The sequence below is a fragment of the Micrasema longulum genome, unplaced genomic scaffold, assembly GCF_059751315.1.
Source record: "Micrasema longulum isolate JH-2025_06_02 unplaced genomic scaffold, ASM5975131v1 h1tg002351l, whole genome shotgun sequence".
Lineage (NCBI taxonomy): Eukaryota > Metazoa > Arthropoda > Insecta > Trichoptera > Brachycentridae > Micrasema > Micrasema longulum.
The window spans coordinates 52,136-124,224 of record NW_028279501.1 but is presented as its reverse complement, the minus strand read 5'-3'; the positions used below and the strand labels follow the sequence as shown (position 1 = coordinate 124,224).

The following is a 72,089-nucleotide window of genomic DNA, read 5'->3' as shown; positions in this document are numbered from 1 at the left end:
AACATCGCAATAGGGAAATATCACATACTACGAATACCGATAAAAACATATTATATGAATTGGATTTAGAAAAATTAATTGTATTTTAATTAATAATAAAACTAGGTATATATAATCTAAATATTTCCTTAACTACAGCTGTAATTACAATAACCAAATTCCAAATATGAAATGTATTTATAAATCGTTGGACATTCGAGTAGATTCAATTAAATATTTAGGCATTTATAAAGATGTAAATTTAAGATGGACTAATCAAATCGAACATATTAAAAATAAATTGAAATAACAAATATACTTTTTTAAAACTATAAGAAATATAATTAGCCTAAAAGAACTTGTAAAAATATATTACGCAATAAGTCAATCAGTTTTGGCATATAGAATAATTGGATGGGGATGTGCAAATGACACATTCATCAAAGAAATAATAATTGCACAAAAATCTTTAATAAAAATTATCTTAATAGTCCCAATCAGAACTAGCTCCCTCGGTACATTCGTAAATCTTAATGTAACATCTGTAAAACTATTTTATGTGAAAGCTCTGTTACTGTACGCAAACAAACATTATTCTCTACTTTCCCTAACTCCTTTCACAAATACAAGAGTTACAAGATACTCCACCCTGATGCTGCAAAAACAATTAAAAATTAATACAACCTTCGGTCAAAGAGGATTGGCCTACTACTCGGTTAAAGTGTACAATCAACTTCCATTATCCATAAGCACAAATATTAAGTACTCACAATATAAAATTGCTATTAAGAAATGGATAGTGGAGGTGGGTTGCGCACGGATCGATGAGTGGATCAAGCCAAATAGGTGAAAAATTGTGTTCAGTTTATGAAATTTGGTCTACAGGTCTATGTGAATTGGTTATATTTTTTATGATTGTTGTAGTTTATATTGCTTATTATTTTAATGATAATTGGGTTAATTAGATTAATTACGTTCTTACTTTATTATTATGTTAACTTTGTTAAATAAATCATTTAAATTAAGTTGCACTTATTGTTAAACGTTTTCCTCGGCACGAGACATCCCAGTGAGGGAGAACATTATTCTCTATTTAAAAAAAATACAAACATTGTAAAAGTATAAATAAATAAATACTTGCTGCAATTGGAATTCTGATGCGGTGCCTTATGCACAACTGGGTTCGGATATGGAAATGATGATGATAATGCAATGGATTTACGCGTATTTAAAAAAAAAGTAAACCCACAATAAGTATTTTGTAATAAAAATCTAAAAAAGGTTCAGGGAAATCGGGTATTTAATCTCACAAGAGTAGCTTCATATTTGTAAATGAAGACTGAACTGTCCATAAAAAATGAAAAGGGTATTAGGGTAATTTTATCTTTTGTATTTCTATTGTCAAAAAGAAAATATCTTCCTCAAAAATGCTACCGTAAAATGGTTTCTTGGAATGATAAAACATGTTATAATCCGATCTAAATTTAGAGCTTAAAGCTTATGTAGCTACCGTATTGATGGTAATATGTAATACGTACACAAATACAATGGTTTTGATGTATCGTAAATGGAATAAAAACACAGTATTTTAAATTGTAAGAGCAAGTAAGAAAACTACTTATTTATTCAAATATTTAAGTGCATCATTCACGCCATGATGTGTCTTACTGAAGGTGTTCTTAAATGGAATTTCGTGAAAATATGCCACGGCAAGATTAATAGTATATTATGTAGTATGTAGGAAGAAATATGTCATTTATTAAACGCGTGGTGAAAAGGATCGTGAATAGATTCCATAATGCGCGTATCGATGAATTCACGGGTAGGAAGCGGATTATCACTCAACACACTCCGTCAATAGCTACAGGATCTTATAGGTACAATATAAGTTTTTCTAGAGGTATTTGGATTAGTATTATTAGAAAAATGTCAAGTTGTGGCCATAACTTTGTTTCTTGTGTCAAACAAAAAAAATATTTCACACAAAGCGGAAATTCAAATGTTAGTACAATAATAAGAAAGTGGTATTTTTGAATAATTTTTTTAATGTATTTATTTTTGTCGATTACAAAAAACTATGGTAAAAATGCAATAGAAAATATTATGAAAAAAAATTGACCTAAATATAAATCGAATTTTTTATTGATTAGAAAGCGTTCAAATTTCAAACAACACACAAAACTTCACAATTTTTATAGAAACATAGAGAAAAAAAAAAAAAACGTTTTGAAAACATATCAATATATTGGGTGTTAACATAAGTTGTGTCCGATTTTTTCTAAATCAAGAGAACTAGAGGACACAACAAAAAAAACAAGAAAATGGTCTTCTTCATTATTTCACAACAAATTAGTCGAAAATTCATGGCATCTTCGCAAATATTGTGAGCAGCTTTGGCAGCTTTATTCTATCGATTAAACGTGAACATGCTCACTTATGTCTACTTGACATTCCATTTTCGAATGACGTACTTATTATTTTTACCATTTTATTTTACTTTTAGTGCTCATTTATCAATTTCAATTTGTAAAAAACGGACACAACTTATGTTAACACCTACCACAATTAATTGACTAATCACGGTAGCGCAACGCAGCTTTACAAATTTATAGTGATAAGTTAATGGCTGGATTGTGTATATCACAATAATGTTTTTTTATACTAGGTACTTTTAAAACAAAAAAAAACTATGTTTCTTTATTATTTTGAAGACTGGTAAAACTATTATTCGCATGTTAAGTATGCGCAAGAAACGGAAAATCGGTAGGGAAAAGGAATGTTCAATAAACAGAAAATAATAAGATAAGACAAGTAAAGAAAAAACTCCTTCCTCTTCCTTAATCTAAATGAGTTTCTAGAAAGCATATCTCAATTATCATTTCAATTATGTTTGTGTATTTTTTTCTATTGATTTCAATGATAATATTATTTTATATATTTTATTATATAAGAATCTTAATTAATATAATTCATATTTTAATATTTATTTCAGTTTTTTGTTTTTACATTGTTGTCTTTAGAATTTTATTATTTATTATATATACCTTGTTTTATCTGGATTGTTATTTTATTGCATCACATGTAATTATAATTTAATTAATTATTTTTACTATGTATTTTTTATTGTTAATTATTATGGCTTACCACGAGCACAGCCTAAAAAGCCTTAATAAGTTCATTCATATTTTAACGAGTTTAATTTCGAATTAATAAATAAATAAATCGCTCCTCCTTTCCTCTTTCTTCTTAATTTTTTTTCCCATTGAGTAATAGTATTGATTTAATGTAATTTATAAACAAATCCAGTTATATCTATTTTTAAACGAGTATATCTTTAGTTTTTTTATTTTAATATTCTATTAAATATGTTTTGTAATTTGAATTATAAAAATTAAACTTTTATTTTATTGGTTGGTAGGGAGAAATTGCCATTTGGCAATAAGCCCGCCAATGTACAATTAACATCACATACGAAAAGTTGAATAAATAAAATTTAGTGATAGAGTTTCAAAAGAAATGCTACCACGAAGCAAATTGCATTGTACTACCTATGCAGCATTAGATTTTATTTTAAAATTAGGGAAATGGAACAGTGAATACATCTACTAGGCAAACTCAAGTAAATAATTTTATTTTGTATTACTAATAGTTCGTTTGCATTCTTGTGACTTAAAATATCTATATTAAAGCAACATTAAATACATTCCTGTCTATTATAATGTGCATTTATGAGATGTTAGACATGAACGTAATGTTGTGGATGTGTTGTATGCTCTGGGAGTTATGAGATCGTTATCCCATTTATTAGAAATATGGAGAAATAATAGTGTGAACAGCAGGCGTCAGGTAGTTAAAGTATCCCTTTGATTACATCTAAGATGTATGGATGCTGGATGCATTTTGTAAGACCTATTTAAGAAGAATCAAAATACAAAGGTTTCCCAGGACCGCACGAGGATATAATTACTGGTCGTATTCTAGAAACATATTGTTAAAACAAAAAAATACAATACAAAAAGGAAATATCACGTTTTTAAAGTAATAAGGGTCTTTGAAAAACTGTCCAGTAAAAAAAATTTTTGGCTAATTATTAGTAGCATAAAAAACAAATTTAAATTTGTAATTATGAATTCCCGCAAAAAACAGTCATTCCATTGGCCGCGCTCCTAATACGTCACGATTCATGTTTATTTATTCCAGGCCATTGAATTTGTGTAGAACAATATCACGAATCTTGACGTCACAACAACAAAGGCCAAAAACGGTGCATTTTCTAGCAGCGTATTTTTATTAAATTACTTTTTTAAATGTTTGTATGAAAACATTTCTCCAGAATATCCGTATTGATTTTCAAAATACAATTAATTATTCTAAATCCAATTTATATAATATTCGTAGTATGTGATATTTACCTATTGTGTCAGCAGAATCTCTCTTATGACTGAATTTAGTTTTTAAAATCTGCATGAAAACTATTAAAGTCCTTTAAGCAATTGGATTCGATTTAAACACCTGCATTTTTTAAATATTTCTTAATTATGCGGCAATAAGTATAAGTTTTTATAGACTATGGTAAGTAAACATTGAAAAATTATCTATGGTAGGGAAACAAAAAACTACAAAAAACATAATTATGTCGCTTATTATTTAAATAGCTTTTATTAGTGTCTTCGCTTGCGCGGTACTAAGAAGAAATAAGTTAATTTATTAGTTTTGTCGTTCAGTAATAAGAATTTTCCCACTGGAACGATATATTTTTTCAGAATGAAAATAGCCCGTCTCAATTGCCGGCTCTCTTACTATCGCTTAGCAAAAAAAACAACGATACGTTAATCAATTGCAACGTAGCATCGTTATTCTGCCTGAACATTAATTCGTTTTTCGACTAAGATTTTTTTTGAGGGAGTGATATTTTTTTTAATAATTTGTGAGACTTGTCCGCTCTATGGCTACCCTTATACAAAAAACCACATCAATCGGTCTCTCCGTTATGACCTGAAGGAAACACAAACATACAGACACGCACACTTTCGCATTTATAATATTAATATGGATATATCTGCATAAAAACAGATAATTATGTGCACAAAAGATGCACTGTTTATATATGTTATAAGTGGGTATACTGACCGATTAAATATTTTAACACCAAAGAATATGTTGTAATTCTACAATACGCCAAAAATATTCGCACCAATCAGATAATAAATATTGTTTTCAATTAATCTTTTTTCGTATATTGTCGAAGCAATACTAATCAGCTATTGAACCTCTAAATAAATTTAATAAGAAAACAAAGGATTACAAAAATACCCGATGCTGCTCTGTGTTTATTTCAAGGTGCTCATTTATTATTAGTTATCGAAAGGGTTCAACACAATAAATTGGTCGATGGATAAAAAAAAACCCAGTTCACGATAGTGTACCATAGATCACAAATGGGTGGTAAAATAACCACCTCGAGAGATAAATACATCCTCACTACGCTCCTCTAACAAGGCTGTTGAAAACGTGAAGTTAAACTTTTGTTTCTTGATTGCGTATTTATATAAATTTAATGTTGATTTATCAGATTTATATTGAGAAAAAAATATCTATTTGAATTTTGGAATGAATTTTTACGTTTTAACGAAAATAACTTTTTTTCAGTGTATTTTGATCAGAATGGAATAGTAAAAGTAGCTAAAAATAATCATAATTATCATAGTTTTATTGACAAAAAATACTATTTCTTTATCTACAACATACATACTTAGGTAATAGATTTCTCTGGATTATGTCTAGTCTGCCGAACTAGGTACAACCTGTTTTGAGGCATACATTTTTATGCAAAAATGAACATTAACATGACAACCTACTAGTTGATCTATAATTAGTTATACAATATTTCAATATACCATTTATTATTTGAGAATATTTTTAAGTAAGTTTTCCGATTTTCCTCTACCTAAATCCAGTAACCGTTTTATAACAAATGTATTTAATTTAATATATTAGTTAGTTTTAGAGAAACTACAAGAAAAAAATACAAACGATAGAAGCCGGTAGAAACAATTTTTAAATCTTCTGATTATTTCACTACTTTCGCACATTTTTTTCCCGATGAGGACATTCTCAAATCTGGCGTCCTCATATGAAACGGAAATAGAATGCATTATACTTTATACTCGTATGTACCTACTCATATTAAACACACATTTAAAAAATGATTTCACAACTAGAAAATTGGGAAAGAATAACGTCTTTCGGTCTAGCTATAGGTATATTAATATTGGGAGTTGGCTCTCATGATAAATTATTTTAATGGAAAAATTATTAATGGCGGAAATGCAATAATGGAATGCATATTTAAGCATACTAAATACGTATGAAAATAAAATGCTTCCTTGGTTGTCGTATTCAGGCTCTATTTTATACTCGTTTGCCTCTTTGTACTTTCCATAAAAATAATTTTATCGAACAAGTTATTGCAAATTCTTGGTTAATTTCATTTTGTACGGTTTATTTCTTACAGTTAGGATCAAATCGCATATTTGAAAAATTGTAATGTAAAAATGTGTATTTTTATTATTTTTTTATTATTTTACTTATTAAGGAAAAACAACAGTTGATATATAAGAATACAAAATATAAAAAAATAGTACATACATCCAGTCAAAGTTTTTCACAAATATGATGAGAAAACATGTTACATAGTAAAGAGAAAAAAATAATATTACATAGACATATGAAGAAAAAAAAGAGCTCTTAAGAAGGTTAAGAGATGAGGAAATAGAGTGGAGGAGTTGAGGAGAGGGATTTTCATAATATAGTTGACTAATTCAAAATTTTGATATTATAATAAAATAAACATAATTAAAGGAACATAAACTTATTACACACTGACAATTTTTTTATTTTACAGTGTTTCAAAAAGTTTTTTTTTGAAGTCACAAAATTCTGTATTAAAAATATCTAAATGGGGACAAAGTAATTTTAATTTGGAGCAGCTACGATAAATAAACGAGTTTTGAACATGATTTTTTTTGGGCAATAAATTATAAAAAAAACAAACTTGTCGTGTTGACTTTACGGGACAATTGATTGAAATACTCTACAAGAGATATGGACTATCGATAAAATTGTTTAAAATTTTGAAGAGGAAAGACAGATCAGAAATGCTTCTACGTTTAGTAAGCGAAATTAATATTAGCTACTTGGTTATAATAATAATAATATGATAATAATATTTGGCTGATTTATATAGCGCCATTTTTGTAAAAAATCATAAAAAGGGCGCTTTACAATTGTACACAAATGAATCATTCTTATCGTTTTATTTATTGATTATTCTAGCCTATAATAGAATATAAAAACCTTACGATTCGAGTAGAGCCGCATTTATAAAAAAAGGAAACGTGTTTCTTTTTAAAATAAAAATCAGTGTCCGTGTTTACTATAAAGCACAATCAAACTACTTTTTACGTAATAGAGATAATTACATTTCTAATTCGACAATGCTGGCATTTACATGGAAGAACTGTTATTAAAAGCATCAGTTACCAAAAAATGCCATAAAAAAGAAGCGAGTTAATTTATGTTGCCTGTACAAGCAAAATAATCGGCTGCCAAAAATTTAAAAGCAATTTATAAAAATGATCATTATCCACCAACAATATGATCCCGCTGCTTTCAAATTAGTATAATATTAAATGTAAATAAATTTTAATCAGTTGTATTATATATTGGTGTTTTACGTTCGCGTGTTATTAACCGTAAGCCACATAAAATTCTTTGATGTTTTACTACTAATCAGGCAACGAAATTTGAAACCTTCTACTTAAATGGTGATAAATATAAAATTAATGTAATTAACATTCTTAAAATGTTATATTTCAAGGTCGTTCTTAGAAAGTCTTACAAATGGATGCGATCAAAAACGGGTATTTACGTACATATTATGTTGAGTAAACCAAAAGAAGACATTTGTATACCTGCAAGGGACAACTGGAACATTTTCTTTCTCTGTATTCACAACATGCAAATTTTATTAATGTTTATTCAACTATAATACTGAATATTAATTATTATGTTTTGATTGAATATATTTTTATTATTCATGGTATCTTGAAAGTTTTATCATTATGAATGTTATATTAAAGCTGGGTATATACTTTATTTATTTATATAAAGACACATATTTATTTTATTTTATTTATTCATTCAAAATTACACTAGGTTAAATATTAATGAACTAATTAAGGCTTTTTAGGCTATGCCCGAGCCAAGCCATTATAAATAACAATAAAAATACAAAGTAAGATTAATAAGATTAAAGTGTAATGACATGTGATGCCATTTAATAATAATCTAGAAAAAAAAGGTGTAAGTAATAAATAATAAAATTCCAAAGAATACAATGCAAAAAAGATAATCAGAAATAATTTTTAAAATACAAATTATACAAATTAAGATTCACACATAATTAAATATACAAAATAATGGTATCATTAAAATCAGAAAAATAATAGTAAAATAAAGTAGGATTAAAAAAAAAACAAAATAAGAGATCAACAGAAATCAACAGAAAAAGTATATATATTTGAAAACATAATTGAAATGATAATTGAGATATATTTTCTAGAAACTCACTCAATACTATAGTAAGAAATATAAGAAATAAGAGTAATAGATATTTTACCAAATAATAGTACGTACTAAATTAAATAATACAAAAATATATAAAAATATCAAGATATATAAAAAGCAAATAAAAGTAAAAGTATGGAAGGAAAGCAGATTTGTAAATTTTTGTTAATTGCTAATCTCGAACTTTAAAAAAATTGACAACCTCGTCCCTATCGATGTGCAGCAACCAATTGCAAACATTTTTCTTAAATACATTGGCACTTGTGGAGTTCTTTATGGCTGCCGGAAGTTGATTACAAAAATTCGGAGCCAGGAAAGTAAAGTTTCTTTGAGCTAGCTTAAAAAAATAATAAGGTATCCCTAACTCTATGAGGCCAAGAGCCAAGAGCTACTGTAAATAATCAATAATTTCTATAATGCACCGTGGAAAATGCATATACGAGTACATTATATTTTTTGCAATTTATGTTTTACTATATTTTGTGATAAAACATGGTGAGAAAAATATTTTCATGGCAAGAATATTATGAATATGAAGAGGTACTTGATAATTAAAATTTTGTATGCTTAAAAAACATTTTAATATGTACATTAGACTTGAAAGCACGATTACATTACAATGAAAATAATACTAATTTGACTTATTTTCCTTTTTTTCAGTAGGTGCGGTGCATTAAAGAGAAATTCCATAGCACAATGAGTACTTAATTTTTTACTACGCATTAAGCTATTTTTTTTCATTCTCTCGTTGTTTTATAGATAGTAAATATCAATAATCTTTGAGACCACTCGACTCTTATCAAACGAACGTAAAAAAAGCTTTATTGATCATTTACTTAAATACCTAAAGTTATCGACAATATCCGGTAATTACGTTACGATTTTTTATGACTACATCACCTTCAAATGATATGTATCTACTTAACTTACATGTACATATTGTACATGTGAGGAGGTTGATAAAATTGAATTTTAAAAGTTTTAAACTTGACACCCATATGAATAATAATATTGTAAGGCGGAACTTCTTTAAATATACGAAAAAATAGAAAAAATAATGTAAAACATGTCGTCGGAATCATAGAACAACGACGGATGTGCGAAAAATGCGACATTGACATTCTTTTTTATTTGATATTGAAAAAGTATATATACTCGTATAAAGCCTTTTTTCCATGTTTGAAAATAAAATATTTGTACTAGTATAACTGAACCAAGTATCAAATAGTATACTTCTGTACTAATCAAGTTGTGACATAGTGTCAAAAAAATATTAAACCGCTCTCACGTAAAGTTGAAATAAATCACATGCGTCGTTGTTATGCGATCCCGACGATATTTCATCGTTGTACCACTTTTCACCTATTGTACCTTCTGTGCGTGAGTCAAACGTCTTTTTAAACTATCGTATTGTTTTTATTGTAGTATAATATTCATATTTATTTTTTTAGTTGGTTATGGTTAATTTATTACTTTGCATTTCATTCTTAAATAAGATCACAAACGTAAGTTTAAAAAAAAAAACGGTAAAATTCATATAATTATGTATCATCATCATCATTCCCTTTTCGCAACTAATGGTGCATAGGGCACTGCATTAGTACCCCAATCGAAACGTATCTTGATCATTTTTGTTACATGAAGGTAAGATGATCAGTCTTACGCTTCAGGTACAAGTCCAGGGACTGTAAAATATTGTAGTGTAAAAACACTCTTTTTAAATAAATATTTCATATCAACCACGTCGGGAATCGAACCCGCGACCTCTTGCATGGTAGGCAAACGCGCTGACCACAATAATTATGTAAATATTATGTATACTATAAATATATAATATATATTTGAACTATAAAAAAAATGACTAAAACAAAACTTGAATGGATAGGGTCTCATATTTATATTTTTAAAATATTATTTAGGAATTTATGAATATACCTAATATACAAAATTAAAATGTTCATATTTTGCATAGTACTTCGTGCAAACTTTTTTCCATTACTTTAAATACCACTATACGGTTTTATTTGAGCCGGGTAGTGGTCCCGTGGATAGTATAGCGGACTCGCAGATCAGAGATCCGAGGTTTATACCTCATTCTACGTCAACTTGATTCGCATTTTTCAATAGTGACTCATTTAAAATGGTCCAGAAATTAAAATAATTGGATAAATCATAAGAATGCAAATATTTCAATTTTCTTAATAAAAAAAAATTAGTATTTTGAATGTTTTTTTCATAAATGTTAATATATATAAGTATTCAACAACTTACTGACTTTTTATGTCTACCGGTTTCGAGACGTATCCGTCTCTTCGTCAGGACATTCACTACATTAACATGCAAATACTTAAATATACTTTCACCTTTACCATCACTATAGTATACATAGTATTTACGAAAAAAGAAAATATAACAAATTGAAAAAAAGTTGGTTAGTGGTTAAATACTAATATTTACTAACATTAATTAAAATGTTTGACCACAAAGTTAATGCTTAAAACATAAATAATATGAATGATTTCGTTTGACTGATAAAATTAACCTAATCCAAATTAGTAATAGGAGGAATGAGACACGTAATTTTATATGTAATTTATTCCATTGAACGAAATGGCCCAATTTGTATGATAAGTTCATGTAACAAGGTGTGTAAGGCTAGTTGATAGTGCAGTATGTGGCATGAACACAATAGTAGAGGCAAGTGTGCTTTGTGCATACGAATAAGGAGTTTTATTTAAACGAGTAACTTGATGGAGGCAATTTATTACACGGTGATATGCGTCCGTAGAAACTCTATACTACGTGTACATACTACAAAAATATACAGAGGTACAATTTACACATATATGTAGTATAAAATAAGAGAGTTTAGCTTTTTTAATTAAAAAAACAGCATTATTTTACTAACCAAAAAGTATTTTTGAAATCTTGTGTACTTTTTTTTCTTTAAAATCCACAATAAATTTGGTATCACGTCTTTAATCGTATGCATGTGAGATACGAATTACATAAAAATATATAAAATAATATCAAAAGTACCATAAAAATGTGTTTTAATAGATAGATTACTAAATAATTAAAAAATAATATATCTAGATATTTCAATAAAGATAGAGAACCTCTATATCTAATTTCCATTATATCAATATTTAAAAACATGCTATTACCGGACCCCGTGCAATGTAATAATCAATAACTATTTTTGTCAGAACATACTTTGAATGACAGATCCATTTGCAACGTGAAAAATGTATGTTTTAAACTTAATTTTATACAATATATCGCCCCTTCGGATTGACAAGATTCTAACTAACAATGAGGTACTTCAGCCCTACGGGAAATTGAATACAAAAAATGTTCTCTTGCGCGGGATAAAAATTAGAGCATCAAATTGTAGCAAAGTTTCTTGAAAATGTACGGAAAAAATAATAAAAAATATTTTAATAAAAACGCATTACTTTGAATGACGTCACTGGTTCATATGAATCAACCTATGATCTGAGAGATATGGCAGATTTCCGGTCTGCTTGTCGTTTCTGGACCAATGGGAAGAACTGAATGAGAATAAGCGGAAATGAATATCTGACGTCACACGCGGATTTATTTCCGAAATACAAAACTTCAAAAAATCGTAGCGCTGATATGTACAATATGTAAAAAATTAAAAAAAAATTTTTTCGTTTAGTTTAATAGTCTATTGACAAATAAAAAAAAATAAAAAACCGCTGAACTTCCTCATTGAGTTGATTTAGTTACCGACTGAAAACAGTTCCATTTGCAATAGTCTTTATTATCCCCAAAATAACACCACATACTGGATATTTAAGGAATTAGGAAGTGTTAAAAGTTATATGCATCGGTTATTTCGTATGCTAGAGTTAATAAAAAATTGAATAACACAATGCCAGTGTCAGGTAGAACCTTGTTATTCCAAGTGGTGGATACACAGCAGAAAAGTGGAAAAACTGGACGTACTCTTTACCAAACGACGTCATAATATGTGTTGTATTTATATTTATACTATTTATACTATACTTATCACTTTTTTCTTTATTTTACACCAAAATTATATGTTTTTTAGGTATTCATTATATTTCTTATAGTTTTAGAGAAAATATTAAAAGTACACTGACTGACTTTCTACACGAATTAATATTTTCTACCCATCCAAGAAAAAATACAAAAGCAGAGATAAACAAGAAAAATATGCATTATAGAAATATGATGAAATTATGAAATAAGTAAATTTAAACTTCAAGAACACAGAAAAACAGTTATTTTTTTTACCTTAATTTAAAATGAATACCATTTTCTTCAAATACTCTTAGAAGAAATAATATTGTAAGTACAATATTCCCGGTAAATCAGAAATGGTTACAAATGGTATAAATCTGCATTACTCCGTGAGAACTTAAAACAGCGATTTCCTTTTTTATTCTGGGTTAATTAACTAATTGCACTTTATTATCATGCACGAACATACTGGAAAACTGACTGTAACAGGAAACTATCGCAATAACTTTTATATTACCTAACCCAAACCAATTCATAAAATCCATCAAACTTGTATTATAATTGGTATATTTCAGTAATTAAACTTGAAAAAGTTGCACCCAGCATCGCACGATATTGGCCTTACTTAAATTATTCAATAGATACCTACAAACGTGTACGCGGTCGAAATGCAATCTCTCAGGCGAATGTGTCGGAAATCAATGTATGAGAGGGTGCAGAAGTCTGGGTGAAGATCTTTGCGACGATGATATGTAATAGAACTCACACGAGAGGTAGTATCATACATGATAAATATAGTGCAGGCAATTGGTAAAATAAACCAAAGTAGGGAACAAAATGCCGAACACTCTTCTAGTGGAACGGAAGGTCGTTTGACAACTGTCAACAGTCCGGCTTCTCCTGAAGAGTTTTAAGTGGTTTCCTCTCCACATGAGCAAATGCTGAGAAGTACCTGATTGGCCCACATTAGAATATCCTTCCTGATTTCAACAGTTTAGCTAAAATAATGTAATACAATAGCAGAAAAATCCTCTTTTTTAAATAAAAACCTTGTTTTTTATAAGCAAGGTAAAAAATAATGCAACTCCCATACATATTTTTTTTTTAATGTATGAGAGGATTACAAATGAAGAAAACGAGAGGGATAATTGATAAGATGAATATAAAGTTTATATTTGAAGCACTAACTTTGTAGTTATTCATCATAATAAAATAAATAAAACAACTTTGTTTTTAACCACTAATTTTTATTTTTTACCGACCGGTTTCAAAGCAAACAAGCTTTATCGTCAAGGTTTACGGAACTAATGAATTGATTCCTTTTTTTATATTTCTATCATGTTCACTAAATACTACACGTGGACCCAATTCATAAGATGAATAGTTTGGTCATAAAATGAATGGATGACTACAGAATGATAAAACTGATAAATGCATATTGCGAGAATGGTGGCTATAATGATATATAAACTAACCTTATTTTTTGCATAATATTTCTCGTATATTTTGATTAATATAATATATTGATCTGATCCTGTAAAATATTTTTGGTGATATACTCGCATGTCTGTGCTAACTAAATAGTCGTCCCAACTCAACACAAGACTTCTGGTCCCATGAAGTTGGGACTTATGTCTCAAAAAATGAATAATAACCTAATAAAATAAATAAAACAAGTTTTTGTTTAACCACTTTTTTTTTCCTACCGACCGGTTTCAAAGCTTCTTTATCAAGGTTTACTTAACTAATGAATTCTAATCCTATTTTATTATATTAGTATTATGCTACACATATGGGACCAATAAATCAAGTATTTTTGTATTTTAAAGATGGGAAGCGTAATTTGAGGTGAATACGCTCAAAATCAAAACTAGACAGGAGTGAACTAAAAAACTAAAAATAGTGCTTCAAATATAAAATTTATATGTGTAATAACTGTTTATAAGTAAATGAAAAAAAAAAATTAAATACGCTGACTCGTTTATCAATCAAATATCGAATCAAATCATCACAATATTAAATTAATGAACATACCTGTACGGCACTATTCAGGAAGCAATTGTTTTGTCCTGGCGCGTTAAGTAATCCCTTGGTGTTGGTGAAGTTCCCAGAATCCCTCGAGGCGTGTCTCGCATGAGCGGCCTCTGCCGCCGCTCCGTGAGGCTGGGAGATCTGCTGTACTTGTCCATAGGCCTGTTGGGCCTGTCCGTAGTTTTGCTGAATCTGTCCATTAGTCCCGTGGCTTTGCAACGCCTGGCCGTGAGTTTGTTGAGCATGTCCGTGATTCTGCAATACCTGGCCATGGGTTTGCGATACTTGACCGTGATTCTGCAACATCTGACCATGGGTTTGCGATACTTGACCGTGGATCTGTAGCATCTGACCATGGGTTTGCTGAACCTGTCCATGGTTCTGTAGCACTTGGCCATGAGTTTGTTGGACCTGACATTGGTTTTGCACAACTGGCACAGGATTTTGCTGGACGTGTCCATTAAACGGCAAATTTTGTCCATGGTTAGAGAGGACTGGCCCGTGATTTTGCTGAATCAATCCGTGCGATTGTCCGCCCTGACCATGCATCTGTTGGACTGGACCGAGATTCTGCCGGACAGAGCCCGACACGATAGTCGGCACCATGTCTGGAAGGCTTAAGGTCAAATGAATCCAAGGGACGATCGTTTATCTCGAGAAGAGGTGATGGATGCCATGATGTATCTGCTCATCTGTAATAAAAAGAAAATTTAAATTAAGTACCAAAAATATTTTGTGTACGTCAATTTTTTGTAGAAGGCTTGATTTCACTCCCTAAGGAGCTACTATACCAGGTCTCATATGATAAATTAATTATAATGTGCGAGTGCCTGGTCGAGTTACCCGATGTAATACTTTGTTCTGCTGCGGTCCATCATCGACCAAATACAGCGCGAATTCACCAGTAATGCGGATGCATGTACTCGCGAACCAATATGCTAACAACATAAACCTTTAAAACCTTTAAACTGCATTTCTTTAATATGTTTGTATTTTATTTGTTTATCTATTTTTATTACTTTTTTATTTTTAATATCTAGCTTCTACGGCTTATTTATATATATTTTTCTAAAAACTTTTTTTTTTTCTAAAGACTAACATTTTTTCCAATTCATATTGTAGCTTAATTTTAAGATGTATTTTTCTAAAGTGTATTTTTGTAATTATGTCTCTTTGTAAATAATATGTGGAAAAATTAACAAATGAAAAAAAAAAAAAAAAAAAAAAAAACTATGCATCTAAACACCGTCCTGTATTTTATATCTTTATACTGTATTTTTTGAAATTTACGTTGTTTATACACTCATCTTTTTTAAATTATTTTTATACCAACTTTACTTTTTAACACGGTTCCTATCTTTTATTTCTGTAAATTGTATTTTTTTTAAAATTTATGTTGTTTATGTACTCATCTTCTTTTTTATACCAACTTTACTTCGAAACACTGTTCTATCCCTTATTGCTTTATATTGTATTTTTTTAATTTTATGTTGTTTATATACTCATTTTTTATATAACTTCCATGTATGTAAAAGCCTTATGGGCGTGAAAACTTAATAAAAAAAATTAAAAAATAACAATAACATAAATTTCCAAGGATTGAAATTACCATATAAATGTTACGACATTAGAATACATACATCGTGGTAGTCAATTAAAAACGATAATATGGGCGCCACCGTTCACAAATATTACTACAATACCCACATAACAAAATACAGAAGGTTGTTTAATAAAAGGCTTCGGGTTATTTTTTCAATTCAGTCCTTACCCCTCGACGAGACATTAAGATAATCTATCGGCCATCTTCCAGGCGTTTCGATAAACTCCAACCAGTTGAACTATCTAATTTGAAATGTAAATCATTTCAGTTCCATCTTCATCGGTCCATTAGCATTCCTATTAGTTCACCATAACATCGCTATCGGAGCGAGAATCTTTACTATTGCGACTATCATCTTAATAACATCTCAGAAGCGCGTGTCTCGATCTAATCGCTAGGTTTCATATACACACACATACCTCGCTCCCAAAAGGTAATATAAAAATAGCCGGTTGAACTTGGTATTCGAAAAACTTAAATCTGATGCATGAAGCGATAAACATGGTGCAAACAATGAAAGAGTTATCAAATGAATCCAGGTGTTAAATTGGAAAAGAAGATAGGTACCTGACTTTTCAAGTAAATTTGAAAAATAAATATTTGCATGTTAAACACTGAAATACTATAATACATTTAATAATTTTAAAAATATACAACAATTTGTTACCTACTAAGTCTAAACACTTTTCGGTGGGACACATTTTTTTTATGACATGTTTATTTAACATTATTTTATTTATATCATACAAATTTTATTTATTTATTAAGATATTTAGAACATTACAGAAAAAAGACCCAATTCATTATAAATAAAATAATAGATCACAAATTACAGTGGATATTCGTAGTTATGTTCTTAAAATAATATAACAAAATGTAAAAAGAAAAATTAAAAGTTAGAAAAATTTGTTTATTAACAGGCACTATATTTTAGAAGATATTTCTTCAGTTCTTTTTTTTTCATTTGAAGATCTTTCATGTTGATGATGATTTGTTTTTGTGTTTTTTTATATTCCTGATCAACAAAGTGATCTACAATCAAACTGTAGTCACAAAGTTGTTTTACCGGCAAGACATTACAGAATTTAAAATCATCACATCATTTACTAATCATCGTTTTCCCTGTCTATGACTAATCGTGAATAGGGCACTGCATTGGTACACCAACCGAAGCGTATCTCGGTAATTTTTTGTTTCATGAAGGTAAAGAGATTGTGGGCCTCGTAGTGTAATGGCCAGTGCGTTTGCCTATCATGCAAGATATCTCGGGTTTGATTCCCGACATCGTTAAAATGAAATTATTATTTAAATTATTTTATTGGGTGTTTTCACACTAGAATATTTCGTAAGACTGATCATCTTACATTAATGTAACAAAAATCGATAAGATACACTGCAATTGGTGTACCAATGCAGTTCCCTGTGCATCATTAGGCGCGAAAAGGGAAATGATGGAGGAGATCAGACTTAAATTCCAGGCCCCAGTCAAGAGATTATCAAATATTCAATTGAACCATGTCAGGAATCAAACTGGAGATATCTTGCATGGTTAGCAAACTCTCTGACTTCAAATATCAATACTAATAAATATGTAGATTAGACTTAAATATGGAGTTATATTTCAATTTTGAGACGGGTTGTGGTCCCGTAGGTAGTGTCGTAGACTTCTGATCAGGAAGTCCCAGGTTCGAAACCCGCTCAACCGCAGCTTGTTTCCCATTTTCTAACACAGTTATTTGTGATTTTTTTTTAAATGGCCTCAAAATTTTGGGTAAATCATGACAAATATTTATTTTTGTTTTTCTTTTAAAAAACATAATTTTTGACAGAGTGATTGTTCGTTAGAACCTTTTCAAAGTAAGGTAGTAATTTTAGTCCCAGATGTCATTTTTACACAGCCAAAGAAACTTGATTATTATCATAAATTCTCGCCAGAGCTGAATCAACATAATGTTTGAACAAATGACTACGTGTATTTTTCTATGGAATTAAAATAGGCGAAGCAACACTCGGTGAAAGTGCCTGTATCTCGTCGGGATATGAACCCGTTCATTGTAAAAATATACTGAGCTCGCCTGCTATTATTTTACACTTATTGAAGAATAATACGAATATACTACTGAGTAATGAAATTACGCCTAGGCTTTACCAAGTAGCTGTTGAGTGGAGCACAAAATGGCCGTTTACGCAGCTACATATGAACGTAGAAAGCAGCTAGCCACGGAAAAGCGAAACTGAGATAATAGCACTTTTATAAAAATAGTGAATAATCGAATCTACACAACAGTTGGACTGTTTTTTACTTTGACAAATGATATATAATGCATACATTCGATTTTTTTATAATGTATTTAAGCAGTTTTAATGATTTCTAAAGTCTGGCTGACCATACAAACTAAGATGTGCCTTTTGCCGAAAACAGCCAAATAAAATATTAAATGATACCTTATCCAAACTTTGAATGTATGAGGTGACATTCTGTATTAAAACATGTTTTTTTAATGCAGGTATTCTTAAATGAATGAATTTATACAATAAAATACTTAACTAACTAACTAACTAACCATCACGCCATTTCCCCAGAGGGGTAGGCAGAGAGGATAGAACGCCACACCACTCTGTCCTGGCACACTTCCTTTGCTTCCTTCACATTCATACATCTTCTCATGCACGCACGTCGATTATTCCGACTTTTCACATGACCACTTTCAAGAATTTGTTGTACTTGATCATGCCATGTCTTTCTCGGCCTTCCTCGACTTCTACAACCAGACACATTCGCATCATAAATCTTTTTAGCCGTTCTTTCATCATTCATTCGCTCCACATGACCGAACCATCGCAAAAGACCTTTCTTAATTTTGTCGATAATGCTTAACTCAGCCTTGCATTCTGCTCTAATTTCGACATTAGGGCACCTATCATACATTGTTTTTCCGCACATTCGCCTGAGGGATCGCATTTCAACAGCATTCAGTCTACTTTCGTCCCTTTTTTTCCAACTCCATGCTTCGCTTCCATACATTAGGGTTGGTACCAGAACTCCATTATGAACTGCTAATTTAGCCTCTTGCGATAGACACTTATTTGCTACGACAGACTTTAAGGCACCATTAACTCTGTTACCGGCACTAACCCTCCTTTAAATATCCTTGTCCATATTTCCATCTCTAGTAAACATACTACCCAGATATACAAATTCTTCGACCTGTTTCAAACTATCTCCATTTACTACAATCTTACATTCAGTCATAGTTACATTTCTTTCAAAGACCATGACGTTCGACTTTTGCACATACTTACATATTATTTATACACTTTCATTTATTTAAGAGAACTAGATTCCTGCAGGTTCTGGTTCTTCCCATCAGCGTCTATACCGTAAGATTTTAATGATGCTGTGGTGTTTTCTGCAAATTGAGAAATTCCATTTTTGTGAGCAACACTACTTTCAGACGGTGTTTATTACAGTTTTTTGTACGAAAGCGGCCTGGGTATTTTTAGCAGAAATAGAATTGACCTTACAACACCCGATCACACCAGCATCTCATTTTCTCAAATTGTTGAACTAGCCGCTTTCTGCATAACTACGTTCATATATACATAACACAGGTACGTAATTAAGTAACATCATTACGTATTTCGCTAATTAATTTGTAAATAATGAACAGTGCTTACTTCTCAAACATAATTTACACATTGGTCATGTTTTTTATGGACATGGCGATTTCTAAACGCCTCTCACGACACATGTCCAAAATCTGATTTCGGTAAATGGTGACACAATCTTCCTACATATCCAAGGAGCACGACGTGATAACAAGAAATAAAATATATTTTTTCCTTTCCTGTACGAAATCGGGCCGCGTAGTTTAAAATATTGGATGAGATCTAAGTATATTATAAAAAACGGATTTAGTGAAATTTGTGGGCATAAATTAAACAAAGAAATCTTAATAGTAAACAAAAAATAAACAAATGATGAAAGATCGTGTAGAGCGTAAGCAGAAAAAACTAGATAGTAAAATACATTAAAAAGGCCATTCAAATTAATGACCTCGTCGAATTCAGCAACAAGATTTATTTTCCAAATAAAATCTATTAGCTGTAATGTACGGAACGCTAAAAAAATAAGCAGGCGCAGGCTAGGCGTGCCCAAAAGCTCAAATCAAAACGCCCCGTTTGCGAATTTTAATTACACAAATATTTCAATATTAAAATACATTTGAAGATCTTCGATTCCATATCAAACAGGTAGTTTAGGATCGTGATCTGTTTTGTCGTGAAAATTTTTTTGGCCACCTTACTAGATACCCCAGATACCAAAAACATATTTATTTGATCGTGTTTTGGAGTCCAGGGGCTTGTTCAGGGAGCAAATTTTGATTGACTGCTGCTTCAGAGTGAAATAAAAAGTTAAAAAAATATTTATTTATTTTATCATTCGTGTAATTGCAATTTGGTCACAAAAAAATATGAAAATTAAAATCGCGGTTTCCTGAAATCGAAATTCGAAAAAAATAATTACTAAATTGTTGACAAAAATATGTTTTTTTAGTATGAGTGAAACCGTTAGGAAGACACTAGGTTTTTAAAATGGTTTTCAAGTATGTAGAGGAAGTGCTTTTACTGAGGTACTTGAACAAGTAATAAATGTGTGTGCTTTATTAGTTTAATTCAATATAATTTAGCTTCTTCGTGTTTAATTTTCTTTCCGTTACCATACAAAGTTTTCGCCAAACTAACATTAAAATAAATGTAACTAAAATAAATTGATGGAATGACAAATGGTTATCTTTTCATTTCATTGGCGTTGGCTAAATAAGAAAATTTTGTTAATGTAACAAAAATACAATATAAACGTGTCAAATTTTGTTTCTTGTGTGGAAACAAAGTGGAAACCACAGTAAAGATATCCTTAAGAAGACGGATTGTTTATATAAATCGAGAATTCTGTATCACTTAACAACCATGGCATTTTGCAATCTATTTTTCTTTTTGAATGCACTTTAAAATGGGCAGGTGAAAATTTAAAGTCTCCCATAGTAAATTCGGATTAAACAAGTAAGGGGATGACAAGTAGCCGTAATGCTTCGTATACATCAAATTAATACCATCATTATTATGATGTCGAGGAAAAACCTCCCAAAAGCCCGGGGCTGTGCTTTGGGAATGTGGGCTATACAGCTCACATGCAAGATACGCTGCGTATACTTCTACCATAGAAGATAAAAATACAAACGAGTTCCGTGTAAACTCGTCCCGATAATCACGCGAAAATCTTATAACCCGTTACAAAATACATACTCGTGTGTGTACTTCTTTACCATATATTTTTTCCGTCGACCCCGATAAAACCTATTAATATCGTTGGTTGGCTGAAGATATTTCTTTGGACAATAAGAGCGCCGAAGTGCATATATTTTTGTACTTTAAATTCAAAAAAATAAATGTCAGCTGAATGAAGAACGGAAACTGATGTTTGTGATGATGTTAATTAAGAAAGTTCTTTCAGAGCTGCAAAACAACGTTTATTTCTCAGAGTTCGCAATAAACCAGTGGCGTATTATTCATCATCATTTCCCTTCCGTACCCAATGGTGCATAGGGTTCTGCATTGGTACACCAATCGCAGCGTATCTTTATCATTTTTGTTACATGTAGGTAAGATGATCACCCGACTAGCTAGGAAATTCCTAAGTTTAGGAAGGATGATGATTAAATGATGCTTGAAAAGTTCAAATAATAAAAATGATGACTATGAAATACTATAGTGTAAAAACACCCTTTTAAATAAATATTTCACATCAACCATGTCGGGAATCGAACCCGAGACCTCTTGCATTGTAGGCAAGCGCTGACCATTACACCTCGAGGCCGACATTCATTCGACATTCAAGGTTTATTCATTTATTTATTTATTCATACAAATACATACATGTTACACAAAAATACGTATCCTTAACTCTATGAGGCCAACAGCCCTGTTTTGAGTTGGAATACAATATAATGAAAAGTAGAAGCATGTACATTAAAACAATAGCAAAAATAAAAATGGAAAAATAATAAAAAAGAACTAAACTCCAATAAATATCTGAACAACACGCTTAATAGTATATAACTCGTGGTTAAATGTTCAGCGCGTTTGTCTTCGCTTCCCGAAATGGTAGACATGAAATATTTATTTAAACGTGTGTTCATACATCAAAATATTTCACAGTTCCTGGACTGGTAAGTGAAGCGTAAAACTGATCATCGAACCTTCATGTAATATCAACGATACGCGATGAATGGTGTAACAATGCAGTGCTCTATGTACCATTGGGTGTGGAAATAGAATAATGATGATGACACGTAAATTGTTTGAATTTACATATTAGTAAAACGTGCAATGGGTAGATAACTTTAAGGTAAAAAGAGAACTTAAACATATTTTAATGAACATATCTTTTTTACAGAAACATTATCAAAACTGTTAGCGGGTTTAGTAAAATTATTTCCAATCAGCATGCCTTTTTAAATAATTTTTTTTCTTATTGTAAATAAAAAAATCAAATAAAGAGCAGGATAATAAATTCTAGTAATAATTTATCGATTACGTCGTCGGTGATACTGCAATACCATGTAACCTAAATTTTTTAAAGCAAATCTTTTTCTGAAAAAAATTTGTAATAGGGGCTAAAATCCGTTAATTTGTAATTATTATTTTTTTTATAAATAATGATAGTTTTTCAGGTACTCTAGCAATATTTTTGGTTAGTTAAAATCCCGAGTGATATATAAACAGAACACTTTTTAGGATCCCATACCGAAGAAATCCATCGATAGAAGCGATATTGCAGTATCACCGACGACAAGTCAAATGAGGTGAATCAGTTTATGAACAAAGTTTAACGTGTATGACAGTTTACACGAGCAGTCACCGATAATTATTTAATATCACGATATATTTTAAGATAAGTTTATAAGCATTTATTAATAATCAGAATAATCCCTTTTTCCATGTTCCAACAATGTAGACCCGGCGAGCCCTCGAAAAGGGGCCTCCATATAAATCGTGTGTAGGCAGATGCGTTTTATTTAATTCCATCCAACATTGAATAAAAATCAAACGGAAGTCAATGAATTAATAATAGCATTAAACACAACTGAAAATTACAGTTTACGTATATTGAATCGTATATCACTATCTAATAAAAGAGCCATAATCCGATTTAATGATTACGTTTTATACCAAGGATGCATATATTATACGAGTATTAATGGTTTCTGTATTACACATACATTCTATGTAAGTTAAATCGGTGTTATCAATCAAGATCAAAAACGTACAAAATTTTAAATATGTACTTCAGTTTCAAGAAAATTAATTTTTATAATGCTGCTAGCTGCTCTCATACCCTCTAGTTTAAAATAAAGCTCAATATTAAAAATAACTCGACACAATAATTCTGGCAAACGTAAATATTTCATACTCCCATTCATTTACGGAAATATTAATTGGGCGTAATGAACATCAAAACATTAAAAAGCAATTTTTTTTAAAAATGACCAAGAGGTTATTATCACTAACAGGGGTTAAGGGTTCGATTTCTGGTAAAACTGCAATAATTCAATATCAATTTTTTACAGCTTGAATGTTACGAACTGTATTTCTCCATTGTAATAATTGGACTTTTGGAATAATTTGGGATAAAATATCATAGCTAATATGGTTTTTGATTTTATGATTAAAACGGTTTTCTCAAATACATTTATATGCCTTTTCTATTTCCCTTTAATATAACAGTTTCTCCATACACAAAATATCCCGGTTATTTTTTTCATAAATATGATAGAAGAAAATAGTGGGACAGCTCCAGGAAGACAAAGAAAGTGGGGGGAATAAAAGGTTTGAATGGTTCAGTGAAGATACGAACATACTTTAGTTATTACTTTTATTTGCAGATCGTTATTATTATAACGGTAGCAAAATATTATAAAGGGCTTCTATAAAAGACGACAAAGGCGTCTTCCTTAAAGAAGATACAAAAAAATGTTATTACGTGAAAACACGTTTAACTATATTTTATTTATTTTTATTTATTTATGTATTTCACAGTTTTAAAATATACAGAGTTTCTTTGTTTTAGGTCCCGACTAGCTAGGAAATTCCTGTGTTTAGGAAGAACCTTATTTTTTACATGTGTATTTTTTTTATTTCATTAAATTATGCTTAATACATTCAAAGAATAATAAAAACATTAGAAAAAATCCATTTAAATATAAATTAGAAAACCTGCGAGTAATAATAATAAAAATTGAATCGTAAAAATGAATTAGAAAATATGCCATTAATAGTAAAGAAATGAGACATAATTATTATAAATTAGAAAACATACCGATAATAATAAAAATTGTTTAAGAACGAAATATAAATGGTGTAAGAACGTTGCAACAGGAACACACATATTTTTTAACGCATTTTTTTTTCTATTTATTTTCTATCAAGTATATATTACTATTTCTATATTAAGAGCACAAAAATAATGTGTATTTCTTTATTGATGGCATCCTGCAAATGTGATCATTGTTAATTTTATTTTAATACTATGTACTGTGATTGATTAATGATTTCAATTATTCGCAATAGAATATATACGTAGACTTTTTTCACAATTACGCAACAATTCAATTTGTATTTCGAAAACATTGAATGCAAAATTTGTTGTTATTTTTCGAACATAAATAAAATAAAGAGCACCAAAGTTGTTTAAAAAAAATATAAAAAATGACTCATTTTTAGATAAGACCTCCAAATTTATCAATTTTAAATTATTTTACCACACAAGAACGACACTTTAAAAATCTACCTGTTGTAGAAATTGGAAATTTTAAATACCCAACTTTTTGTGCCTCGTTCAATAAAGGTATAAAAAGCCCAACTCTAAGGCGGAAAAGTCGGTTCTATTGGAAAATTATGTTTTTGAAAAGCATACTTCATCCGTTATTCCCTTTCCCTACCTAATGGTACATAAGACACAGCATTGGTTACACGAAGTTTAGATGATCAGTCTTACGCTTCAAGTTCTAATCCTGGGACTATAAAACATTCTAGTGAAAGAACACCTTTTTTTTTTCATGTCAAACATGTCGGGAATTGAACCAGAAACCTATTGCAAGGTACGAAAATGCGATCAAAACATAATAGACATACACAATGATTTATAGAAAAAAAATGATGCTATATAAAACACTAAATAAGAAAAATAGTAAATACTCCTACCTACCTTTTATATTTTGTGCTCGAAAGTTAATGACGCTTTTACGAATATATTTAATTGAAAATTAAGCGTAACCATATTTTACAAACGTTTTTTTATGCAAAGATGCCTACATATACATTAGTAAACACAAATATTGGCTCGAACGTGGGACTATTTGAGTGGTCAGGGAATTCTTGTTGCCAAATATATATATTTACTGTCAGCCAAAAAATAATTATCCGTAATGTCATTTTCAGCACTTCCTAATAAAACATTTTTAGAACTATTTTATTATGGAGAAGGAGTTTTATAATCTGCAATAAATTACTGAATTTCGTTGTTTCAGTTTACAAAATAAACTCCCACTATTTCTAGTTTGGGCTGTGTCCAGGCGGATGAAGAATATAATTATGTGTGAAAAACAGAACCAGAATCCTGGACGAGTGTTTTTGACTCGATAGCTGCTCTCAGATTAAAATCATTACAGAAGAAATCGATAGGAGATAACTCCACCTCGTTGTGTACCGGTTGGCGCGTTTTTCTACGATTTTCGGGGTCCTGGGTTCGGTTCCTAACTGGATGGACGTGAAATATTAATTATAAAGTTTGTTTGAACTGCAATCATCCATTGTTCCAGGGACTGGCACTTCAAGCGTAAGACTGATCACCTAACCTTTATGTAACAGATAATGGAACTATGCTGCGTATGGTTTATTAATGCAGTGTCGGAAAGGGGGATGATGATGGTATTTCCAGTTTTTGTTTCATACATCGTTCTTTACTATCTTCTTAATCGTGAATTATGCTTGATGGCCAATGACCATATTGTTCGCTCACCTAACCAGGTTTGTATGGTTATTTCTGAAGTATGTAGATGTTGGAGAAATCGAGAACTCGTGACCGAGCTGTCTATGTTCGATTTCGTTTCTGATTAATCCAATAAATGCCAAAGCAATCAAAACCTATAAATTGTAATTTAAAATTTGGACGCTAACAATGCCACACCCATCTCATTATTCCTCTACAGGGCTTTTGTCATGTTGTTAAGTGCGAACAATAATGATTGCGTCAAATAGTATCCTTGCTTATGCTAAATCTCATTGTTTGGTACATGATACATACGCAGTATACAAAGAACCAATTAGCCAGAGTGTAATTGTTATTTGGAATAATCTTCCAATATAACAGGTATAAATCAACTTGACCTTTAAACATTTTAACCAATCGCATTCGCATATTCTTTGCTTAGTCTCTTGCCTCTTAAAACGTTAAATTCCTTCATAAATATTGGTTGTGTAGTAATCTTTCGTTTTGTGACCAAAATAAGAAATCGCAATAAAACAAATTCGATAACAATATTCCTAAATTTCATATTCTCTTTCTTACTCAACATTTTACCTTCATATATATTATCCTAAACTCCTCGTCAGTTCCTTTATTACGTATTCGAAACTACGTTCTCTGATTAAAAAAAACAGAGGTCAATAAATATTCGCAATTTTCCAAAATGCTTTGATTTGAATCAGGTTGTGGTCCCGTGGTTAGTGTTGCGGATCAGGGGACCAAAGTAAGAAACCCACCCTACCCTAACTTGATTCCTAGTTTACAATAGTGAGTTATTTACAACTACTTAAAAATGCCCCCAAAATTGTTTTCTTTTTGCTAAAGCATAAAAACGCGAATATTTTTTTAAATTATTTTATATTTTTAATAGCAATTACTGTGCTTAGGACGCTGTTCATTTTGTTGTCCTCATTCACTCTCCTTTCAACATATTTTTTCTACTCTTCCGTCTCTTGAAAACATGCTTCCCAGATATACAAATTCTTCTACTTGTTCGAGATATTCGTTGTTTATATTTATTATGCAGTTAGTAACCTTATTTCCCCTTTCAAGTACCATCTCTTTTGACTTGACTTCGTTCATCACCAATTCGCTCTCCAGGCATATAATGCTTAATTTAATATGCTAAATATCTAGATTTGCGTGGTTTTGATCCTTATATAATTTATTCAGTCGAAGAAAAAAAATTACATGCTGTCTCGTATATAGTATAGCACAATGAGCTACACTTTAGAGGCGGACAAACCTTCATTGTCCATCCAATATCCAATAATATCACGGTTATGATACTATCATAAATCGTCTTTTTTAAATTCAATGTTCAAAAGTCGATATAACCTTTTATACCTTTCCCAAATGAAATCGGATGTATAGTTTAATTATCGATATAACATTTAAACTTTTCGCTAAAAGCATAATTAATTTCATAGAAATACCAAAGATAAGGTTTTGTATGAATAACGTCGTTTAAATGTTGGATGGAGTTTTAAGCGATATCGACCATTTATTTTGATAAAATTTTAATGAAAATTAACATTGTTAAAATGCACCTTTTTGGGGCCACCACATTTCTATTGATCATCTTTGTTTGAAATTAAATGTGAAAGTCAACTAAAATGGCAACCCATTAAACAAAATAATAAAAAAATTCTAAACCGCATAATTGATTTTTAAGATTGCTATTAAAGAGCGACATAAACAACGTATTATTATTTTTTTGCAACTAGAATTATTATATTATGTTGTATCAACAGTATTCTGAGTTTGTCTTAATTTTTATAGACAAGGACAGAATTCAACCCCCTTAGGAGCTGGTAATATTTACATATTACAACAGAGATGAAAAATGTGTTAAAAAAGATTAAATAGAAGTCTAGACAATGACACCTCATAAGCTCCCTAGATGCCTAAACTTCTATATTCCCTTCTCTAACATGTTCTTCATCTCTGTTGTCATATGTTATTATTATTGGTTATACTACTACTATACCACGGTATACTTTTGTCATACAATAAGCTATTTAAACAATACATATATTTATGTGTTAAGATTTCCCTAGAAAATAAAATGTAGATTATTTAAAAATAAAATGAATGATAATACAACATTAAAGGTTACGTAAATTGAGTATCTACCTGCTATGAGAAAATAATCTTGAGGGCGTATAAGGAAATATAACACAATAAGAATATTATAATAGACAGATATTTTATATTTCGTTTAATCATAATATGCTACTCATCAATTTACTACGCGCATTAAACATTAGGAATTATATTATGCCTGTTACGTGGAAGAATTGAAGAAATGCGGATGTTCAAAAATATGAAAAGTCGTGAATGTTACACAGTGCATAAAGCGGGCATTTAAACCATCCCTGTGAATTATGCCAATACTTCCATTTTCACTTTTCTAAAGTGTTTTCTATATTAGTATATAATGGGTAAAATTCAGTATTTTTATACAAACTTTGGTTTTTTAATTTTCAATTTTTTTTATATTTAAAATTACAATGTTGTTGATCTTATTACATAGTTTATATTCTGACTTTATTTCAAGGTTGTGGCAGTATTAAAGCAAGGCGCAAACGTTTCATTAATTTTTAGTTATACGTTCAATATATTTATGTTCAACTTGTATACGAATAATGTTTTTCTTTATTTTTTTCTCATTACTAATTTGTACTGGCTGGATATTGCAGTACCTGCCCAATATATAGAAATAATGCTCTTCAAAATGTGGGAACATTAGGCTCAGGGATTACACAAATATACCAGAACAAATCAAATATTTCTGCGGAAATATTTGATTCATCATAATTGTATTCAACGGTACTTACATAAAAATAATGACGCACATATCGTTTTATTAATATTTTTGTGAACATATTTTATGTTATTACCACGAAATCTACGTACTTTAAAAAATATACAAATTAATTAATTAATTATGGATAACTTATATAGCGCCATTTTCGTAATAAAATACCTCAAGGGCGCTTTACATGGTGATTCTATTGTTAAGTTAATTTTATTGAAGCTTTTAAATTTGTAATTTAATTAAAATAATTTATTTTGTTGTCACGTGCTACGGATTTATTCAAATGATTTAGAGAACAAGTGGGGTTTAAGTTTAAGTACGAAATACGCCATTTTATAGTAAAATACGAGGTGTCGATTAAAAACATACAGGCTGTGAGGCAATTTATCATATTTTTAAAATACTAAAACAATGAAAACATAAACATAGATATTTTTACAACGCGTATTTTTTTTTATGTTTCTAAATATGTTTTGAGAGAGAATTACAGTGAAACTCAAATATATTAATGTCAGATAATTTGTAAGCTTATGAGAGAAAAAATTCAGAAGCAGTCTGAACTCACACTATTTGTGACTTAACCTTTCTATAAACTTTCGCTTTAGATTAAAATAACTTTTTAAAGCAGTTTGTTGAATATTTAAACTCGCCATTTTCCTCCTCAAAGCGCCTCAAGTATACACAGTCTGCATCGAGAGTTTAATTGTCCGCTAGTTCCTATACAATTTGTTCAGAACCGTTACTCTTTATATTCACGCCGGGTCTTATTTTTTCTACGCCCATTACATCATTCCGTGATCTCATAAATCCTTAACGATAACAGCGTAAGGCATATGATATTATTATTAATATACGAGAATTGTGCTTTTTCTGTGCACGCGGTTGCATATATTTTTAGCACTGAATGCTGAAATAACACAGTACATTGCACCGCGCAGTACTATCAAACAATCAACAATAATTTATCAGTGAATATAATATGAATTAGTGAAGCGTTATTTCAAAACAATTTATATGTTTAATAAATACCTTTTAAACAATACTATATTTCCATATAAACTCAAGAGCAAATATAACAATTACATCGTAATAACGTCTTTTTAAAAAAAAATAACCACGTGTATTTTCAACTTATTAAATAAACTTTGTACCTACGAGTGTATCGAAATATTTCAGTTCAGTTCAGCGCCGAAATACGGCGTTTATTGGTTTAAAAAAAGTACATACTTGCAATAAAAGGAGAAAACAAAATAAGTGTTTGACTTGTAAAAATCGAAAGAAAATATTCATAGCAGATTCTTTAAATACTAAAATTCTAAAGCTACATAAATTGTATATATACTATATACGACAACAACAACAAAAAACCATCATGCTGTTTCCCCGTAAGGGTAGGCAGAGAGGATAGAACGCTACATCACTCTTATTTTGCATACATATCTCGCTTCTTCTACATTCATACATATTCTCATGCACGCGCGCCGATTATTCCGACTTTTAGCATGTCCATTGTCCATCTTCAATTATTTGTTGGATTTGGTCATGCCATGTCTTTCTCGGTCTTACTCTATTTCTGCATCCATTAACATTCGCATTGTAAATATTTTTAGCCGTTCTTTCGCTGTCCATTCGCTCTACATGTCCAAACCAGCGCAGAGCTCCTCTATTGATTTTGTCGATAATGCTTATCTCAGCCTTACATAATGTAAGGATCTCTACATCTGTGTATCTATCGTACATAGTTTTACCACACATTCGCCTAAGAGATCGCATTTCGACAGCCTACTTTCATCCCTGTTTTTCCAAGCCCATGCATCAGGGTCGAGTCATATTATATAATATACACTATAATAATATATTATAATAATGATAATATTGCTATAAACATTAAAAAAATAGAAAAAAAAACACTTAAAACATTTATGGACAAGTTAAACAATTAAACATAATGACAAAATATATGAATTTAAAAAATATACAACAAAGTTTTACATAATTAAAGTTTTACATTAATGAATAAAATAAAATCAATAAATTATTTTTAAAATTCCAAAAACTAAAACTAAGTAATGAAAATCGCAGATTCTATAAGCATAAATATTTTTTTCGAATCCTTGTTTATATACCAGCATTTTTTAATTTTTAAAGGAAAAGAATATTTAAATTATTTTTATTTACCCAAATATTTTTACAAGAATAACATGACAAAAAAGACTTGACTTATTAGCTTCATGTGTTTAGATGTAATATTTAATAAAATAAAATAAAATAGGATAAGATTTATTGGTTAATGAATTATACCTTGATAAAGAAGTTTGCGTAGCTTTGAAACCGGTCGGTTTAAAAAATAAGTGGTTTCCGGAAAGTTTTAATTGACACTTGTACAGTTAACATATTTCTACTTATTTTTTTATGTGATAGCTGTTAAAATCTCAAAATCATAAAGTAAAATAAAACCAAGTTTTTTATATTAATTTTATAACCGTGAATAAATACAAAGTTTTTTTTTTAAGGAATAACCCGATAAGCCTCTAAATAGAGGCTTGTCAGCAGGTGGGAAAGAGGGGATATGGAAAGAGGTTATAAAAAATATACCCCAACACCCTGACCAATTGAGAAAAAATGTTTCTTGATTTTTTTTTTGCAACTGGCGGGAATCGAACCCGTGAAGCTAGTTTCACAGTTGGCCATCTAACCAACTGCGCCACGGCGCCAATGCTTCAAATATAAATTTTAAATAATAAATTAGTTAATTTAACTTATTTTATCACACAGATAACCTATTTATATGTTTATTTATTTTAAAGGTTAATTTAAGTGAGCAATATTTTAAAATTTTGCAGGTTTAAACTCCTATAACCCAATGACAGATTTGAATTAAGAAAAATAATTTTCTAAATGCATATTATGAAGGTAAATAAGGAGGTTTTTTATTAAACCTATTATTTTAACCCTTTAGGTGTCACAAGCAACATACCCCGCATGTGGTACAGGATAATATGAACATTTGCATGTAAATACCTAGAACATGTTTTACCGCCAATTTAACACACTTCCTGAAATAAAGAGACTTTCCCTCTTTTTATTCTGCATGATTATCCTCTTGCAAAATTTATACCTATGGACAGTATTTTTCTTTCCTAAAACCATTCCAAAATCTAATGAATTTGTCTGACATTTAACCGGTACCTAATTTAAGTAATTTTATTTTGTAAATTATACTTTATTACCTTTTTATTGAATTTTCGCGAATTTGTAATCATTGTAATAATTTAATCTATTGTATGCCTTTTTTTCGGTATGATGACTAAGGTCGTGTTGATTTAAGTTTATTTTCTCCCAAAGTATTTGAAGCACAAAATATGTCACAGCAATTAGAAATTACTACCTTGGCCCAACTCAAACTAAATAATAATATGTTACAATATTTCAGATACCCATTAATTATTTTAATCAAACTCGATTCTGAGATCAAACATCCGCTGTGTTTGTCAAAACATTTTAAACAATATCTTTTGAGATCTTGACAGGGTTGCTACTGTCCATTGATGTAAGTTTAAAGAAGCATTCAGAGATAGATCATAAAAGATTTTTGGGAAATTAATTAATAAGTTAGCTTAATCGAGCGTATCCACGGTTTCCTGGACTTAAGTAAATGCACTCATGCACAACACCGCCACCGTTTCGAGCCCTCGAGCCTCGATGCACTCTCCAAACAAAAGGAAGCTCATTTGTAAAAAGACTTATCGCGCTACATCTTGCAGACGAGACAGTAAATATAAACAAGTTACATTTTTGTTCAAAGATAAACTGAAATTCAACAATATTCAGCATCCAAAATCTAGGAAGCTTTTTTGAAATGCCAAGTGAAAATATTTTTTTATCAACAGTATTTTGACAAGGACTGGATTTCATCGCCTGGAGAGTTATTAATATTAGTTAATATATTTGTTAATATATTTGTTAATATATATTGTTAATATATTTTTTTATAATTCATTGCCCAAAAAAAAATATGTTCAAAACTCGTTTATTTATCGTGGCTGCTCCAAATTTAATTTACTTTGTCCCCATTTAAATATTTTTAATACAAAATTTTGTAACCTCAAAAAAAAACTTTTGTCTGAAAAAAATAAACATTTGTCAGTGTGTAATAAGTTTATGTTCCTTTAATTGTGTTTATTTTATTATAATATCAAAATTTTGAATTGGTCAACTATATTATGAAAATCCCTCTCCTCCACTCCTCCACTCTATTTCCTCATCCCTTAACCTTCTTACGAGCTCTTTTTTTTTCTCATGTCTTGTATAAAATATCATTTTTCTCTTTTCTGTGTAACATGTTCTCTCAGTATATTTGTGAAAAACTTTAACTGGGTGTATGTTCTATTTTTTATATTTTGTATTCTTATAAAACAACTGTTGTTTTTCCTTAATAAATAAAAAAAAAAACAAAATTAATTAAATATTGCATAAAGACGGAGAATATTTTCACGCGTTGCCTAGTATGTAAACGAAATAATTCAGTCGGATGAATGTCACTCGCATCAATAAAAGGTTTCAGCTCTTTAACTCCACAAAGATCAATAGACGGAACAGATGGAAGAATTTAAAAAATATAAACCATAGGCAGAATGTTTCATGTTTTGCAGTGTGTAAAGTAGCCACTTAAACTAGCCAATGACAAGTCATTTACCACATAAATGCTTAGACTTCCGTATTATAATTGTATTTTGTTACTTGAGTGTGATTTGAACGCGAGCTACAAAGGGAATCCACTACTTGATGTATCATACTTGCGTTATTCTTTCGATCGCCAAATGCACAAAAAAGAAAACAATTTGATGGAACAAACAGAAAGTTGAAAATTAGATTAAACCAGCTGGTAGCCGGACAATTACGCAGTTTTCTCTTAGTAGTTAGTTACGTAAATTAAACCGTAGTATCATTGAAAGGACTCACGGATCAGAGATCTAGGTCCAAACCCGACTCCACCCCAACTTGATTCCAATTTTCTAAAAGTGAGTCAATTATAAGTCGTTAAAAATGGCACAAAAATCAAAATATTTAGGTAAATCATAAGAACGCAAAAATTTACCTTTTAAAAAAAAAAAAGGCCCACTCACCTCCCCGGATCCCTTTTAAAAAGTCTTGTGGCCTCTTTTCAGATCTGCTCATAGTAAAAACATTTTTTAAGCTAAGTCAGAGCAACCTACGTATATATACCAGGGGCGAACCGTGTATAGAAGCGATTATGCACAGCTTACCATTATATTTGACTAACCATAATAACGTTTTATTGTAACTTTATTTACAGAAAAACAAATAAACAATTACCATTTATTTTAAATCATTTCTAATTCTCTATGCACCCTCTTAATACCCATCCACAATTCCTCTTTCTTCTCTAACTCATATGGTGTCCATACGGCTCGACTTTGGAATGATCTCCAATCCACTATCATTTACGTTTAAATCACGTCTGAAGAAACATCTCCTTTCTATTCTTTAATCTCTTCTCCTTTTATCTTCCTCTTTACTCCTTTTTCCCATTGAGAAATAGTATTGATTTAAGGTAATTTATATACAAATACAGTTATTTATATTTCTGTATATCTTTAGCTTTTTTAATTTTAATTGTCTATTGAATATGTTTATAACTTGAATACATAATAAAAAAAATATTATTTCAGTCGGTTGGAAGAAAAATTGCCATTTGGCCAATGTAAAGTTTGCATTATGTGCAAAAAAGTTTTAAAAAAATAATGTGACAGTGAAAAATAAAATAACTTGATTTTAAAACTAACTAATTTTATTGTAATCATTACCGCGGTACTACAGTTTCCTTACCGGTCGCAGGCTTCAGACATGTATGGGATCCTAAATCTCATTTGAAGCAGTAATATTTTATGACCTAAGTTTCAAGAGTAATAAATAAACTAATAAACTTATATTATTTTAATTATCAGGTATCAATTAATACGACAAGTACGTTTGTATATTATTATGTTTACCGTACTGAATGATTTGTTAGTGAGCAGTTGAGTCTCATATTTTTCGAAAGACACAGAGACAAGAAACGAGATGAGGAATGTAGGTATACAAAAAAATAAAAAAGCCGTCTTAGAGGTAGCACAATAATTACTGTTGGGGAAATTATCGCAAGTTTCTAGGAGACAACTACCCGCCCTGGTATACCTTGTAATAAAGCTACATCTCATGAAAGTAAGGAATGCGATGATTATAGTATACGCTGTACTTTAGTACACACAAATTATTACGGGTGCCTATAGGATGCCAGCTACTAGATACCATTATAAACTGGTTCGTGTAGATATTAGACACAAAATTTTACGAAGTACCGTGTCTATTTTCCAAACCCAAGATGACATTAAAAACATAATCATCCAAACACACGACGCCGATTTGGAAATCGTGTCACGAGCTTGTTAAGAGGATTAAATCGGCGGCCATTTTGAGAATCATCATTCTTGATTTACACTGATTTTCGACTGATGAAAAATATGCTGACATCACACGCGCCAGGATTGAAGGGACGCATTGTCATTTAAACCGAGTCCAATGGTTGAATCGTCAACAGCTGAATTTATATACATACATACGAGTATCTATATAATTTGGAGGAGTGTTAAAAATGTATAAAGACGAACTTAAATTAAGTGACTCGAATGTTTTTGTGGTACTACTTATTATAAAAATTTCCATTAAAACCGTTTTTCTAGCTACATATATTATGTTATATATAAAATCACAATTATACTAACAATTATATCTAGAATCCTTTATAGCGCTTTCCTGAGTTGGAATTTATGCACGGCAAAACGAACCAGAAAAACTTGAAAATCGATGAAGTTTGATCACAATTCTTAACGCTTTTAAACTGGTATATAAAATATAACAATTATACAAACAGGATCCTTAAGTTCAATTTAAAGATTACTCGATGATTAAAATCTTAACAAAAAAATCTATTTTTCTGTTGTCAATGGGTATTATGTAGATATGTGCTGTCAATGAGCAATTTGTAGGTGTATTACCTATTTCTACATTATAATCAGAAACACGTTTTTTATCAGAAGTTTAATTTTTTTATAAGAATTAATTTAAGCCAATATATATACGAGTAAGATTATCAAACTTAATTAAATGCTCGATTTATATTCAGTTTCTATCTTTAAATAAGTAGCATAGTAAAGCTGTTGCGTACTCTAACGCGAACCTGTTTTAGTATTTTTTTAGATATGTATATTATTCAGTTCTTCGTAATTAATTCTAATCAATTCAAGTCAAATGGACCCAAAACACGTCAGGCCTTATCTGACACTGTCGACAAATGATGCGGCAAGATATTATGCAGTGTTAGGGTTCGATGACTCAATCTTAACACTGAATCCTTTATATTCAGTAATATGTGATTAATCGATTTAAAAAACAAAAATATACAATATACTCTATAAAAGAAAATGGAATAGGGCAGGGTTACAAATAAAATGCTCTTGGTTTTTGATGGGGTGGAAAACCATTTAACAATATCAAAATCGATTTGTAACATAATTTATGCATATCCTATCGACGAAAAAACCCTATACAATCTAACTACAAACTAAAAAATATTTATCTTTCAATGATTTCGTCAATAAAGGATTTCGGCATTAATTTAGATAGTAGATTCTCCTATCGTGAAAACATTTACAAGATTGTCAACAAATCTCTCGAATTTCTCGGTTTTATCAATAGAATGACGACGGACTTCAAAAATATCAAAATTCTTTGTTACTCACTAGTTCGACCCCATCTAGAATATGCTTCTCCTATTTGGTCTCCATTCTACAGGACTCATATTGACTATATTGAGTGTGTCCGACACCGTTTTCCAAGAAAAGTGGCATTTTTGCTCGGTTTACAAAGGGGTAATTATTTCAATTTTGAAATAAAGCAATCTCTTAATCTGAGGTGGACCTTATATGCATTTTCAAAATACTTAATGCTATAAATGAAGTTCCATCTCTGTTGCCATCAATTTCTTTTTATATTCCCAACTATGCTACCAGAAGTCAAAATCTGCTATTTATTAAATCTTCTAAGAGCAACTTTTGTTTTTATGTCCCAATGTCCAGAATGTGTAAATTAGTCAATTCATCACACGACTTGGAATTCTTTGGGATAGATCTTCTGGCTTTTCGAAAATCTCTTCGCCACTGAAATAGTGTGGGATGAAGTTGAATTAGCATGGTTTAGCTCAAAGTCTTATATGTCTTTCGCTTTTACGAATATATTGTATACTAATATTATATTGCCCGTGTTTGTATTTGCTACACAGTTTTATGTTATTTTTGTTCAGTTTCTTCATGTAACTGTTGTTTAATTCAATTCATTTTTTTAAAATATAACATATACATTACAAATTCAATGCGTACATATTATAAAAAAGAATAAAAAAACAGGAAACAGACGTAGTAGTAGGAGAATCCTGCTCCGAAAAACCCCTTCGGATACATGGAAAATATCAATATCTAGAGCGATGTTGTTCAGCATAGCGGTAGCCCTTTCAACAGGCATAACCATAAGCAGGTTGGTCCTGAATATCGAAATATGAAACAACCTATGCTGACGCTGCCTTAGGTAATTATCAGGAACATACAAACCAATGCTCATCATAATCTCAGAATTATCGATCATACCGCGCAACAATCGATAAAAATGTGTAGTCAAATACACATTCCTTCTAGTCTCTAAACTGTTGTAGCCAAGCATACCCTGGAGAAACTCGGTCGGGTAGAGCCAAGGATAATACCCGCACTCTCTTATGTAGAGATATCTCAGAAACTTCTTTTAGATTTTCTCTATCATAAGAGAGTACTTCAGTTAATGTGAAGGTTGTCATGAAATATTCGTTTTAATTGTGTTTTTACACTGAAGTACTTTACTGTCCCTGGACTGGCATCTGAACGTAAGACTGATCACCTTACCTTCCTGTAAAAGATTATTTAAAAAATGCTGCTGATTTAAAACTGCAGTGCCCTATGCATCATCGGGTGCGGATAAGGGTTGATGACGATGATGATTTTTAACTAACGTTGGTAAATACTTTTGGTCACAAATAAAAATGTACCTTTAAGTTTACCCCATTCAAGGTATTCAATTTTGCAATAATATTTCGTAACTGACCCAAGAGAAATAATTTATTATTATTTTGAACGAGTTTATAAACTAGAGATAACGTTTGTATTATAAAAAACTCAGTATAATGAACGCCGCAAAAAAGTTTGATTTGCAGGTGTAAAATTGACATTCAAATGATTGATTTTCATTTAAGGTTGGCCAACACTGCTGTCGTGGGTACGCGCAGCCCGTTTTTTCTCATTTTTCTACAGGTATACAAAACTGAGTGGATGCAGGTGTTCACCAAAATATAATCCCCATCCCGTTGTTAGAGGCTTGCAGTCGTGTACAGGTAGGTACAGGGTACAGTGTACATGTATTATCGTACGCTGTACGTGATCAGGGATGACTGTGTGCGTGTGTGTGAGAGTGCGCTGGAGAAGCTTACAGTTTATTACAAGAGCTTACATACATTGACCACACGGTTATAAAAAATAAGTAAAATTTTGAATACTCCTCTTCTAGCAAAAAACCACGAGAACAACTCTATTTTAGTAACATAATGAGCTAGTGTATTCCATGATAATGATGTTATCACTTTTTTTATTATGTAAAATTCAACAAAAATGAATTATAGAATACCTACGTATAGATATTTCTTTACGTATAAAAAAGACAATATTTGCGTTTATATATTTCGATTTTGGGGCCATTTTCAAAGTTTTTTTTTACAGCCTAACATTACAGTACTTTCTTCTTTAAAAAATTCTAATTATATGTGTTTCTAGTCGACTTATTTTAGAACTACTGTTTTATGTAATAATCCCTTTTTAATGAGATATTTGATAGATTTATTTACCCTTAAATCTCTTAAATACCTAATAATCAAAAATATTTTTTTAAAAACGAATAATAGTCTAAGATAATATTATGTAATTAAAAGAAAAACGGGGCTGTAGCTTTTTCAGCTTCTTAAAATTACACCCACTAAATAAATGCAATTATTTCATTAATACGATTAATGCTACAAATTTTCTTAAGACGCCTTTATGTTTTTTTGAAAAGCGGAAAGAAATACAAAGCAAATGGTTTTGATCCCATAAAATGATGGTCAACCTACTACGCACCACTACTATCGTAAGAATCCTCCACACTCTGCAATACAAAACCTGCCCTGTCCTTGAACAGGACATACCCCGCGTTCAACTCCAAGGAATAAGAAGGCCTATAATACGAACCAGTGGCGTTTATAGGGAAGAAAATTAAATATTCGAAGACAAGCCAGAAGTCTACGCTACAATCCGCGGTTTTCGTGGGGTTGACCGTTTAAATGAGGGTCAAAAAATTTATCAGTTGACTTATCAAGGTAAGCAGAATTAGATTAATTGTGAACTAGGTAGAATTAGTCAGGAAAGGGTCATTGCACATTAATTTGTCTCTAAATATGGATTTTGAAGCTACGAAATTAATATTTTTTGTAAATTAATTATTGAAACTGACATTGAAAAAATACATTACACCTGCACTACATGGTTAGACAGTCTGTGCATAGTCTAAAAAAACTCAATTTTGCAAAAAAGTTAAAAGTTATTTTATAATTTTAACGATAAAACCCAATTTTATTTGATTATTTGATGGGTAATATGCAATTAGGCTCAATTTCTGAGGTGCGCGACCTGTGTATCGTTTTTGATCAAAAATTATCCTTTATTAGGCACATAAATAATATTACTAATAAATCTCTAAAAATGTTAGGCTTCATTTTAGGTGTGACTAAGGAATTCAAAAACATAGGCACTTTGAAGTTGATGTATACTTCATTAGTGAGAAGCCAGTTAGAGTATAACTCTACAATATGGACTCCTTACTACAACTGTCACCAAAATTCTCTTGAAAGAGTCCAAAAAAAATTCTTACGGTATTTAAATTTTAAACTTAGAATCAGTCATTAATTTTTCAATTACGATTTTTTACTAAATACATTAAATTTGTTAAAACTTAACGATAGAAGGAAAATTATAGACCTTTTAAATTTATTCAAAATTGTAAATTCAATATGGAATTGCCCAGAACTGTTATCTCTCATCAACTTCAGGGTGCCTGGAAGAATGACTAGACAGGTGCCACCGTTTTGTAGCAACAATTCACGGACAGTGTATACTTGTAATGCAGTATTAAATAGACTTCATGAACTCGCCAATAGTTATTCCCACGTATCTGATATATTTAGTGTAGGGTATTGTTCCTATAGAAGAAACCTTTTGAACTTTTTCAAAGATGGTGAATGGTAATTATATTTATTTATTCATGCATTTCATATACAGTTTTTTGTTCACTTTGCCTAGCTGTGTGAAATAGTAATTATGATTTTCTTGTTGTTTTACTGTAGAATGTTTTATTATTTAAACTTTCTACTGAATATGCTGTATATTTTTTTAAATATAAATCTTGTATAATTTTTGGTTTGATTTTTTTTTTATAAGGCTTGTTTTTAAAATTCATGTTTTTGAAAAAAAAGGAAAAAAATATTAAGCCAAATATGTTAATATTATAAATGTTTGTAAAAGGCAGATTTGCCGTTTATGTTAATAAAATAAAATAAAATAAAATAATTATCGCTGTGGATTCCAACAGAGAAACAAGAATACATTTTTTGAAACATTTATTTGTAAATAAAAGTACCCGATCAATACTAGAGTCGATAGCAGGTATAAGATAGTCGCGCACAAAAAATATGTCAAGCGATTATATACGTATGTAGTACCTAAGCTTAAGTTATCTATTATTGGATTACCCATAAGCAGAGGTCACAACTATAGAATTTGCATGGGCACATTTCTTGATCCAAAGTTAGCAAGACAATGCGAAACTAGGTTTAGTTTTTAAACAATAATGTAGGTGAAGCGAAGACCCAAAGGAAAGTAAAGAGGTTTTTATGCCATGTGAATTAGATACAACTATTAAGCCCTTAGTGTACTCAATAATATTATATTGAATCTTAATACAGGCTCCACCACTGCGTGAGGTTATCAGGATTGAGATTAAAAAAAGAAAAGAGGTAGCATCAAAGGTCTAAAAAAATAATGGAGGTTACGCCCCTTTCCTTGAAGATTAGTACTTATACCAACCAAACCTCTTTTGAACTGTTTTAAACTACGTTCATCTCGGACACGTTGATAAGATATAAGAGTTTAGTCAAGGGAATGGAGTTAAACTAAGATAGATTAGATAAAACTTTATATTTCATATGTCTCATCGGGGTTATATCTTCAGGCGACACGAGAATTTACAGTCAAGCTCTAGTAAACTGAGTTTTTAAAATTATAATGTTTAGACCATATTCCAACCTAAATCTATTTTTTGATAAAATGACTTTAATCTACCTAGGTTTAAATTTTAAACAAACTTAAAAAAATAGAAGGCGTGGATTTTGCTAAGAAATGTGCATTCTTTCCAATTTGATAATATCTGATTTTAAAAAAGGACTAATAAAAAATTTACTTAATGGCAAAAAATATGAATTTACACTTATCAAATATTTTTGTAAATTTTGGGAGTGCAGTAAAAAAATAAAAAAATAAAAAAAATGCAGTAGAATGAAAAATTATGTTGACCCAGCGACCAGAACCAAATAAGAACATTACTATTAAGCATACGCATTTCGCGTATTTGTTTATCATGGTAGCTCATTTCTAAGATAGTCATACGTGCTGGGAACCATTATCTCGTATAATATATTGGTGTCTTAAATATGAGCAATCTGTCAATGCAAATAACTAGAAATCAGTACTCAGTAGTAAATAAAATATTTTAAAATCTTGCTCCGATACAAGCACGCTTACCTACTAAGGCCGTTAATTACAAAACCGATACCTGAAAATATTCCATATATAATATCTGTACCTCAGAGGCAGACGGATGCAAATCCAGAATTTGACGAAATGATATTTCGATTTTCATATCCAGTTTATGATCATTTAGTTTGAAGAAATGTAAGTCTCATTATGAAAGAATCAACGCAACAATGCTTGATAGGTCATAAGCCCTGTAAATGCCTAGACTTTTATATTCCCTTCTCAACAATGTTTTCCCTCTCTGTTGAAATAAATGAAAAATGAACCCATGTATACTGAAAATGAAAATGATGCTATAAATAATTTGAAATAACTTAGAGAAAGTAGATTGTTTAGGCGTGTTTGGAACATTTTACGTTTGGGTTTGCATCCGTCTGCCTCTGAGGTACAAATATATAAATTAATTAATCAAAAATTTACTTTGATATTTTTTCTACAAAGTTTTAAAAACATTAATCATTTTGGAGACATACTTTGGTTTTACAGTAACACGCTTGATATCTGCAATATTTCACTGTCCTATATTGGCTCCTGAAACGTAATACTGATCACCTTACCTTCATGTAACGGGTCTAGAATTCCAAGCGTCCATGCGCTGTTTTTTATTTAATTTTTTAAAATATCACTAAAACTCCAAACTTCATTGTCAAATAAAAATAAATAAAAAATGAAAATAGGTGCTAGATTTCTTATTGTCCATGCGCTCTGTAGCTGCAAGATGCGCCCTACAGCGCCCTTGATGTGATTTTCACAAAAACAGCGCTATATGAATTATCCAAATATATATATTATAAAGATATGCTGCACTCAGTTATCCAATTCAGTGCCTCGTGCACCATCGGGTGTGGATAGTGATATGAAGATAATTGAATCAAATGCTCGATGACCGTCATTGCAACTGCAGTAATAATTAGGTGCTGTTGGTTAAATAAATTTACGCAAACCATACAATGTGAGTAGAGATATATTGATGGGGTAGGGAGAGGGATGTAAGATAGTGGATAGTGGATATGCACCTGGATGATCAATGGCAAAATTAAATGAGGAAGTTTGCAGCTTGCAACAGCAGGTGATGTGGGGCATCTTTAAATTCACAATACCGAATCTTGTTTTTACTTTCGAAAATTCTCCAAGTCCCTGAATTTTTTAGGAACAACGCAAGTGCCAAAAATTAAAAGTGAAGGGCAATTTTTTCCAAAAACTGGCAAACGAATCATCTATCAAATTAAAATTTGAAATCATTACTAACTTTGTGATTTTCCATGTTAAATAATATAACTAAATACTTTATAATATTTAACCTGTACATATATTTTGTTAATTTTAAAAACTTTTTCATTCGCGTAATTTTTTAACATTTTGCACTATCATACTGGTTCAGCTTGTATGTATACGAGTATATACCTACATGTAATTTTTGAACTTTTTAATTTTTTAAATTTTATTTTTTTCTTTTATAGATTATATTATGTATATATCATTTTGAATTCATTTCCATGCCTTGTATTATGTTTATTTTTTGAAACTTTTTCACACCTTTTTAATTTGTAGTGTATCATAATTTCAATTCTACTTTTGTAAAAAATGTTATAGTCTAAAACATACAAACGTTTGTAAATAAATATTATCAGCATATCCCTAAATGTATAATACGAGTATTATATAAAATTATGTTAAATATGTTTTCAATTTTAATTTTAAAAAATTAAAAAACTTTAGTTTTTGTAAAATATCTCTACAAGCACATATTATGGACAACAAAATATTTCATCACCATATAAATTAACTATTTTTTACTATTGCCTTCATATGCACCAAACAATTCGGGAGGCATTTATTGCGTTCTAATTTTTTTTAATAATGAATTATTTTACACTAAAAAAGGCAGACTAGAGAAACTATAAAATACTTTAACAATAAACAGTAAACACGTTCAGAGGGAGTTTTTTATTTGGAAGTTAGGTACTCATAAATCAAAGATTTGATGCATTTTAGAATTGCGAAAAAAATTGTAATATTGATTTATTTAAATGAAGCTGCTTTTGATAAACCATTTTTTATTCGACTGATCGTACACCTGTGTTAGAGTATTTCATTAAAAAATTGACCGATGAAATCTCCTTAGTGATGACACTAATCCAACTGAAATATTATATGCAATTCTAATTTGTAATAATCTCCTATCATTTAATTCTCAATAGTCACTTTACTTATAACGTATATATACCATCAGCACACATATATTTAAAGATTTTCTGTCGGTACCAAATTTATGTCACGTTAATTTCTATCGAACCGCCCATGCAGGTTCATAACATGATTTAAAAAATGAGCGTTTATTTCTGGATTAGTTTAAATTTACTAAACTAGAAGTATTTTGTAACAAATCAAACGGAATTTTTAAAGAGAATCGTAATTAATGGGCAGTATTATGTTTGTTCTTACAATTGGTCCTTATCGATCCACGCACGAAATTACAAGAAGAAATATGTTCTAGTGTGGGATCCGCCCACATAAAGAGGCCTTAAAATAAAGCCATAGAACAGACATGCTTAAAGCCAATTTTAACGATAAAATAGTCGGTGAACAACATAACATAATTATATTGCGAAGATCGCAGTAAAAAGCAATTTCTGAACCATTAGAAAGTAACACAATAGAATTGTAAGCTTACTAAACAATAAAAAATATTTAAGTGGCTGTAAATCGTTAATTGACTGTTTAATTACGATATTTTATTTACCTATATCGTAGCAATAATCCCCCTTTGTGAATTAGATGACAAATATTTGTGTATTTACTGTGTCTGTTTAATTATTTGTAAAAAAGATTACCAAAATAGTATAAGAATTTGATATGGTAGAAATAAGTACCTAGCGAATTTCTTTGGTATCTTAAATAAAATGATTACCAGAAATTGTCGGCAGAAAACAGAAGAAAGCACGATGTAATTATTATGATAGTTGGTATAAAAATGCTGACAAACAAGGGCTTTTTTCTCTACCCCAGTGTAAAAGTTACATTATCTTTCTTGATCTCCCATATGACGGCAATTATAAACCATCTTGAAATCCTAAGCATCTTGAAGCACTAAAGACACTTCGTTTCCTTTGATAAGTTTTAAAATAACTCGTAACATTTCTATTTTTTTCTTATGGGTCCTTCAAATTAAAAATAAATTAGTTATTTCCATTATCAACGATCATTAAAAAAAACTTAAGTGGTCCGCAAAAATAAGATGGCGCTTCATCTAAATTCATGAAACTCAAGTGGGTTCCTTTTTTTGTACAATACGATTGTGCTCTTGAAAATTAAACGATTTCCCTTATGGTTTAAAATATTTTTAACTTTTACTTATAAGGGAATACAATAAGAGTCTTAAATACTTTCATGTAGTATTAATATAATATTTACCTATGATATCAGTACGTGACATCTTAATGATGCGACGTGATGAGTTTATCTTGGTGTATAAAAGTTCATAAAAGCTTTGGGTGGTCGTGTAATAACATGGAAGGGTGATGAACAGGTAGCCCAAGGATCAGAAGGAGAAAGAATCATTACGGTATAATGCATAATACATTGCGTTATTAATTCAATTATTCTACCAGTAATGTGGGTGTCTCCAATTTATTGATAAAATAATCCGATGTCTAGAATGTAATTCAATATGTCACTTTAGCTTAGTTAGAATGTGAGTTTACGTATACAATTGTAAAGCGCCATTTAGGTGATTTTTCACAAAAATGACGCAATATAAATCAGCCCCATTTATTACTATAATTTATGATGTTAATTATTTAAGTTGATCGAGAAAAATGTGGCAAAAATTATTTTTTTTATTGCTAATAATGTACAATAGTTGCTCGTTTGAGGTGTTGTTTTGCCAAATTATCGTTTTTATTATTTCTTTGTAATTGTGAAATGTATGTACATATATACCTTTATTTGAAAAATATAATACATTTGTTTAAAATAATTGTTTTTATTATAACTCTCAATAAGCGATGTTCATCACTGATCGATTAATTGGTTAACAAAACGCTCCTCGGGTTGACCAACTTTTATTTACTTAGGTATATAAGAATCATTGCGTATTAAGTATTCTAATAGCGAGTTATTTATCACCAGAAAAAAATCGCACCAAGATTAAAATATATAGGTAAACTCGCGGACCCGACGGATGATGTCCTGCCCGAACGTTGGCTAGCCTGCTATTACCTTGGAATAAGAATTTTTATTGATAAGTAGGTACCTAGGTACTTGTTAATGATTGGATTCCGAAACTAAAGATTATTAATATTCAAATATTTAATATTAGTAGGTACGTACCTAGGTACTTGTTTATGGTTGAATCCCAAAACACAAAATAATTCATTTTCAAATAGAGAATTATTTTTGCAAATGTCAAACTCAGCTCTTCTCACCAACAGGGGTCCACTTTATTCATGAATGCGATTTTCAAAAATGTCGATTTTCAAAAATCCTGTAAAAATAAATAAATGAGAAGAAATTATAAGGAATGTACGAAAATAATCTGATTGGGATCCATAAAAATCGAATTTTGTTTGTAAACATTTAAAAACAAACTTTTATTAAACACAAAAAAACAACATCCTTTCATTTTTTTGTATATGCTTCTCGTTGAATGCAATTCTGGTATGTCGATGAAAAAAATATTTATGCATCTAACTTTTTTTTTACAGATTCGATTGAAAATTTTCTACGATAACGCGCAGGGTAAAGATCTACATTTCGCTGAAAACCGCACGTCAGTCGGTTAAGCCGTTTAGGAGTAGTTCACTGACATCACACGTACAGAAGAATTATATACTCGTATATAAAGATCATAAAAATGCAAATACGTTCTTTTTTTAAAAAATACATATAGTGGTTATACAAGTAAAAGTAACCATTTGCAAAAATGACGAAATTGAAATTATTTACTTTTTGACATCGCATTAGCATAATGCTTGACTGGTAAAAATGCCAAATCGATCCGACACTCCAAAAAAAAATAGTTTTTAAAATATGTGACCATTTGATAGAATCTCACAGATTTTTGACAAGTAAAACTGACCAAGTAACAGTTAGTCAATTTTACTAGTAGGTAGATGTCACCAGTGAAGAGTTAGTTAGAGTTAGTGGTTAGTAAGTTAGTATACGTTTTGTATTTGACAGATATAGATTTTTTTTTTAAAAGTTAATTAATGAAATTTATTCTTTAGATTATTACGTAACACTTCTTAATTATTTGTTCTTTTTCATTTATTTTATGTTTCAGTGTTTCCCAAAATCCCAAAAACAAGATTTATAGTTATCAATGAACGAAACAAAAATGATTATCTGCAAAATTGACCAAGTTTTTAATTTTTTTTATTATTTAAAAATAATAACGTTTTGAAGTACGTTTATACTTGGAATTAAAGTTGAAAGTACCGCACATATAATGTATAATTACCAACCACCTACTTAAAAAATCTGATTTTTAAGAAGCAATTGAACTCTAGAAAAACAATAAAATGGCTCCCCTGAACATTATTGATTTTGTCACTTGGTCAATTTCTATTGTATGCCCACGACATGTAAACCTAAACTAAAATGGTTAATTAATAATTTGTATCAAAATAATTATTACGATGGATTTTTATCTAGAAATGTCAACTTTAAAACACAGTCAACATAATATACCGACTTTCATAATATATTTTGTATGCCGACATACATATATGTTTATATTTTTCTTGTTATTTTTCTTTTTATATATCCATGTTTTTATATTTTATCAAATTTTTGTAAAACTGAACTCATTATAATGTTATATTTTATATTGTAAAAGGCACTTGTGCCGTACAATAAATACATAAATAATGTGATTAAATATTGAAATGTTTAATTCGCCCGGGCAAACAGTTGTTAAAACTTAAATTTATTTCAACAGAGAGGGAAAAAGTTTTCGAGAAGGGAATATGGAAGTCTAGGCATTTACAGGGCTTATGACCTGTCATTGGCTGGTTTAAGTGGCCACTTTACATACTGTGTAACATTCACCATTCTGCCCATGTTTGAACATCCACATTTCCTCAACTCTTCCATCTGTTGACTTTTGTGAAGTGAAAGAGCTGAAACCTTTATCGCGTGGGTGAGATTCATCCGGCTGAACCAAATCACCTACTAGGCAACGCCTGGAAACAATTTTCCAATTTTTATACTTCTTCTTTTACCAGGTAGTAATTCAACAATGTTTGATTATGTCCAAATGGTACTACCTGGTACTACCTGGTAAAAGAAGAAGTATAAAAATTGGAAAATTGTTTCCAGGCGTTGCCTAGTAGGTGATTTGGTTTAGCCGGATGAATCTCACCCACGTGATAAAGGTTTCAGCTCTTTCACTTCACAAAAGTCAACAGATGGAAGAGTTGAGGAAATGTGGATGTTCAAACATGGGCAGAATGGTGAATGTTACACAGTGTGTAAAGTGGCCACTTAAACCACCCAATGACAGGTCATAAGCCCTGTAAATGCCTAGACTTCCATATTCCCTTCTCGAAAACTTTTTCCCTCTCTGTTGAAATAAATTTAAATATGAACAACTCCCTAGGGAGGAAATCCAGCCAGTCTGCAAGCATTTGGACATAATCAAACATTGTTGAATTACTACCTGGTAAAAGAAGAAGTATAAAAATTGGAAAATTGTTTCCAGGCGTTGCCTAGTAGGTGATTTGGTTCAGCCGGATGAATCTCACCCACGTGATAAAGGTTTCAGCTCTTTCACTTCACAAAAGTCAACAGATGGAAGAGTTGAGGAAATGTGGATGTTCAAACATGGGCAGAATGGTGAATGTTACACAGTGTGTAAAGTGGCCACTTAAACCAGCTAATGACAGGTCATAAGCCCTGTAAATGCCTAGACTTCCATATTCCCTTCTCGAAAACTTTTTCCCTCTCTGTTGAAATAAATTTAAATATGAACAACTCCCTAGGGAGGAAATCCAGCCAGTCTGCAAGCATTTGGACATAATCAAACATAGTTGTTAAAACCATTAAATCTACGAAAAAAGATTCATACATAACATGTAAGTAATATCATTTAAATTTAAGCTTTGACTTTGGAGTCAAACATTTCAACTAATGTTAGATACTTTTAAGTTGTTGTATACTAATATTCAGTGAAATTTTAATGTAAATACTTTTGCATGTAATGCTATAGATTTTATTTATTAATTCAACATCGCTTTCAATTTTACTTCATCTGCTTTAGCAAAGATAGTATGTAAATATTAAGCCGGTATATGAAGATAGATTTCACCACTTGAGATTGAAGTGCTACGGAATGTTATTGAGGAGGCATCAAGGCCACTCTACTGTAGTCATAATAATCAGCAGACCAGAATAACGAAGAGCCTACATCAACAAATCTCTTGATGCGGAACCATTTTGGATATTTAGTCTACATACTTCGCCTTCCGCGTTCAATGAAATTCACATGATTCCAAGTTTATTTCCGCAATATTATGCGACGCGAGGTATATTTTAATTACAGACTATTCTATAAGATTATCGTTATGGACGCTTACATTAATTTAATAAATTAAATAGTAATTATACGTAATAAAAAGAATATAAAAAACAAACATTTTATTTCAGAAAGCAATTAGGGGAGTGCTTTTCATACACATTTAAAAAAACATAATTTTATATTATAAGCGTCATTATCTTTTCGCTATCAGAGCCCAGTGAAATATTTATTTATTTTATTTTATTTTATTTTATTTTATTTTATTTTATTTTATTTTATTTTATTTTATTTTATTTTATTTTATTTTATTTTATTTTATTTTATTTTATTTTATTTTATTTTATTTTATTTTATTTTATTTTATTTTATTTTATTTTATTTTATTTTATTTTATTTTATTTTATTTGAGAAACCAACAGTTTTACATACTTATTTATAGTAAACAAACAGATATAGTGTAGAACTAATACCAAATTTCCACAAAGTATACAAAGTTAGTAAAGAAAATATATTTGTTGCAAAAAAATAATTTTTTAATTAGAATTGAGTTGATAAATATTGTAGTAAAAAGTGTCATATCTTTTTAGTATATACGACACCTTAGGTCATTTTTAAAATATGACTTCCTCTACATTGTATGAATGTAGAGGAAGCGAGGTCTGTATGCCAAGATAGAGTGTTATGGCGTTCTATCCTCTCTGCCTACCCCTACGGGGAAACGGCGTGATGGTTTGTTGTTGTTGTTGTTGCAAATAACTGTCTTTTTGCTTATGATGGCAGTAACACTACGAGACAGACTTTTCTGGACTCGGTTTCCTTTTTCGGGATTTTTACCCGAGGCCTGAGAGTCAAATCCAGTCAAAAACACTCGTGCAGGATTCCGGTTCTATTTCACACACGAAAATCTATTCTACATTCACCCGGACACCAACTACATCAATTTCATTTTTAAAATCCTTTAAATTAATTTGTATATCTATAATTTACGCATATTTCAAAACATTTTAGTCTTATAGTCAAAACACGCCCGTCAGAAAATAAGTGATTAGTTGCTATATTGATAACTAATAATATCAACCGGTATAAACAGATTGCGCAAAACCTTTCGGCCATTTCGTTGGCCAAATCTAATACTGAATCTGTGCGTGGAATCAGTAACACGAAATGTATTGTAAATTCGATACCGGGACGTGTTACTTTGTGTGGGCCATTTACGAGCACGGTCGATATGGCAATGTGGCTTGTGTCAGTCGGAACAGTAATGTGATATACGGGGATATTAGAGAGAGGTTGAACGAATCCAATCAAAACAACACAAATAGAAAACACAGGCGTGAACTGAGCCAAACATCGTGTTTCGATAAAACAATCATTATTCATATGTGTGTACTGTGTACCATTTACGTTCAACAGACTTGAAACCATAGAGTACATCGGTAGTCAGATGGCAGAAGGGACCATCTGTAATTTTCAAAAATGTTCAGGAGAACTGAAAAACGTCTTAATTTCAAGACTTTAATCCACAAACTAAAATATTTTAGTGTTGCTTCTCAATAATAAATTACCATTCTAAATGATGCTGATTTTTTAATTTTTTTTCTTCGTGTATTTACTGAAATATTCATTAAAACTTTTAAAAACTAAAACACAGACAAAAATACAGATGGTCCCTTCTGCCATCTGACTACCGACCACATCTATGTTTTAAACTTTAAACACCAGTGCCTCGATTATGAACGCTATCTTCATCGGTATATATCGAGACGGTATACTTAACTTCTGTACTATATGTATCTTACCTCGGTATGTTCTTCCTACTTGTCATATCGACATCATATAATCGAAACAAGCCGAAGTACTATCGTACAGAAGTTAAGTATACCGTCTCGATACATATATACAGATGAAGATAGCGTTCATAATCGAGGCATTGTGTACTGTTGAAATATTATTTCAAACCAGGGATTTTCAGGCGATCTTATTAGCGGGGCATTGAATATTGTTTTCGGCATTATTTATCATTAAAATTGTTTGAATTACAAACAAACATAATACCTAAATATTACGCTTTGATTAAACCTAAATATTACCTTTCAACTAGACGCATAGTAGCTGATGTTATCACACTATATAATATTGTGAATAGTGTTATAGATTGTCCATGTTTGTTAAATAAAATGAATTTTAGGATTCATTTTAAGACCACCAGGCTTAGATGTACTTTCTATACTAAATCATTTCATACAAATTATGCTCAGTTCTCTCCGTTAGTTCGATTTCACCTAAATGCCAATAAATTCAACCTTCTTTTTGATATATTTAATACTTCGCCTGCTTTAATTAAATAAAAAATTATGTTAAGTACAATGTAATAAGTTACCACTTAAATAAATGTTCAAATTAGTCACTCCCTTGCTACTAAATTATTATGGTGATGAAATAACTTTTCTATATTTGTTTATATAAATATGTGTATATGCTTTTAATTTCTTTTTTTACTCTTTCAGATATATTAAATTACACATTGTAACAAGTAAATTAAGAACTTTTGAAATACTTCTACTATAACTTCTTAAACATGTTTTTATCAACCTTATTTTTAAACCTCTGTACTCGTATAACTGCTATCTATTTTTGTTTATAAACTTTATTATGTATTATGTTTTATGTAAGCAAATTTGTATTGCAAAATCTCTAGGGGTGTTTAATGTATAAAAAATAAAAAAAATAAAAAATAAAATACCATTTGACAAAATCGTCATTAGCAAACATTATAGTACCTACTACCTACTCCTAAACGTTATTTTGTTGTAATTTTAAAATTAGTACTTATATCATACTCTACACTCCATTATATAAATGAACTCACTGACTTCATAATTAAATGTTCAATTATCATTAGCACTAAAGCAAACGAAATTCTCTTTTATATTAATTGGACAATGAACGCTTATTTCATAAAACAAAATGCTGAAAAAAGCACTCGAGTGAACATAATAGCTGGGAGGTACTTGGGTGAGAGAGGCAGGCAAATTGTTTAAAAAGGCTTTGGGGCTTTCTTTGAAAGAACAAACAAACAAATCTCGAGATAAGAGTAACGGTTATCAGGAGCATGAGATGTCGAGAAGGTAAAGGTAAACATTGTAGTATTACGTAACGCATGCATATTCGTCATTTCGAGTGAAATCCAAACAAAGGAAACTGCTGCTAAGAGAACAAAAAGTAATCTGGCTGGGACTGGTTTCAATGCCCGCGGCGTGGCTCGTGCCGCCGGGTCTTTGTTCCTCAAGAGGTACCAGGAGCACGGAGAAGTGAGGAGATCTTATAACTTTACTTCTTTACTAAGTACCTAAGAGCTATAGACCAGCGTTCTTGAAACCCGTCTTGCCATACTGCGTTTCTATACGAAGCCAGAAAACAGGCACGATATAACTAAGTATAATTCTTTCAGTTTCGGAACAAAGTCGACGTATTAATGTTTTTTTCCTTTGGGTCTCTGCTTCGTAAGATTAAAGATAATAAATGAAACAAGAAAATGATTATATGCGTGCACGAGAGAGCGACTTTTGAAAAGGATTTTTAGATATAATTTTATTTCAAGTTGAGCAGTCACGGAAAGATTCCATCAGTACTGAACAAACATTACGCCTGCAAGTAAGCAAACCGTGTAGTTCTTAGACCTTAATTGAATGTACAATTGTACACACATCAGAAACATAGAATTCAATTTTTAAGCCAAAAAAAATTGTATTTTCAAGCGAAATAGTTCAATTTTAATACATGCTGACGTACAGATTACGGGAAGGGTACTAAGAAACTCTCATATGAATATTTACAAGCCAGCAAACGTACTGAGAAGTCATGAAAATCAAGAAACTGATATGAATGTTCAAACGTACCTATACAGTGTGTAAAATCATCACTTGAACCAGCCAATAAAATAAAACCTTCAAAAGAACTTCAAGACTTCTATGTTATAATATATTCTCTTCTCGTACAAAAATATCAGTTTCAAAGGTAATTTTACCTTGGTAAAAATCCCTCGATGATTATCCTCAATGATTTTGATATACTATTTTATTTTAAGTAGTCAAGAGATACTTTACCCTAAACCCTAAGCTCTACCCAAAATTTATTTCAAAACAACATTGTTCACCATTTCATGCACAATGCATTGATAATAAATTGTAGTTAGGTACATTTTCTCGTGTCCGGGCAGAATGAGGAATACAGTTATCAGTTATGTGTGTGAGATAGAACCAAAAGCCTGGACGAGGGTTTTGGACAATAGGTACCTTTAGATTTAGATAAAAAAAAAAACAAAAAAGGATGTGCGAAGATTATTTCGCCTTATGGTTGGTTAAAGTTTTTGACTACAATACCTGAGGCCCCGGGTTTGGTTTTCAGCAAGGTTAACACGTATTCAACTAATTTCTGGTTTTCAGTTAAGAAGAGAACCCAACAAAATATTAAAGCACGATGTGTAACGAACTTTATTTTTTTATCCTTTGAATGATTTACCTGACATAATATTTTGGCTGTTGTTATTTTAATTATGCATTTATCTCGTTATTTTTAGCTAATTTATTTATTTGGGAGTTCAACAGGGATACATAAAAAACATGCAATTTTTAAGTAAGCATTGCTAACATTATTTAAATATATCCTCGATAATTATAGAACTCCACCATCTTTCATAAATTATATAAAATAAGTGTGTAGCTTAATTAAATCAATTTAAGTAATAATAAAGATTAAGTGAAAGATAAAAATAAAGATTGAGTTAAAGGAATAAAATTGAGTTAAACATAAGAAACAAGTTTTTTTATTTAAGAAAAAAAAGAGAAAATAAGAACGTATAAGACGTAATAAAATGTATATTTTGTAATTTATATTGGTGTTCCAATTTTTATAATTATAAGTAGATATCGATTTCTATTGTTTTAGAATCATCCAATAAAAAAAAAATTACAACAAAAAAGATCCTGTCTAAACACAGGAAATTCCTAGATAGTCGGGACCTGAAACAAAGTAACGAAGAGCCTCTGCACATTGTAAAAACAGTGAAATAAATCCATTTTAAATGGTGAATAAATGTTTTGGCCTGTGTGTAAAGCGTAAGATACGTCTTCATGAATCGAGTGATCGTGATACGCTGCAATATAACGAACAATGTAGTGCCCTTTGCATCGTTAGGAGAGGATAGAAAAATTATTTTGTCATACATAAATATATACAGATCTAGGATCTCGGTTTTAAATATAAAATTAATTAGTGTTCGACAGTTGATCAGATTTGAATAATTAGCCTCATAACTTGCGTCCGAACTAACACACAATGTGTAAAAAGAACCCCCGTAGATAGACTGTAGATACCCTGCTTTATGTAATGGATAGCTTTCATGTTGTCGGAACAAATTGCTGAATTTAAATGAGGTAAGTCATCATGATAAAATTTAGTTTTGTTACGCATTTGCCATTGATAAATTATAGGTACGAGTTCGATGGTAGCTCTAGGCGATCCAAATATAGTACACAAATAATATATTTTGTACCGTGAACTAATAAGTAATAATTCTTTATTATAATGATACGCCTTTTTCATCAAGTAAATTTAAGTAAAATAATAATTATCATCATCATTTTTCTATCCACACCAGGATGCGAAAGTCAGTCTTACGCTTCGGGTACCAGTAAATACATAAATGTGTAAATATTAAGTTACCATTCTACATGCACTGTCTTCTATCCTCAAAAATGCTGAATAATATTTTATAATTCTACCGTGTTTATTTTCCTTTTGATAAAATGTAATTATTGAATCTACTGGCGAACACGCCATTACGTTAGATCTCGCTGTAATCGGTTGCAGTCGTGATCTGGACCACTCGAGAGCTGTCATGTTCATTTTAAATTGGCGCCTTAACCAGCAAAGCAGCTAGACTTAGACAATTTATTTATGGGTGCCATTTTACTTACTAGAAAGTCGTGACGTGTCCACTACAGAATAAAATCCATACAAACAAATTCGAAAGATTATACCGATCAACATTCATATTTGAAAAGGTACTGAAATCAATTATTTGTTTCATTGATTTTTAAAAATTATTTTTTCTTATATTTATAAGAAAAATTAAATGTAAATAAGATAAATATTTATAAGATAGTTCAGCTTTTTATTTTTGCTTTTGGTGTTTATTCTATAAAATTGTCAAAACATATCATTTTTATAATATTATGTTTAATATTATATTTTGTTGTGATCTTTTAAAAAAGAAGTTTTATTTACCTGTATATTTTTTTTTTACTGTGAGAATACCTTTTTTTATCTTAAAAGGGAACTCTCAGGTTTATAAGTATAGTTATATTTTTTTTATTGCAGCCAATATTTTATGATATTCTTGCCTAGGTATATTCATTTTTATTGTTTGTTTACATATTGTTATCTACTGTCTTTTCTGGTTTTGTTGTTTCTACCTGGTACCCACTACCGACTACAGAAACATTTAAAATATTCATACCCTCAATTTTAAATCAGAAAATATAATATGTAACTTGACCTTAGAATGAAAGTTTACTTATAAAATTGTAAAGCGTCCTTGAGGTGGTTTTTCACAAAAATGGCGCTTTATAAATCGGCCAAATAACAATAAATAAAAATTCAAATTGAAACATACCGCATTTTACAGCCACTTAAATGATTTTGAAAGCTTTGGCGGGAACTTCAAACTGACATTTTCAACTCGAATACAAATTAATAATATATACATAACCTAAAATACTTGAGGTTAATTATTTTTTAGTCGCAGTCGCAACAAAATGGTTTATAATTTCTGTTCAAGTGCACGTTGAAATGTAAACATAAATTCGAATGTTTAGCTAAGATCGTGTCAATTATTTTAATGTCCATTAATTAAACACGCGATGATTGATACACCGTGTTGCCATGTATAGAAGAACGTGATACTCGTACCCAGGCGCGAACAAAGAAATCATTTATTTAATTTATTAGGCAATTTCGAGTTTAAATATTACATTGTTTCCTGCGCGCATTAACATTAAGTAATAAAATATCAATTGATACGCACGCATCATAGCAAATTAAAATTTTATTACTTTTATAAGTGCTTTTACTGGGATTTTTTTGGGTTAAAATTACTTTAAAACGTTCATGTTTATCGCGAAATATCCAATAAAGGCACCAAATTCGGTGAACGCGGTTTTGCTGTCGCAGACCCTATGGCATATTCTCCGAGCAAAAGTGCAAAACTGTGAGAGTGGCGTGACGTTACAGAAAAAAAACTCACTTGTTCTCTAAATGTCTAAATCATTTGAATAAATCCGTAGCAAGCGATGACAAAATAAATTGTTTTAGTGATTTTTTTTTTCTGTAAGTCAAATTAAAATCTATATTCATCGAATCACTTGTGTAAAGCGCCCTTGTGGATATTACGAAAATGAGGTTCTATAAACGATACAATAATATGACTTGTTGCTTGACTGTTTACGTAATAATAATCGTCTTTAAAAAATACACAGTTAATTCATTCGATCTGTTGCCCCTTTGTATTTTTAACATCTTTTTATTGAAACCTATGTTACAATTTTTTATTTTCTCAAAAAAAAGACGTAATAAGTGTCGTAGCACAAGCATTGATGAAGTGCAATATATAATAGTTTTATCACATATTACTGACGCTTTTAGCAATAAAGTGCACGGCACAAAACCTTATATTTTTATATTGATTCCTTAATTGAAACAAGTTTATAATTTAAGTTTATTGCCATATGCGCATATGGAACGAAATAAAAATAAGGTTCTTTAACACAATTTCATGATAAAATTTTGAATAATACCTCACTGATTTTTTGCCTACACCATTAGAGAGGAATACATACCTATTTACTTATTACATGAAAAAAAACCTCATTTTTACAGGAAAGCAGATCACACACACCCGCAATATCAGTAAACTAACATTCACTTGCAAAAACAAAGGCATATCCACAGGATCATTGTGCCACTTTTATTCCTTGAATTTGAATAAAAGAACATTGCTATGGCATTCACTTTTTCTTTAAGGCCACAAATATTTAAAAGAATCATGCCGTTAATTACAGGGATAGCAAATATCGCACCCCCAGAAGTACACTGTCGTAAGTCTAAATTTTGCTGTTATGCGTTATTAATAAAGGTTAACTATTTTTGTTCTTTGGAGAACACTCACGTATCTCTACATTTTTTTTAAAGAGATATAACACAAACTTTAGTATTCTTTGAAACCAATTGAGAAAAACATCGAGAAGAACCCTGATGTAATTATGATGCTTCAGTGTTATTATCATATTTTAACAGTCAAATGAGCATTATATATAATATCAATCTGTATTAAGTTACGACCATTAATAAATTTAAAAATGTTCGTGTTTGCTCTCCTGCAAAATGGCCGATGTCGACATACCATAGTGTACTATGGTACTCCGGGGGTGCGATATATTGAATGACATTTCTGAGTACTCAGCAAAACGAAAATTTTGGGCTTTAGTAATTATTTTTGCTCAAGTGCGAAATGTTGCTGCATGATTATCAAATGCTAATCGTTCAGCATTATGAAGTCGCGTTTCTCGTACTATCGGGCATGCATTATTATTAATTTAATTTAAACCTACAACCTAGGTACCTACTTCGGCATTGCCATTGTTCTCAAGCAAAAAATAACGTTTCATTCATTTCAACAATACGCAGTTTCAACAATTTCAGTAAAGGCTGCGCTGTGTACATTATTGTATAATACTATTGAAATACTAAGTATTAGTAAATATGTGGGTAAACGCATTGTTACCGAACAATTGAACATAATACATACAAAATATTATACACTTACAATTTATTTTAAAAAAATACATATAATGAAAATATTTACCTCTTTACTTATTTTTTGTGCTGTATTGGTTTTAATTAATCATAACTTTATTTGGTTATTCTGAATAAAAAAGTAATTTCCTTTAGTATCACTATTGATTGTCATGAAGGAGCGATATTCCTTAGTGTTAGCATCGCAGTTTTTTTTTTTAAAGAAATATTTCCGTTTTTAAAAGTTGTAAATAACTCACCATTAGAAAATGGGAATCGAGTTAGGGTAGAGTGGGGTTCGAGGCTCAGACTTCTGATCCACTCAATTCTCCACCCCAGTATCTATAGGACTCATTCCAGTTATAATCATAAGGAGGAAAATGTTAAATCCAGGTACATTCAAGCCAAGATTTATGGTTTTATTTTAAAACTAAGTTTGATGTATGATTCTCAGAGAAGTTAAAGGAATTGTATTTTACAAAGGCATAGGAGAATGGCGGAACAATTATTCCGACTGTAATGGATGAATAATGCAAATTAGGCATCAAAAGTCGAGGACACCAAATACATAAGAACTAGTAGGTAAAATGAACACGAAAGACACGCGGAGATTTGCGATCAAGGCAAGTACGCTAGGCATTATTTGTGTAGTTTATTGACTTAATTAAGACGGTGAGAAAAAATATTTTGATGAGATAGGTAGGTAGATACTAGGTACCTACACTACCTACCAGGGAAGAATCTTAAAAATAATAAATTATGCACAGCTTTTATTTGATATTTGATTTTTAATAATGTGTTATAGTAAATGTGTTAATGCGAAAATAAATAAAATAATTGATGTTTATTATAAATCACCACCGAGCGCCCAACGCCCAGCCCGTTCTCGGTGAAAGGTGAAACTAGCCGATTACCTCAGCTTATTCCTTCATACAAAAAAATACACTATATTTTATATCTTTAACCCAAGTCAGTTTTTTTAGTACTAAAACAAGCTTGCAGATTACAAATATTATTTGAAGATTCTCTATTTCGAAACTAGTCTTTCGAACATTGTTTCCGAAGGACTATTTTTATTTGATAAGATACCGTTGACATATTATGTATCACATAGGACATGTGGCGTTCGCAGTGACCGTTTTTGGCATTATTCATTTTAAAAAGAATAGGTCAGTGCTCAGTGTTGACAGTTACTGCTGAATGTCGTTGTGGTATTTGTTAATAAACTGTTGTGCAAGTATTCCAGGACGGCGTGAGCCCGCAGGTTTAAAGAACAGGCAACTTGGGTTTGGCTTCTCCTGAGGCACGCGTAGCACATGTCCGAGCCAGGTCCACCGCCGCATCCTCGAGACAATCGTTATAGGAGGCTGAGGCGTCCGTTCTTGGACTTCAACGTTAGTTATGAAATCAAACCATCTTATGCCTAATATTCTCCTCAAGAACCTACTCTCAAAACTCAGAAGTTTGGTATTCTGAGCTTTGGTAAAGTGCCAAGATTCGCACCCATATAGGATTTTTTTTTCATGTTCATGTCATACCATGTATATATGCTATTAACTTTTTAATAATTAAAAAAGGAATGGCCCACGCTCAGACGCTGAAGTCCTTGTGGGCATTTTTTCCAATTCATGTTTTAGCTTAATTTTAAGATGTGTTTTTCTTAAGTGTATTTTTGTAATTATATTTCTTTGTAAATAATATGTATATGGAAAAAAAAACAGATAAAAAAAATACTGACATTATACAAGAGTTATACCTACTATATGATATTTTTTTTGTGTATTTTTATTTTTTATTTATGTATGTGATTTTACTTGGGGACTTTATAAAAAAATGGGGACTAATAATTATTACAGGATTATTTACGATTACTTTATTCGTAGTATTTTCATTACTTACATAATTAGAAACTTAATGGAGAAATAAGTTAAATTGAATTAAAGAATTTTACTTTTAATTATTACCAACACCAATATAATTTCCTAATACCCTCACAACGTCATGTAAATTTTAATATGTGTACCTATAGTTTAATATTCGTTTTAAAACGTTAAAATCCTAAGCACATTCAATTTGCTCCATTAAATGTAGAAACGTCAGGCGATAGTATTAGTCTAAAGTAGTTTATAAAATGATTTTTTTTTTAAATATATATTTTTTTTTTCAAATATTTAAAAAACTACTTGTAAAAACTACAAAAAATAAACAATAATTAGCGCATCTGATTTGAGAAAAATGTTATTTTTTAATGGGTGTAAGTTACGCTCTTTTTGACGGCAGAATAAAAACCTATTAAAAATGCACTACTTATTCCAAAATAATGTCGTAATCTAAAGGTTAGCTTCATCTCGTTTCGCAATTTGGTGACATTACACATACTAAATCAATTTAGAAACTCTCATAAATAAATATGCATGCACAATACATCCATTGTGTACATTTTACTAGTACTCATGTGACATTTTCAAGTATAGAATGTTAGTCAAATCTGAACAGAAATCGTTGTTCCTAGGTTCCTACAAAAGCTACCTTGCCTACATTTTTAACATGATATGTACCTATAATATTGTATGGTTTATTGTAATTTATTAACAAACATACTTAAGAAATTGGGCGTGTGTGGTGTGAATGTGAAGAATTCACCGTGTGTATAGGGGACACGGCGTGGTTGAATGTATTTTGTAAAGAAATACGCATCGACACGACAGGGTGTAAGGTGTGTGTATGGTGTATGGTATATCAAGTTACAACCTTAAATTCTTTCGTTAAACCACGTGTCGTATTGAGTGATGAAGCATTAGTAGGATCATTGTCTCGAGTAATGTGGGTAATATTATGTCGGGCCAAGGACCCAGAAAGTTAATTTGTTTCAAGTTTCAAGCGTTGCTGAGTCAGATTGGTTCCGAACACTCGAAACGAAATGAGTTATGTTATGTCCATGTCGAGAAATATACATTATGGTTTTGAAGTTCGAAGATTCGTTAAAAGGAGTCAAAACATTATAAATATAAAGATATTAAAATATAATCGTCACTTAAAAAAAATATTTCGAATTCAACATGGCATATTTGAATAGCAATCACTATTTGGCCTATTTCACATCATGTTAAAAATCCACACGACACGATAAAATAACAAATGGTAAATTTATATTTTGGTGGCTTGAATCCAAAAGGGCCAATGTCAGTTACCATTTTTTTCTTGCTAACATTTAATGGTTGATGTCAGTAGAAAAATATACATATTTATAAATTTTATACATACATAATACATACATATGTGGTAATGTTTTTTATTCATATTCGTTATCAAACATGTCAAGCAGTTAATTATAACGGCACAAAATGGCTGAAAAATTACTATCCTATTTAATATTGTGATCTACGACATTGGCCCTTTTAGATCCCAGCCCCAGATTTTTCGTATATTTATTTATTTAATGCCAGGCAAACGAAATAACCAGCACACCATAAGCCAACTAATCTCCACTCGATTTTCTTTTGCAAGATTTTTACCCGAGAGTAGCCCCTGAACAAATTTTAAATAAGTACATGAGAGGATGAGAGTATAATAAAAGTCAATCTACCCTTATTTTACCGTGCCCTGTGGATTTGGACGATACATGTGAAATAGGCCTAAACGTTGATGTAAGTATATTCATACTGAATTTAATGATAGAGGAGTTAGTAACACACCCTCGGGCTAGAATTGGTTATACGGGGCAAGTGGAGACAAGAAGTAGCCAGAGATACGCAGGGTGGAGATATTTACATACAACAATCAAATACTTTTCTCAAAGGAGAAAACTCACTGAAACAAAATGCTGTCGAAAGACAATTTCTCAGGCGAATGAATGGTAAAACTACGTACCATGGATGCATGTCGAGATCCGTGCATATGTAAGGCTTAGGTAAGAATTAGCGACAAAATCAAAAAAGAATTGATTTGGACATGTAGAGCGAATAGACAGCAAAAGAACGGCCAAAGAGATTTACGATGCGAATTTCGATGGACGCAGAAAACGAAGAAGATCGAGAAAAACATGGCCAAATCTAATAAATACTTGAAGAAACACAGAGTATTATGCTACAAAAAAGCGTGATGGATATTTTTTGTTGTTGATAAAAAGCTCCTCACCTTCCTATTAAAAATTGAAGTAAACTCTCCTATGAATCATCTACATTTTAATATTATAAAGTAAGTTAACGAGGGTGTTATCCTTGGCTCTACCCGGCCGAGTTTCTCCAGGGTATGCTTGGCTACAACTGTTTAGAGACTAGAAGGAATGTGTACTTGACTACACATTTTTATCGATTGTTGCGCAGTATTATCGATAGTCCTGAGATTATGATGAACATTGGTTTGTATGTTCCTGATAATTACCTAAGACTACGTCACCATAGATTGTTTCATATTCCGATATACATGACAAACTTGCCGATGGCTATGCCTGTTGGAAGGGCTACCGCTATGCTGAACAACATCGCTCTGGATGTTAATCGGTTCCATGTATTCGAAGGGGTTTTCCGGAGCAGGATTCTCCTACTATTATCACAAGAGTCTCTTATGTATTTTTCATCTTTTTATAATATGTAAGTCTTGTGAGTTATGTACATTTTATTTTTAATAAATAACTGAATAGATTGAAAATGAAAAACCTATTTAAAGAAATTTGTGTACTTTCGCATTAACATTTTTTAAAGCATATACTTTTTAATAAATTGTAGTAGTTTCAGGTACTTTTTACCAATCCAAGTTAGCATCACGCATTCAAAATATTTACCATTCGACCCACGGAATCATTTTAAGTACATAATTTATATTCCAGGACTGTGTCCGCATCCTTACATCTTATTTCTCAATATGAGTTGGATAATAAAGGCAGGAGAGGGGTAATATTGGGTATTCGGGTGGTACTATGTAGGTACTAGGTTAGGGTTGCCATCCGTCCCGATATATCGGGACTGTCACCGTTATTGAGTCTTCTGTCCTGACGTTCCAATGAAACCTATAATATCCCGATTTAAACTCACGTAGTGTAACGCTGTCAATCAACAAAAATTTTCCACTGCCGTATTGACTATGAATGTGAAAATAAGGTGGAAAATGCTTTCAGCAATTGATGTATCTAAAGAACTTCATGGAAGCTGAACTTGCCTCGATAGAGTGAAAGCCAGTAATTCCATTCCTGTTCATAAAAACAATATGATAAAAAATGTCTTCTGCTGCCAGGGTACATATTCTGATGGGAAGTTGAAATTTATCTACAATTTTATCTAGAAAGTAAAATTAAGTTTTCTGTGTAAAAAATATTAAATGTTTACAATTTTTTTTCTAAACATGTTCAATTACCAGTTAGCTACGAAGATACTTTGAACTTTCATACAAATATACACACCTTAAATAAATATCGATATTAGTTTATACCGTCTCAGTATATGCCGATTAAGATAGCCGTTCATAATCGCGGCCCAGGGACTGTAGAATCAATATTGTAGTATTACGTCAATATTAAGTCATAGAACACATATGGCCAGCGGTACTTCTTCCGCAAAGAAACACCACATAAAATGTAAGAAAAACATTTCTATTGTTTTTGTGAAAAACCTTTTTTTAAACTACATATCTCCATTGCAGAACGTCCCGACGAGACCCTAGCGAAATATGGCAACCCTTTACTAGGTACACGTACGCAAGTATGTACACATCTTGCATACAATTTGCTGGCACAAGGTATAAACTATAAACGTCGGAAAAATAAACAAGTAGAGACGTAAGACGTAACACCATTTCTGATAATACTGTCTCAGTCTTTTTCCCACTGTTTATACAAGAGTGAAAGGAAACGAATATCTGGAATTAGCTTGATCAAATTCAAATGCCCATGGAAATATTGAAGGCAAAGCACGGATTAACTTCTATAGATGCGAGTGGAATTTGGATAAGGTCATTTTTCCACCAAGGTTTTATCGAGTAAACAAATTTATAAATCTGATTTCTGTTCTCTGTTTCGTCTGATATAAAAAAATAATAAGGAATAACATATAACCTATACACCGATGCTACATATGAAACTCTCTTACGGGATTAGAAACACCGAGATACGGAAAAGGCCGGGAGCAACGGGCGTAGCCGAAACATTGGCTACGTTTAAATTAAATTAACTTAACAATAGAATCACCATGTAAAGCGCCCTTGAGGTATTTTATTACGAAAATGGCGCTATATAAGTTATCCATAATAATAATAATAATACGTTTGAATGGTCATTTGCGGAACATGTTGCCAGATTTAAAGGCCAAAGATGGACTAAATAGGTAGATGAGAGGAGACTTCGTGAAGTCAAAAGAAGTAGAGGGAGACCCCCCCACGATAATCAGATGATATAAAGAGAATTTCTGGTGACTGAATACAGAAAGTCCAAAATAGGGATGTATCCATGTTCAGTATGATGATGATATACCGGAGTTCTTTTTACACGGTTTCGAAATAACACGACACAAAAATCATGCGAATTTTTTTTAACAATATTAATTTAATTATACATAATAGTAATACAACGCCTATATATTTTTCATGTATTTATTTAATAACTTTTTGTACATAATGCCAATTGTACATTGGCGGGCTTATTGCCAAATTCAAGTTAAAACATATTCAATAGAAAATAAAGATAAAAAAAGCTAAAGAAATATAAAAATATAAATAAATGTATTTGTATGTAAATAACCTTATATCAAAAGTATTACTTAATGAGAAAAGGGAAAAAAAAGGAAAGAGGAAAGGAGGAGAGATTAACGAAGAGAACGGAGATGTTTCTTCAGAATGCATAACACCTATTCGCTACGAATGCGAATCGTGGCACCTGACTAGGGCCCAAAACGGCAAAATACTGAGTTTTGAGAATAGGTGTCTCAGAAGAATCTTGGATGTGATGTAATGAGAGAACGGACGCTGCAAACTCCATTGACAACTGTCATCAAGCGGGGGCGATACGGTTGGCTGGGCCATATACTGCGGATGCCTCCTGAGAGCTGTAATCCGGACATAGAATGATGATGATGATGATGAATTTTTGGAATTCCGTACATCGCTCATTTACTTACTAAACGCATTAGGTATATAATTATTGCGATAGTGATAGTAAATATTTTTTGTTACGATTTTAGTATTTTGTTGCCGAGTTATACCAAATGGCAACTTCTTCCAACCAACTGATGATGATGATTTCACTAAATAAAGGTATTATTTAGTTAATTTAAGTTTTTTTTATTTTACTGTTCAAAAAACTTATATTTTTTTTAATACTAATGTTGTATTATTTTTTTAATTATTATTTTCTAGTTATTCTCAACTTTAATATGTTATTTTTATATTTAGAACATAAGATTTTCTAATGGTTATTTTTATATTTTATTTAGAGATGTTATGTTTCTTTTTTACTTTTTGTTTTTTTGTATCATATGTTCACTAAATTTTTTAGTTTAATTATTCTATTATTTCATATTATGTACTACTTGATTATTGTGCACTGCTGTGATTATTTCTGTACATTATTATTTTGTGTAAAAGGTTCTTTGAACCGTTGATGCATAAATAAATATATAATAAAATGTACAGTAAACAATTATATTTCCTGATCTGAACTGAATTATCAACTTTTGTTATTTTTTAATAATATTTTACACGAAACTGCGTGGGACTTATCCACGTGGTTCTAGTGTACTTTATATATTGTATATATTCCATAGAGTTATAATAGTCCAGAAACCGCGTACGCACATCAAACTGAAGCCGACAAAACTACTCATAAGTGAGTAGTTTTACGTTTGGGCCATAAGTTACTCTGTAGACGTCGTTTAGTACACAACTGCCGATTTAAATTAAATAACGCAGTGTTGTGTCGTTTTTAAGCGTCAAAATACTATTGGGATTAAAAAAGGAATAGGGTGGGACCACACTTCATGTGTAAGTAGCGAATCCACAAATAATATTATTTAAGAATTCGATTATTTTACCATCTGTCAGAGTATTAAATAAAACAAGGCGGACATTTTGTTAGTATTGCCAGGGTAGTCGATTTTTTTAACCGGCTTTCTATTAATAATCCTTAGTATAATATTAAACTGTATGAATTTTACTTTATTACTAAATTATTATTTAATGTTTTTTTTTTTACGTTTGCTTAAATATTTATATTCGATACGATCTCACACACATAAAAAATGTTTCAACTTTTTTACTTTACAAAAATCAAGAATAGTATTCAAATATAAGTGGACCTGTAAAAAATGATTACTTTTATTTAAGTAGCCAATGGCATGTCATAAGCTCTATAATTGTTTAGACTCTCAATTTCCTTCTTTTTCGTCATATCTCTTATAATACCTATCAATCGTAATTTTATTCAATGATCTAACATGAATATTTAGAGATTTATAAATGTTCGATAAATTTTAGTAGATTGCTTAAATTTCTTTCAATTGACATTTACATTTTGTTGCCTGCAATTATGGAAAATAAGCTGAATTACTTTAATAAGTATTTATAATTTATTTCATTTTGAATTTAATCCCGTCAAGATTCATAAACGATAGTGAAAAAGCACAGTAAATAATTATAAATATAAACAGTTAATACAATTATAATTAAAACCGACATGAACATTAAAAATCCACGCTAATTAAGTCGAAACTCTTGGGAACTCGCTGAGAAGTGTTGCTACAGATAATCAGGTACACTTTCACGTTTGATATATTTCCCATTCTTAATTTACCTGGAAATGTGTAAAAATGGTGCTGCACATAGATCTGCGTATTGTCATCACAATAATAATTATCGTTACTCCGCGAACTAGATACTAGATACAAGATACAAGAAGATAAAACTGTAAAGTATTCCCATACCTAAAACTTCGTATCTGGGTTTGTTATCAAATAAAATTTTCTTCCTAACACGTGACCTTGTATTAATGATACCCTTTGATTTGAATCTACGTTTATTTACGTTTATAATTCAATCTCCCAATATTGTTTTACCAAAATTTTCGTAAAAGGATCATTACGAAAATATTTCATCATTCAAATACTGTTTTTAATCGTTTGCATTGCTGCATTTCTTAGACTATTTTTAGATTTAAAAGCCTTAACTGCTATTAAAAAACATAAATTAGGACGTAAATAAAAAGACAATGAAACACAAAATGTATGAAGATAAGAAAGAAAACAAATAAAGATAAAGGTAGAAAAAAAAACAAGTGAAAAAATACTGTTTAGAACATAAAGATTTGACCTGATAAACATTTTTTTTTTAATTAATCAATATATTTTCATAAATGGTACATGTTTTATTTATATGAAATAAGTTTTATGTACATTGTATGCCAAATTACAGTTTTTTTTATTTTCTTATTTTACTATCATTAAGATCCATTTTCATCTTTATTCAAATAAATATGAATGACAGTGGGTATTAGTTATGAGTACCACATTAATGCACTAAATTATTTTTAATGTATAACGACGAAATAAATATAAGTAATCCCTTAGAGTATATACAGATGTATATACTCTAAGGGTAATCCTATGTTTTCTACGGTTGTGTTTAACACCGCGCCATCATAATACATAAAGCGTACTCTTATTTTGCTATCAATTTTATTTCGACGTTTTTGTATCTTTCAAAAACCGAAGAATGCTTCATTGAAAACGTAAGATTGCATAAATAAAACAAAATGTAGAATTTGACGCGTTTATACAATGCCCTGTTGGAATGTTGTCTACCCAACACATTTATTGGGTTTCTGAATTGGAATGTTAAACCTACTCAAATATTTCTGCGATAAGAGAAGTCACATTAACCATCGAAAAGCTTCGGTGACTTCGCTAAGTGAGGAAGCCATTTTATGATGATAAGCATTATTGTCAAATAAAACTAAAGGCACGCGCCATTAGGGCAGGTTAAGATACTATTTCACGATAGTGCAATCCCCTACCCTGCCAGGTGAACTCAATGCGGACGATAAATGACAGTTAAAAAATATGAGCATTCGTGAAATACCTTACAGCTCAATTATCTATTACTGGCATTGAGTTGTAACACATTATTGATGATGATTTTAGTTACAGAGGAAAGATAATTGAAATTTTCAAAACATAAATGTATTTTTTAAATCCTAAAATGTTTTGACAGTCGCTACGATATATTTTTAACTTAAAAATCAGAAATTAGCATAAAAATAGATAAGTAGTAAAAGTATATCTTGACCAGACGTAAGCAGATCTGGGTCCCGATTACAATGGGAAGTTAACAGAGTTATCTTCGACTGTCTATAATGAAAAACCGATATTTGTGTACTAAAATGAGTATATTTGCATGATCACTTAAAATATCTTCGTCCGCAACCTACAATTGAACATGTTTGGAAGAAAAAATTGTATGCATATTCTGCTTTTTATACAGAAAACTTAATTTTACTTTGTAGATAAAATCGAAAAAAATGTTTACTTCCTATTGTAATCGGGGCCCCTAATTTTCTTATTTTTTATGTTAAAAAGTGGTATTATTATTTTTATTTTTTTACAATTGTATAATTTATACAGCGCCATTTTTTGTGAAAATCACCTCAAGGGCGCTGTACAATAAATATATATTCCAGCACGTCTTGCAGCTACAGATCGCATGGACGGTAAGTAATCTAGCCCCCATTTACATTATGTTTTAATTTGACAATGAAGTTTAGTGTGAATTGTATTAAAATAAAATCAAAAAACTCAGTTTTAAAAATACGAGTTATATTATAACAAGTCTTGCAGCTACTGAGCTCGTGGACTGTTGAAATTCTAGACTGCATTTACATTTTAAGTATTTTATGGTTGTTAACATTTACATATTGAAGCAAGATTACTAATCGTCTTGCAGCTACAAAGTGTCTAACCTTAGCGGCTGCCACAGACAAAGTAAACAATCAATACAGCTGAAAATTTTAGCATACTTTAGGGACATGTGTACAAACATTATAAAAAATGACATTTGGACTCTCCAAACCCGCGAAATTTAACAATTCCCGTTATTTTCTGAACTCACCTCGTAGACTTCAGTTTTCAAAAAGCCTTAAAGAATAAAGTCCAGCGGTGTCAAGTTAGTGATCATGTCACAATAACGTTCACCATTCACCGTAATCGTTTAGCCTGTCAGAATTTTAAAGCATACCTACTTAAGACTTATTTCTAGTATCATTGCAGAGCTTTATGTATCATTAAATTAGGTACAAATACTCGTAAATCATCATCATCAAACCCTTATTCGCGCTGCATTGTCAAATAAAATGCAGCGCATCTCGATCGTCTGTTTCAGGGAGGTAAGGCGATCAGCCTTACGCTTCAGGTGCAAGTCCAAGGACAATGAAATACATCGGTGTAAAATCACATTTAAAAACAATTATTTCATGCCGATCTTCCCATGAATCGAACCCGGGACCTCAAGCATGGTAGGCAAATGCGCCAGCCACTACACTACAAGGCGGACTTTTCTCCACTCGCTTTCCTTTTCGGGATTTTTACCTGATAGCAGCCGTCGAGTCTTAAACACTCGTCCAGGATTTTTATTCTATTGCCCACGTAAAACTGTATTCCTATTCTGCCCGGACACTTACATAAATACTTGTATGCAATTATATGCTCATCACAAAAAATATATATGATAAATAAAACACTTACCGCTATAAAATCAGCAGCAGTAATTAATCCAATTTTTCTCTTTTAGTTGTACTTATATCACTGTCACTCGTTTTGTTTATGTTTAATATATTTTGCGCGTTATCGGGAATGTACTTGATATTCATTTGTCAAAAAGGAATGCATTCATTTTATATTATAAAAATATTCATCTGAAATTCGACTTGTCTAAGGTAAAATCGACAATTCATTCGTTCGTTTTGAATATTAGAGAAAATAATAACTATGTACGAATCATGTCGGTATATCGCAATACTAATGCTGTAAATCTTTTAAAGATGTTTTGCCTTAGTACTTTAAAACGATCAGAAATCATTATTTTCAGAAAGAGAAAATGATCATGGCAGATCGCGTGAAAACTTTTTTCAAATAACTATTTCACTTCATAGAATTCTGTCATAACATTAGACGTAGGTTACATTCTCCAAATGTCACTTATTGGCACTGCGATATTTTTAGAAAGTCATATTCGGAGGTTCCTGTTTTACACTGAAACTTCACCGTTAAAAGTAGTTCAACAAGTGTCACAAACGTACATAAATGTTTTGTTTCGCACTGCACACACGGAGAAAACAACTGACCATTAACAACACGAGCTAGTTTCACGGTATAAACTCATATTCAATGTTTTTGTTATTATTTTCCGGCATTATCGCCTGACAGTCAATACTACGATTTGAAAAACACCGTCATAAACAATACGAATCGCTCACCATCAACCGCTTGACGCGAGAGAGTCAAGAGAGCTGCCGAACGTGGAACACACGCCGGCAAAGGTATGGTTTGACGAAACGAGATACAGAAAACTGGTGGTTAAAACTATTACCTACACAAAAAGGTTTATATTTCACCTACTCTTGTTTGACGCTAGCTTAGATTTATCGCTTATGTTTTTACACGCGCGTTGAACAGTGGATTTTCTACTTGACTCGATCGAGACGTACAGCGGCCTCTGGCGGCGCATGGCTATATTAGTACCTATTTCAATTCTTTTGAGTTTCTAACTGGAAAACTCCACGAAAATAGAATATTCGTGTTTTATAGAAATTAGGGTAATTTTGATTAATTGTTATCCCAGTATTTGCTTCCGGACGAATGGGAAGCCAAAAAGGAATCGTTAACTCGTACTTTGAACTGGCAAAGGGTTTTGTAGGAAACATGAATTTTCTTATAGTATGTCTTCTATCATCTTTATTATAACTGTTTCGGCGCATCAACCCCGGTCACGCTATCGGAACGAGAAAGGATTTTTTGAAATCAATAATCGGATTAAGTCACAGTCGTTGTGATGCCGTATCACATGAAAAAATTTATGTTAATAATAATTCACATTCGGGTTTGAAAAATCTATTGAATTATTACCGGCCAAAAATACGATTGCAAATTTAAATCAGCGAAAGAATTCATCAATTTGAAAAAAATCATCGTCATCCTCGAGGTACAGTGTTTACCGAGTTGTTCTACCGCGCATGAGGTCCCAGGTTGGATTCCTGGAAAGATCGGCTTAAAATATTAAATACGTTATGTGTGTTTTCTCCTCAGAGTAATACTTCACTAGAGAAGCGCTATTGCATAGAACAAAAGCGTTCCAAATTTTTGGTTTGACTTTTAGTTTAACAACAAACGTGTAAGGGACGGTTTCGGTTTGCGCTTGCAATTCTCGGCCGAGTACCTACAGGCGTTGTATTAGCCAGAGGCGTGTTATTACTCTAAGGTTTTCTCACTACAAAAGTTCAAGTCACAAGTCTTTAAAATGGAGCACAATTATCAATACTTTTTAATTTTTGTTTCGTTGACCATGGCTTCTATTTATTAATATTATGTCGTTTTGTTGTCTGCATA

At 30.8% G+C, this 72,089-nt stretch overlaps 1 protein-coding gene across 1 annotated transcript; it reads right to left on the bottom strand.

Annotated features, from left to right (window-relative positions):
- Positions 1 to 14,165: 14,165 nt before the first annotated feature.
- LOC148272378 (uncharacterized) lies at positions 14,166 to 70,986 on the bottom strand. Its single transcript, XM_088240124.1, has 2 exons — positions 70,230 to 70,986; positions 14,166 to 15,344 (listed from the first exon to the last, which is right to left on the bottom strand). The coding sequence occupies exon 2, from the start codon at positions 15,256 to 15,258 to the stop codon at positions 14,638 to 14,640; it is 621 nt and encodes a 206-aa protein (XP_088096250.1). The 5' UTR covers positions 15,259 to 15,344; positions 70,230 to 70,986; the 3' UTR covers positions 14,166 to 14,637.
- Between the last annotated feature and the right edge of the window lie 1,103 nt (positions 70,987 to 72,089).

Coding starts and splice junctions, on each gene's coding strand:
- LOC148272378 (XM_088240124.1), bottom strand. CDS start 15,258: ATGGTGCCGACTATCGTGTCGGGCTCTGTCCGGCAGAATCTCGGTCCA.